The sequence below is a fragment of the Homarus americanus genome, unplaced genomic scaffold (genome assembly GCF_018991925.1).
Source record: "Homarus americanus isolate GMGI-L3 unplaced genomic scaffold, GMGI_Hamer_2.0 scaffold30535, whole genome shotgun sequence".
Classification (NCBI taxonomy): domain Eukaryota; kingdom Metazoa; phylum Arthropoda; class Malacostraca; order Decapoda; family Nephropidae; genus Homarus; species Homarus americanus.
In genome coordinates, this window is record NW_024732440.1 from 8,987,512 (window position 1) to 9,059,600 (window position 72,089).

Here is a 72,089-nt window from a genome sequence, read left to right on the forward strand (position 1 = left end):
GAGACACACACACACAGACACACACACACACACACACACACACACACACACACACAAGAAAGGCATTGAAAGACAGGAAAAAAGAGAGAGAGAGAGAGAGAGAGAGAGAGAGAGAGAGAGAGAGAGAGAGAGAGAGAGAGAGAGAGAGAGAGACATAGATAGATTTCAGGTCTCCCATTGGGATCTCTCTGTCACCCCGCTGACTTAAATATCAACCATCGTATTTGGTTGACAGCGAACTGAATCATTTATTTCTGTGCACTTTTCTCTATCTACCTGTCAATCTATTTCTCAATATCTCTCTAACTCACTTTCTCTCTCTGTTATATTAATACTTCTCTCTCACAGTTAATCATTTTCGTTTTATAAATCCTCTTCCTTCTCCTCCTTCTCTTCCTCCTCCTCACGCTCCTTCTCTTATTCTCCCGTTACTCTACTCCTCTTCCTTCTTCTCCATATCCTCCTCCTCTTCCAGTTCCTTCTCGTCTTCATCTTCCTCCTGCTCTTCTTTCCTCACTCCACCTCCTCCTCCCTCTCCTACTCCTCTTCCTGTATTAATCCTCCTCTTCCTCTCCTCCCCTTATTAATCTTCCTCTTTCTCTGCCTACTCCTCCTCCTTCTATTTCATCCACTGAGGTCCTGCAGGGAGATTTAGGCGTAAGTTGGAGTTTCTGATTAACTCAGACCTTCTTATCCAACTCTATAACCCCCTTTAAGATAATTGTAATCCCCTTTCCCTACCTCAAAACCCCCCCTTAGGGTAAATATGACCCCCCTTATCCAACCCCATAGACCCCTTAATACAAGATTCCCCACCCCTCCCTAACGTTACGTAAAACCCATTGTTTACTTCACAAGCAAAACGGGTGCATTAAAGGGCGTATCTCTTGTGTTCTCAGTACCTGTGTATTTATGTTATCTCTTATTTGATTTAAGTCTAGTATTTACCTGTGGATTTTATTGTTTGCTCTGCTTTTACATAACCAAGTGTCTCTTCAACTTTAAGTGCCTTTCAGAGGGAGCTTTTTAAAACACTTATCGTTAAATTAAAAGTGCTCGGGTTTGTGCAGCTAGTACTTACGCCTATACTGTGTGGCGTATACCGTCTACATTTAAGTACATTCGAGAGTGCCTTTTAAGTACGTTCTGCCAGATCGTATGTAATGAAATATGTGACTTTAGTTCCTACCACTTAGCGCGGTGGCGGTGGTTCGATTCCTAGGCACTCCCAGTTTACCCAGCTGTAAATAGGTAACCAACTTTAAAACGTGGGAAAGTGAAGGCGGTCGAGTGCAGTACCGGCCATGCTGCTTCCTTGTGTACCGAAGGCTTAGTATACAGTGTGCTGTATCCACACTGTCCCTACCGGGCAGTCATGCCTATATGGTACCCACTTAACTTGGTGGAGTTACGTGTAAATTTTTTTATATAATCTGTTTCAGTTCTTTACCTTTTCCTTGGTGAATGATATTTCTGTTGTTTAGCCAATCACCTGTAGTCAAGTATGAACGTCTGTGTTTAAGTAATGACCTCCATGTTATAAGTGTGTGAACGTGACTTTACTATTTAAAAGTGTCGTCAGCATTTACTGCAAAAAGACGAAAGGTTTCTATATGAAATATTCTTGGTTACAACTCACAAATATTAGGAACCAACAACAACACCAATAATAATAATAATAATAATAATAATAATAATAATAATAATAATAATAATAATAATAATAATAATAATAATAATAATACCATATCAGTTCTTACATCAGACAGCAATGGCATCAGTTTCTTCCGATACAATAAGACAAGTAACTAGATTAGTATATAACCAAATAAAATACCTAAAATATAAAATAAATATAAAACAAGTGTTGTAAACTGGAGACGTGACTTGGTGGCATAAGGAAAATAATTTATAAATGATTTAAGTTCCAAATGTCAGGGAAAATATTTTCAGTGTTTGATGATAATAATAGTTTTATAGTTAAAGGAAAGAATGTGGAGAAGTAAAGAAATATTATTTTTGTACGTTACTGAGAGGAAAAACACTTTGGTTCACTTTATAATTTCGCCTAAAAATAATAATAAAGATTTTAGTTTGGAAATTGAGAAGTGTAGTAATGTGTGTGTGCGGAGGGGGGGGGGGTGAAAGTTCCCCAGGTAAAACAAGAAATTGCCTAACTTTGTCATAACAGAAAGATAAAAAGATGTGACATGAGATATATGAATTTTATATTTCTTCTGTTGAAACACAAAAAAATAAAAATCCTTGAAAAGACATACTTCAAAGGGTATATATGTAACTTTTCATTCTACAAGATAAATAAAAAAAAAATATTAAAAATGTTATTATGTACTGAATATCTTTCTCCTACCATCCACAACTTTTTCTGCCGCCCATTATAGCCGGATATCAGATGAAAGAGCGAGGGAGATAAAGTAAATAATAATTATACAGAGACCGGACACATCAACACGATACAGAGACCGGACACAAAAACACGATACAGAGACCGGGCACCTCAACACGATACAGAGACCGGACACATCAACACGATACAGAGACCGGACACATCAACACGATACAGAGACCGGACATCAACACGATACAGAGACCGGGCACATCAACACGATACAGAGACCGGACATCAACACGATACAGAGACCGGACACATCAACACGATACAGAGACACACATCAACACGATACAGAGACCGGACACAAAACGGACGCACCTAACACGATACAGACCGGACACATCAACACGATACAGAGACCGGACACATCAACACGATACAGAGACCGCACATCAACACGATACAGAGACCGGGCACCCCAACACGATACAGAGACCGAACACATCAACACGATACAGAGACTGACACAAAAACACGATACAGAGACCGCACCTCAACACGATACAGAGACCGGACACACAACAACACGATACAGAGACCGACACATCAACACGATACAGACCGGGCACATCAACAGGATACAGAGACCGGACACACCTAACAGGATACAGAGACCGGGCACATCAACACGATACAGAGACTTGACACATCAACAGGATACAGAGACCGACACATCAACACGATACAGAGACCGACACTAACACGATACAGAGACCGAACACATCAACACGATACAGAGACCGGACACATCAACACGATACAGAGACCGGGCACATCAACACGATACAGAGACCGGGCACATCAAAAGGTCTGAGAGAATAAAACTATAGTACTCTGAAGAGACTCACAGGTAGGTGACACAGAGGGACGGTATTAGTACAGTGTGAGACGTGGGCAGCAGAGACTAGTGTTTTGTTATCTAAGAGAGAGAGAGAGAGAGAGAGAGAGAGAGAGAGAGAGAGAGAGAGAGAGAGAGAGAGAGAGAGAGAGAGAGAGAGAGAGAGAGCATAATCCCCATTACACATAAACTAGTCTATTTAGATCGTCAAAAGCGGTGTTATTACAAAGGAAATAGACGCCAGCACAATGGCCGTCTACCATACCAGACATAATCTCTTCATTATTTTCTTGGTGGATGAAAACGCCGCCAGACGCCGTTCTCTGTTCGTCTTACCGTTGCTTTTACGATCCTTTTCTTAATTCCAAGAATCAGGACCCGGGGATCGTCTCCCAGCGGATGGGGGGGGGGAGAGAACTCGAGCGGCTGAGTCGGATAATTGAAGAAAACGGCGTAATCATCATTACTGCCACTTGATATTTATATTTTAGTGCAATTCAGATACTTTGTGATACCTGGCGACTGTAAAACCCAATTTCATTATTTCAAATGGCTTCGGGGATCCTGAGATCTAGCGGGGGAATGGTTATTAAACGGATATACTTTCATCTCCCCTAAAAAAGAAAATAAAGGCCTAGATTTTTGGGACGCTAACATTGTTGTTTAGTTAAGATAGTGAAGAGCTAACCAGGTGTTGTGTCATGTGAAGAGGTAAAGAGAAAGTATAGTATCTTGAAGGGGTAAAAGATGCATGGTGGAGAAGGATAATTAAAAGGAGGAGGGAAGGGAGGATGAAGAGAAGGAGGAGGATGGGAGGTGGGAGGAGGAGGCAAGAAGATGGGAGTAAGGTGAATGGAAAGAGGCAAAAATAAGGCAGCAGTATGAATAAGAGGAGGAAGAAGGAGGACGAGGAGGGAAGAAGGAGAAAGAAGAGGAATAAGAAGAAGAGGAGACAAGCAGGAAGGACAAAGGGAGATGGTTTGCAGTAAGAGAAGGAATGAGAGGGAGGAGACCAGGAGAAAATAAGGAAAGTAGGAGGCAATGAAGGAAAGGATAAAAACAACTTTAATCGCAATGAAGCGATTAGGTTGGAATGATAGCCCGATGACGTGGACACAATGATTTATTGGTCAAAACCTGTTGAACATAACACCACAGTTACACATAGAACACTGATCATATCACCAAGTTACATTGATTATGTGATTACGTTACCAACCCATACTCATAACACAACTACTGGTATATAGGCATATGTTCAGTGGTGATGATAGCACACTGCACAGTACCCACGTGGCCCGGCTCCTCCTAGTCGCCACTCAAGGGGCACCCAAAGAAGGCGACAACACAACAATAAGGGGAAATGATGGGGTGAGAAGGTAGAGAAAGAAGAGAGTCTTGATACCGGTACACGCGTGTGTGGGGAGTGGGTGTTAGGGGTGTGTGAGGTGTGGGGAGCAGTTTAATCAAGACAAGTGCTAGATGGTAAGAAATACCTGTTCTCGAGTACCTATATTAAAACTGCCGGTATATATGTTGATTAAGGATCCGGTGCTGAGCTCTCGAGAATGATTAGTTAATATCGTATATGCTAACTCTTAAGGAAGATAGTAAGTTAATTCCTTATGTTAATCTTTAATGGAGATGCTAAGTAACTATTTAATTTTAACCTCGGTGAGATGTTAGTAAACAGGTGGTGTCAAGGCCCAGGAGAGAGTGGTAGCTTAGACTCCACAGCTCCCCATAACCAAACTATCAAACTCAGGTCATAATCACGTCCTAAAACTGGGTAATGATGCAAGTTAGGAGGGGGAACTGACCCACGCCCCCACCCCCCCATCCCCCCCATCCCCCCTCTACCCCTACTTGACTCTGTATCACGTAGTTAATATTTAGAAAAGAAAATTTTTAATAAATTCTCGATCGTAATATAGGATTTTAAATAACTTTCAGAATAAATTGAAAAAGAAAATTAATTCTCGTGAATTTCATATTCTGCAGAATTTGGAATCATTCAGGTTTATAATTCACTGTGAAAATTGTCTGTAATATGACATCATGTAAAATTTACAACCGAATACGTATTTTTTTTTCATTTTCATGTTGAATATTAAAGGGGAAATATACGATTAACCTCAAGATACTAAGCTTTTCACACAATAACTTATATAACTTAAGAGACTAAAGCTTGAGGGAGCCTCTTTACTGTAACCACCTTATTGCCTCAAAAACTAAATCAAAATATCATACGTTTAATTATAGTGAAACAAATAAACACAGTCGTATGTTAATCATTAAGGGAAAAAATTGATTTATAAGATTTTGACCATTAATCATTCCGTGGGTTATTGTCTGTGTTTACTGAATCATAATACCCGACTCTTCTGTCCTCACTGATGGATGATTATCGCTCATGAGGATGTTATTTTATAAATCACGACTTACACTTTCTTTGAACATTTCTATATACCATTAGTTTATGTTTAATCGTCAGCAACAAACAAATATACATTAACAGGTAGAGAAAAAGGTTCAAGTGTAAACATATATTACTACAATAACAACAAGAAGTAAACAAAAGCATTTCCAAAACATTCTTCTGAGTAACTATTACCACTATCTGGTGTATAATGAATGTAAATTAACTGTCGTACTTTCTAATTCCAAAAACAATATCAATATGCATCATACAATAACAAAAAACAACAGAAATTAAAAACAAGAGCATCAACACAAGCCTCCAGGTAGCACGAATTACACAAACAATAGTTGTTTACTGTGATTATTTACCAGCAGGTGTGTTAACTAGCGGGGAAACACAGAGGGAAAAACACTGAGGTCTGGAAAGTGTTGAATCCAGTCGACTTGAGTCCTGAGGGAAATAGTAGGGACTTTTAGACTCCTTTAACGGATGAACGTGAGGTTTAATGTGGCCGCTTCTTGTTTTTTCCCTCTTTGTCTGTCTGTCTGTCTGTCTGTCTGTCTGGTTTGTCTTTCTTTGCCTGTCTGTCTGTCTGTCTGTCTGTCTGTCTGTCTGTCTGGTTTTTTTTTCACTTTGATTGTCTGTCTCTCTGTTCCTCGTGTTGTCTCCTATCTATCTATTTATCTATCTATCTATCTATCTATCTAATCTATCTATCTATCTACCTATCTACAGAGTCTGTCCTTACAAGTGATATTTAATGCGGAAATAATAGAAGTGAGTGAACAACCATTCTGTCTTGTCTACGTTTAATGAAGGTTGTAAACTCGGCGTCAGCACAGGCGGATTTATTTCCAGTGCTCCCGCTAACAAGTTTATTTCATATGCAAATTTCTTGTTTTCATTTTGTGGTGGCGGAAGTGTTGTTTTTGTTGTGTCTGTGTTGTATGTCTAAGTCTGTATATTCTGTACGGTATGTCTGCTCTGTATGCCTATGCTGTATGTCTGTTGCGTGTCTGGTTCCATAAATATGTCTGGGTCTGTCTATATTGTCAGTCCACCCTTGCTCCTCTTGTATTCCTCGATACGTAGGTTTGTGCTTGTATTCATGTTGTCTCCTTATTGACTGGTGGTGGCTAGTAGATGAGGTGGTGGTGGTGGTGGTGGTGGTGGTGGTGGTTAGTAGATGAGGTGATGATGGTAGGTAGGAGATGTGGTGATGATCATGAGTAGTGGGTGTGGTGGCGATGATGAGTAGCAGGTGTGGTGATGATGATGAGTAGCAGGTGTGGTGGCGATGATGAGTAGCAGGTGTGGTGATGATGATGAGTAGCGGGTGTGGTGATGATGATGAGTAGCGGGTGTGGTGATGATGATGAGTAGCAGGTGTGGTGATGATGATGAGTAGCGGGTGTGGTGATGATGATGAGTATGCAGGTGTGGTGATGATGATGAGTAGCAGGTGTGGTGGTGATGATGAGTAGCAGGTGTGGTGGTGATGATGAGTAGCAGGTGTGGTGATGATGATGAGTAGCAGGTGTGGTGATGATGATGAGTAGCGGGTGTGGTGATGATGATGAGTAGCAGGTGTGGTGGCGATGATGAGCAGCAGGTGTGGTGGTGGTGGTTAACAGGTGTGGTGATGATGATGAGTAGCAGGTGTAGCGGTGGTGGTAAGTCACAGGTGTGGTTATGTACGTATGTGTAGTTTACTCTCACTATGATAACTCCCTCAGCCCCCAGAGATGTCATTACTCAGGTCTCCGGCGGTTGTTAGACGAATAGGTAAGAGGGTATTTGGCCAAAACCTCTCTCATAAAAGTCAAATGATTACTCCAGCAGACATCATCTTCGCTGCCAGGGAAGTACATTAAAGATTCTCTGGGTCATAAATGTCGATTGGTAAAAAAGGAAATAGAACGTTTTGAAGATCACTTGCTGTGTTTATCCTGTTACTGAGTGAGTTGTGAAAGGTTTTGAGAGGCGGTGGATGAGTGGATATAATGCTCGCTTCCCTCCACTTGGTTCAGGCTCGGGGCACCCTTTGTTTGCTCATTTCTGAAAGAAAAATGAAGGTCGTCGAGTGATGTTGCTAACCACACTGAGTCTATATATACTGATGCAGGATTAAACTATAGTGTGTTGTATCTTAACTCTCCATAACAGCTTATGGGAACCATATCTAATAATAATAATAATGGTTGCTCGAGGATGGCCGACCCCAGGGCCACCTAGGCGTGAATTTGTTTAAGGTGTAGAAGCTGTCGCCAACACAACAACCACACCCTGAGTTAACGAGTTGCATGACACCAGTGTCAAGGAATAGTCCGAGAAGACCGGACAATTCGCCAACTGCACTGGCTACAATTACCCCGGAACACGTTCCGCAATTCGATTAACATCCAGGTCCCCAATTACTGTTGGATAGACAGAGGCAAATGGCGTAAAGAAACTTGTCCATAGTTTCACCCTGGTCAGGGATCGAACCCGGGTCCACTCGTTTGCAAGGCGAGCATGCTGACCATTACACCGCAGGTCGCCACCCACATACACACCATCACTAACACCAACTACACCACCACTAACACCACCACCATCTACACCACCACCACCACCACTTGATACATCTCATCAGATGGAGCAAGTAACAAGATCACTAGATTACAAGATATTGTAACCGCTAGATTAAGGTTAGGATATAAGTACCTCTGGCAGTATGTTCCTCAAGCAGATGTAAACAAAACTAAATGTAAAGTGTGTGGCCATACAGATGGCCACACTCTTGAACACTACGTCCTCGACTGTGTGAAGATAGAACCTTTTAGGGACAGGTCCAAGCACACTGTGTGTGAAATGGCACAACACTTCATCTCTAATGGCAAGGTAGCCGACATATTAAGATTGTATCCACTTTTTTGCACTGAGTAACGATATCAGTTCTCATGTACAGAACCAAATACACAATGTGCTTGAATACTTCTCACGTAAATGTGAATAACAAAGTGTGAGGCCAGACATACTGCCTCACACGCCTGTACTCACGCATTTGTGAATAAGTTACCCTTTATGTATAGAACTAAACAAATAATGTAATTGAAATACTGTGTAACATTCAGTGCCATAATATCCTGACAACGGGGGTTAATTAGTATGACCCGTAGTAAACTCTACTCTGTAATCCTTTTGCGCTACCGCTCACAGGATGAGTGTGGGGTGCACAATAAAGTAGCCGCTGTAAGCGGCAAAATCAAAATCAACCACCACCACCACCACCACCACAAGATGGATCACTCTCCCGTCCACGTTCATTCTCAACTTCATTCTGATTAATTTCCCACTATAAACTGTTTTCCTTCCTTCACGTCTTCCTCCCAAGTCTGTTGAGACTCCACACAACAAATGGGATTTTTCTATTATAACTTCTGGGTTCCGGTCCTTCTGTGGTCTTTACCTGAGAGAGAGAGAGAGAGAGAGAGAGAGAGAGAGAGAGAGAGAGAGAGAGAGAGAGAGAGAGAGAGAGAGAGTAGAGTGTTTCTGTAATTGAATGAGTTGTGTGTGTGTGTGTGTGTGTGCATCAGTATTAATAAAAACTCGCATGCGTAGTAACACACACACACACACACACACACAAATAACTAATTCAATTACAGAAACACTTGAATATGATGCTCTCTCTCTCATGAGACAACTGTTCGATCATAATCATCATCATTATCATCACTTAACTTATCCACCATTGCTAAGAGTTGAGATAAAATAGTTGAGACAGATGGAGAAAACCACTGAAGACAGCATCACACCTCCTCTGCCTCAGGTCAAGACTTGTGATGGTCCGAGTAGAGAATTAAGGAGGTCAGCCTGAGGTATGCTGTCGATAATCCTCGCCACCGTATCACCTCGAGGACGACCAGGCCAATAGAGGTCACAGTGATAAGAGTTTGAAGTAGTGTGTGGTTGTTAGGTCAGGTGGAAACAAGTCTTTACCTGTGTGTGTGTGTGTGTGTGTGTGTGTGTGTGTGTGTGTGTGTGTGTGTGTGTGTGTGTGTGTGTGTGTGTGTGTGTGTACATATTTGATAATATATCGTACAAAACCCCCAAAATATATAAACAAACAAATAAAACTCAAGATTGCCCCCCCAACCACCCCACACACACAGAACTTCAAATTATTACATCATAAACAAGAAACTCCTCCTTAAGTATCCAGCGTAAGAAAACTGCAGAAAAGAAATAGACAGATTCTAATAAGATAATAAAGCATAGACCGGGACACTCTGTTTTCTTCGACGTGAAAGAGTAGGTTAAATTAAATGAACTTGAATCTGGATTTTCAAAGGATTGTAAGTTGTTGAAGTTTATCGTAACTTCATAAGACCACATCTAAACCGATAGACTTCAGATGTAGTTTAAGATTTTTTTTCCAATATGGGGTGGGGGTTACACTGAGACTCTACCTTGAGGAGATTTGCGTTTTTAGTACTATTTAGGGGACATAATTCATATCCTAAGACTTAACCATAGCACCACTAGATATCTTAACTTAGCACCACTAGCTAGAAGAGGGAATTGTTATAGTATATTTAGCACCATTTAAGAAGCTCTACTTTAACTGGTTACATTTTGACTCAGTATCGGTTAAGGTAGAAAGTTTGCTTACAGAATCTTTGTATATCCGGACCCAGGGAGTTCACTTCAACCAACTCCTGATACTGACACACACACACAGGTGCTCCTTACGACATCTCTGCCCGGTCTGTGCGGCTCGTGTCGTCTACATAAACATGCCAATATCCCTCAGTTGGGAAATCACATGAAGATTTGGCACCCCCAGCACATTTTGCCTGATTAATAAATACCTTAACGCTAACCTAACCTAAACCTAACCTAAATCTAACCTAACCTAACCTAAACCTAACCTAAACCTAACCTAAATCTAACCTAACCTAACCTAAACCTAACCTAAACCTAACCTAACCTAACCTAACCAAACCTAAACCTAACCTAACCAAACCTAAACCCCGCTCTCCCAGAAGGTAGGAGTGCGTTGTTTACAAATCAAATTAAATAAATTAGGGTTCCTAAACTTCAGGTGATCTAATTTGGGTCGTATTATGTTAGGTTAGGTTAGGTTAGGTCAGAATTCATTAAAGTTTCTAATTATTATACCATCTGCAGAACCTGTTAATATAAGTGAGAATAACATTATTATTTTATACGATTTTCCTTATTTTTCATTCGCCCAAATTTTTAAGTTAGTGTTAAGAGAATTATTTTTTACTTTATTCGTGGTTTAGTGATGAAGAACAACAAGCAAGACTTTGACTGGAAGATATCAGAGGAGGAAGTTAGAGGAAAGTAGAGATGAAAGAGCCAGTGAAGAAGAATACAAAGGAGAGGGAGGAAAATAAAGAGGGAGAGAGAGAACACAGGAAGAAGACATAGAGAGAAAAATAGGAAACACAAAGAGAAACGAAGGAAGTTAGAATACAGATGAATAAAAGAGAAAACATTAAATATTGAAAGAGAGAAGGAATAATACCGTAGAAGAGGAAAGAAAACAAAGCGAATGAGAGGGAGAGAAAAAAATAGCGAAAAAGACAAAGATGAAATATGAAAGGACACGAGGAGAGGAAGACTGTATATAAGCTCAAACTTGTCCTTCGTCTTTCGTCCATAATCTATCATCTATCGTCCATAATCTATCATCTATCGTCCATATCTATCGCGTAAAATCTATCGTCCATAATTGATCGTGTATAATCTATCGGCCATAATCTATCGTCCATAATTTATCGCGTATAATCTATCGTCCATAATTGATCGTGTATAATCTATCGTCCATAATCTATCGTCTCTCGTCCATAGACCGTCACTCAAGCCGCACTAACACCAGCGGCCTGGCGTCATCTTCAACCTTCTTTCAGTCACTATGACAAGGGAACTTCTCTGTACGAGAGGAGTAGATTCCTTTAACGCGATTCACAGATTCCATTAACTCACTTCATGAATTCAATTAACGCGAGCGGAGATTCTATCAGCGCGATTCGTGGATTATGTTAACACGATTTGCTGATTCTACTTTAACAGTTATCATGATTCGCTGATTCCACTTTAGCGGTTTTCATGATTCGCTGATTCTAATAAAGCGATTCGTAGATCCTTGTAAAATAATACGTCAATGTTTACGACAAGTCCTAGTTATTACCTTCCTGATATTGCCTGTTGCTTCCACACGTAAAAATAGTTTTATTTTAGGAGAGAGACGGCAATATTCGGGGTAATTATTAGAGATAAAGTAATATTTTCAGTACAGCCAATTTCAATATCCACATTAGGTATAAGGACATGCGGGGAGCGTGGAGGAGACTCTTTGATGTTATGGTATCACTGACTCTTCTTGTTCCCCCTTCACCCTCCCACTTCCTTATATCCCTCCCTCCCACACCCCCACATAACGCCCCCTCCCCCCCTCCCGGCAAGAGTGGGAAGAGAAGAGTATTGTAATTAATAAAAGATGTTTTGAAGTGTGTGTGTGTGTGTTTAAATAATTGCATAAATGAAAAATAGAAGAAAGAAATATATAATGATTAATAAATAAATGTTTATAACAAATCTAAAAAATAAATAAAATAAGTCAATGAATCAATGAATAACAAAGTAAATAAACAATGAAAAAAAACGCCAAAATAAAACCAAATGAAACGACAATTCCTTCATCTGCCTCACACATGTAACATCTTTCTCACTGTGGTCACGGAACAGTCATATATATATATATATATATATATATATATATATATATATATATATATATATATATATATATATATATATATATATATATATATATATATATATATATATATATATATATATATATATATCTGTAGTTACAAAAATACAAACAAAAAGAAAAGCCTAACTCTAAATCAATGCCGGAATAACTAACAAAAACAAACAAACTCCATTGCAACAAAAAAAAAAATCAAATTAGCTTTACTTGCGTTCAGGCCATTGCTGAAACAATTCGCATGTTAATTGGCTAAAATTAAAGTCATTATCTCTGAAATGATTCCGTACTTAATTACGTCTCTTTCATTACGGTATGTTCTGGGAAATAACGTTTGGTGGCGCGCCGTGTTGTATGTCTGCCAACCCCAAGATAAAGGGAAACACACTTAGGAACTTTAGGTGATTTAACTCGCTCCAAAAACTATCTTTACGATTTTGTGTGAGACAAAAATTATGACATAACGGACGAAGGATTTTGACAACCCTACTGAGACAACAGGAGTAGTGTTGTTTATCTTTTAAATTCATCGGAGTGAGTTACTACATCAATTCAATTTCAATTGTTTATTCCTTGATAGAGGAAGCGGGATCCTAGTGCTGTCACTAGGTACCCCTGTACAATGACACCAGAAGCATCTGGCAAGTGTGACAAGTATATACAGTATAAATATTATAAAGGGGCTTATTAAAGCCTAAGGAAGGAAGGATATTCCTTTAACACATAATCAATGTTATTTACATAATATCTGGCCAGTATGGGGAGGATCATCGTGTCTCCGTCAAGGGGTCGTGGAGTGGTGGTCCAGCAGGCGTCACGGAAGCGTTGTGTGTGGGGACATCTTAGGAGGTAGTGGATAAGGGTGCTGCTGTCGGGTCTTCTGCATAATGCACAAGAGCGTTGCTCAGGGGATACGGGGATACCAATCTCCCGAGCAAAGTCATACCCAATGATGATACGGGCAGCAATCACGTCCCCTTTCCGCGACCCTTTCCCATAGACCAGGGGTCACCAAACTACGGCCCGCGGGCCGGATCCCAAGTCCTTCCCCGGCTCGTGGTAGCTCCGCCTACGCTCTGACGTTACCAGAGCTTTCGTTCTGGCTTGCAAGTATTGAACAGAATGATTATGCGGCCCGCGCTCGTCATTCTTTCAGTTATCCGGCCCACTGTGAAAAAAGTTTGGTGACCCCTGCCATAGACATACGAGAGGTCAGGAAGTTTACGGAGGACATCGTACCAGATGGGCTGGGAGTTCAGGGGGATGGAGTTAATACATCTGTGAACTTATGTATTTAAATATGTGTAGTTGTGCATACATGTATGATATTATTGTTTTAGATACGTATTGTTATAATTAAAACACTCGCCTTTTAATGTTCATGAGTAAAGCTCTTTATACAATGTAACTTATTTTACTAACCTGTTTTGCGTGAGAGAAATAAAATAAGTGCTTCCTTTACTACCATCTAATCTAACCTGTTTTGCTATCCTACCTACATATTGATGACGCCCTGATTGTCTCACCTTTGTTTAAGCCCAGGTAAATACTCGACTTAAGCTAATTAGATGCATTTCCCGGCTGTTGTTTATGTTATGTAAGGAGGTTCATATCACTGTTTACAAAGAGGGTGACGCTCAATGTTGTTTTGGTGCCTCGACTTGAACTTCTGAATAACATATTTCTAGTAAGTTTCTTTTGTGTTGTATTATCCTCACCCACAGGCCATCACGATAACTTAATTATTATCTAACATAATTTATATAATTTAGAAATAAACTTTATTCACAAAATTAAAACACCTTTACCTCCTGAAACACCTTGACATTATTAGTACTATAACACGAATTTGTTTCACAGGTAATGTCTCTCTAATATGCTTCCCTCACATTGTGGTCAATCCCTACGGTGTGGGCAAAACTCCGGTGCAATACCACATTCCATCACATTGAACCCCTGTTGGAGAGAGCACCGCTACTGTCTGTCTCTAGGGTATTGGCAGCAGGAGTGTCGTGGGGGCAGCGTTCTCGTACTATGTGTAGTAGACAAAGGAGCAAATTACGGGAATTATTCATTCTTTCTGTTTATTTGTGCGCTTCAACTACAAAGGTCTTCAAGGATTTACGCTATATAGTTCAATATACCTAACAACTCCTATTAAGAAAATACGAATATATGTTTTTCTTCAATAAAAAAAATAATCGAGGGGGATTAGTTTAGATTCTTCAAGCCTTGAATTTGATACAAATTAAAAAAAAAAACACCACTGAGTTTATATTTATGTAAAATGATAAAGCGAAGAAAATTAATGTAAATATTCCAAACCGAGGAAGTTATTATATCTGTCAAGACTCAGAGGAAGAAAACTCAGATTAGAAAAGAACCATTAACTTTATATACAAACTCTTACCTATAAAAGTGAGGTGATTTACATGTAATATAGCCGTAAGGTGTGCAGCATTAACGTTAAACAGCCCCAGTGTAATCTCCTCGAGGCTGGAGACTCATAGTAAATGTAAATTAGATTATAAATTCTTAATTGTAAATACAGAGTGACTTTAATAAACTACAAAGATCATTAAGAAAATTGTGTATACTGTATGAGGGGAATACTGAGATAGATATTCCATCTCCGGTATGTGTGCTCGACCTGTCTGAGACGATCAGGTGAACCATGTGAATCACTTAACACCGCCTTATGCTAATGTTACAACACCTTGGCGACTCATACAGGTGTGAAGAAGATGTTGGTCATAACAGAGAGGAGCAAGATCAAGGAGAATGAGAATATCTCAAAAGAATATTCATTATATCTTATTCGCGTATAACTTCTTCGTCAGTGAGAGAAATATACCTGGGAATTAATAAAAAATAATACCCAATAAAAAAATTCATAGTCATCTTTTGAAATATCAGAAAACACACGTCTTAAATTAATATGCACATCAAATGGTGAACTGGTGCATAAACAAATGATCCCCGAGGCACAACAAACATGGCATGACTCTCTCTGCCCGTGACTGTTATATCACGTGTATTTTTCTATAAGTTTAATTAATGCAGATAAACCAGGTGGGTCGTTTACTGCGGTATATTAGGTTTATAGTCGTGGTTTAAATATTAAGTTGCTAATTTACTTTGAGTTTTGCGATGGAAGTTCTGGAGAGGGGGGGAGGGAGGAGGGAGAAGAGGGGAGGAGGGGGAGGGAGGTGGGGAGGGGGGGGGAGGAGGAGAGGGGGAGGGAGAGGGGGGAGGGGGGAGGGAGGTGGAGAGGGGGAGGGGAGGGAGGTGGAGAGGGGAGAGGGAGGTGGAGGGGAGGGGGAGGAGGGAGGGAGGAGGTGGAGAGGGGGAGGGAGGTGGAGGGGGGAGGGGGGTGGAGGGGGGGAGGGAGATAGGGGGAGGGAGGGGAGAGAGGGGGAGGGAGGTGGAGGGGGATAATAAGGGCCTGTGAGAGGTGGAGGAGGATGAAGGGTATATGGAGAGGGTAGGGAGGATGGAGGGCAGGGAGAGGCTGGAGGGAGGATGGAGGGTAGGTAAGTGGAGGAAGATGGAGGTAGGTGAGAGGCTGGAGGGAGGATGGAGGGCAGGGGAGAGGGGAGGAGGATGGAGGGTAGGTGAGAAGGAGGCTGGAGAGTGACAGAACATGTGAGGTGCGTGACTCATCCTGCACGGTGCTAGTGGACCTCATCCCACACGGTGCTAGTGACCCCATCCTACAGGTGACCTATGGACTCATCCCCACGGTGCTGTGACCTCATCCTGGTGAGGTCCCATCCACGGTGCTAGTGACCTCATCCTGCATGTGCTAGTGACTCATCCCACACGGCGCTGGTGACCTCATCTTAGGTGGGAATGGTGACCTCATCCCCACATGGGACTGGTGACCTCATCCTACACGGTGCTGTGACATCATCCCACACGGTGCTAGTGACCCCATCCCACACGGTGCTGGTGACCTCATCCTACACGGTGCTAGTGACCTCATCCTACCTACTGGTGACCTCATCCTACACGGTGCTAGTGACCTCATCCTACACGGTGCTAGTGACCCATCTTAGGTGGGACATGGTGACCTCATCCCTACACGGTGCTGGTGACCTCATCCCACACGGTGCTGGTGACCTCTACATGGTGCTGGTGACCTCATCCTACAGTGCTAGTGACCTCATCTTGTGGAATGGTGACCTCATACTGGTGACCTCATCCTACTGCTAGTGACCCCATCTACACGGTGCTAGTGACCTCACACGGTGCTGTGACCCATCCTACACTGGTGACCTCATCCTACACGGTGCTGGTGACCTCATCCTACACGGTGCTGGTGACCTCATCCTACACGGTGCTAGTGACCTCAACCTACACGGTGCTAGTGACCTCATCCTACACGGTTCTGGTGACCTCATCCTACACGGTTCTGGTGACCTCATCCTACACGGTTCTGGTGACCTCATCTTACACGGTGCTAAATACTTTTTCCTACCTGAAACCCACAAAGCCTAATTAATCTCTCAATCCTGTTTTTACCTGATAAGCTTCCATTATAGGATCATTAACGCTCTATCACTTCCCTGAGCATTAATTAATAAACGAAGGTGTTGAAGGTCATTTCTCGAGATACAAGAACTAATCAAACTGGAGTATTATAAAGAAAATAATCCTCTTTTTAATAAAGCTCTTAACTTTAGAATACTTTATAATCCTGGTCAGCTGGAGGATAAACAGAGGCTTGGTTGATGAAGGCGGCTTTCATCCTGGCCTATTCAGAAGCCTACTGTGGTGACGTGATTACTGGCTCATCGTAGGCTCGCTAGTCTCCCAAGTACGCTGTGTCTTTGTTCAGAAGGCCTGCGTAGTTAGGCTCGGGTGCACTATATAAAACAACACACACTTTAAACAGTATGTATTTGTATAAAATGTGAGCGTATATGTATGTATGTATGTGTGTATGCATGTATATATATATATATAACTTCCGTTCCAGAATGCAATTTAATCAGGAAACATTTGATATTGATTGTCCATTCCTGGTCATAAACCTAAGGCCCCCTTCAACACTACAGCTTATACACTCGTAGCCTGTCAGCCTCCACCTGTTGTCTCACTCTCCCTCCCTCTACCACACAGTCATACATCATTCTAGTTGTCTTGTCTCGCGGGTACCTCTCCTCGCTCTCTGTGTACCACCGCCACTTTCACAGGAGAATTTCCCCCACTCAGAAACAACCACCTGTTTTATTTGCATTTCAGGCCAATTTCTAATCTGCCTAACCCCTTTTTCGAAGTGTTTTACTTCTTCTTAATTCCATTCAATCTCCCTACCAACATGCCTGAATCATACACGGACACTAACAGATGTCGGTACTGAATTCTCTCCATCGCTCTTTATTCGTGGTTTTACTAGTCAGGAGACCCGCCCAGCCTCGCTCACCCCACCATCACCGAGGAAACTAAACAGCCAGGGTGACATAACACAAGCCTGTACGACTCCAGTCTGGTCGTCACTCCGTCACTCACTCTTTCACTACTACTGACCCAGACACGAGTCCCTCCATAAAGGCCTTTCATTGCTTACACTACACCTCTTCACAATCTCAAGGTAACACGCAATCTTCCCCATTCACTTGTCACAATCCTTGTTTACAATCTATTGAAAGTTTTTTTTTACTCTTACTCACTTTTCAAGAAGGGGATGACTTTCACTCGGTACATACATTTTAACTATACCTACTTCCCAAATCCTCATCCCCTTAACAACTCCCTAACTCCCTAACTCCCTGTGTCCCTCCCTCATCTGCTACTCCATCATAGACTCTCCTTTACTAGATATCTAACTGTTTCCTATTACTACTATGACCTAAGTATACGTAACATAACTGCAATTAATACAAGACAAATAATTATAATCCATAGTAATAATTATCCTACTGAGTTATATACTACACAATATAATCGGTGAGATATTATTAACACAAGTTTCATGACTGTATATAGACGTAAAGTTAAGTAATGTGTAGTAACTAACGTGACAGAAAAGTTAGTGTGTCATTAATATGATAATTATCAGTGCGGGAAATTATATAATCTTAACCAATCACTGTTTATTACGTGTGTGTGTGTGTGTGTGTGTGTGTGTGTGTGTGTGTGTGTGTGTGTGTGTGAGAGAGCATGACGGAGGGCGGACACACCTCAACCATTGGCCAGGTTAAGTCACCCATGTCTGTTTTAAACAATGAAAAAAATTCTCCAACTAATGAAAAAAGTTTCAATTTTCATTGTCAATAATTAATTTCCTTGTTTTTTGTTTTTGTTTCGACATATTTTCTAACCTTTACTGAAAGTTAGAGAAAAATACCCCCAGCAAGTGAACGTTTTACCCTACAACTGATGTATTTCTCTGTAAAGTTTCACAAAAGACACAACAGGCTCAAAAAAGGTTGAAAAAAATCCATTTACTTAGATGAAAATTATAACTTTTTCATTACTTGGAATTTGTATGTCAAATGGTTTTACTAAATAGGCGGCGCTATTCTGGACCAATAACGTCATTTGGTAAATATAATATATATATATATATATATATATATATATATATATATATATATATATATATATATATATATATATATATATATATATATATATATATATATATATATATATATATATATATATACACGACGGACATCTACAGTATATTACTGGTATATGATAAAGATGAATTAAAATGACAATTTTTAGACAAATATATAAAGAAGAAAAACTATGACGGGAAAAACGCGCTAAAAATAAGATAAATAAATCGGAAAAATAGCGAAGGATAAAGAATATCACCTTCCTTCTCAAATATTGTAGACAGAGCTAATGATGGGTTGGGGGTGACTCGAGCATCATGAGGAAGCCTTTCACAACCTCTCAGGCGAAAACAGAATCCTCCTCTGAGCTTCCCTGGAGACTCTCACCTCTCGCATGACTCAAGGATAAGCGATACATGACCGACACCTTATCAACCATGCTGGGGGGAAAACTTGAGTGAAAAATATGTCAGGGTTTGGTTTTTTTTGCTACAAGTGACATAGTCGAGTGTTACCTGTGGAGAGTGACAAGGAACTACTGTACGTGTTGTGGTTTATCTTTACGACTTGAGGAAATTATACGTGATGATTACCTGTTCAAACTCTCTCTCTCTCTCTCTCTCTCTCTCTCTCTCTCTCTCTCTCTGTCTCTCTCACTCTTCCAACTCACTTTCTTACGCTTTATCTCTCTGATTCCTTCTCTTCCTAAACCTTTCTACATTCTCCCTGCCTCTCACCTTCTCAAAAATACTTCCCCATAAAAAAAACGATCTATTTGTTGCATTACATTAGTCCTCTACAATATTGTCCTCTCCACAGGTAAACCATATATTATCATTATATTCCCGCTAAGTTTATAAAATGCTCACTAATTCACCCCGGATATCACAATTCTCTCCGGGGAAAAGATAAATATAATCTACACCTCAAAACGTCAGGCAAAAGCTTATGAATTAATACCTGGGTTAATTACTGTATTCCTTTTGTACCTGCACACTGTTTTTTGAGCCTCGCCACGTTAATTTTTACTTCATTTTCCAATTTCTTATCGTAAAAATAATTCAGTGTGTTTTAACAGGAATTGATGATGTTACGTTGTATTTGGTGATTAAAATATAAAGTTAATAATTACCATTTTGTTCAAGGTATTATTTACTCTATTCTTGTCTCTTCTTAATGAAAATATAGTTGTTACTTTAGATATTCTAATGAGAGTAATTAGTATTTTGCAAACAATTATATACCCATTTTCAATAATATTTCTATAGAAAAAGATATGTCAATGACTCAGTTTTTCCATAAGAATGATTTAAAGTCTTAAGAATGTATAAGTTATTCATTTGTTATACCCAGTGAAATATTGAGTTATACTAACACTTATTTAAAACTTAGGTAAGTTTATTAAAAATGAAATATAATAATTACTACCAGAGAATTTCTCATATTCATCTACGTTCCAACATTTTATTTCTATGAATAATTGAAATTCTTGAAAAAAAATATCAAACGTATTCAGTTAATTTTCTAATATTATGAATTTATTTCGTAGCTCAGTAAAAAAAATGATATTATTCCAACCAAATGATTCAATTATTTATGAGAACATCATAATGAAAAAAATATATAATAAGGCTATTTACTGTATATAACAACGGATAATTTTTCTCAGTAATTCGAACTCTCTTTTACAGGACATTAAAAAATAATATAATTTCCTCAACAGAGATGACAACTTTGTGAGGGATTTGGAGGCTGGATAGAAAAGCGTATTTGGAGGTTTTGATCACCGGGGTAAAATATGCAACATTTGTGGCTAAGCAGGAGTATAATACCTTTGTGCCTTTGTAACGAACCTGTCAAATCTAATTATTTAACGTCCAAGAATGTCGCTTCGTACTCCGATACAGATTCTTGGGTCACAGAAAGCACTAATAAGGTGTGAATTTGGCCATAACGATCAACCATTCTCCTGTTTGGGTAATGGAAGAGGTAACATTTGTCATCGTCAATATTATTATTATTATTATCATTATTATTATTATTATTATTATTATTATTATTATTATTATTATTATTATTATTATTATTTTAAAGCTAGTGAGAGAAACAAAAAGGCGGGAAGTGGCAGGCAGATGTGCTAAAGAGACGAGAGAGAGAAAGAGAGAGAGAGAGAGTCTACACTGAGCGTGGGAGTGAGATTTAAAAGGTAGAAGGTTAACCTGGCTGTGTTCATATACCTCATCCATCCGTGGCGCTGTGCTCTTTAAACCCCACAGACACACACATTCTTTAAACCATACTCACATACAATTCATATTTCCCCCCCCCCCCATTAAGGTATCATCGGCTCGTCATTAATGGAAATAAAATATGTACGAGTAATTCAAATCCCAGGATGATTGAGGTGAATGACACAGGAATATCCCAGAGTAAGAGTTATGTTTGTCAACTAGGAGGCCACGATACTGTAGTGCAGAAGAATATGATGTTGGAAGCCAAGATGGATTCCCTCAAAGTGTAAATTCAGTGTTTATAAATTTCACTACATCAATGTCCTAATACACAGATACATAACAAGCATACGTACACATACACATAACAAGCATACGTACACATACACATAACGAGCATACGTACACCTACATACACATAAACAATAAAGGACACTTGGACAATAAACGCATTCATACACTTGCACAGATGGGACACGTGCACATAAACAGACCTCTTGCCACTCAATTTGTCACCCACTCAGTTATCCACTCTGCCGCCCACTCTGCCACCCACTCAGTCATCCACTCTGCCGCCCACTCTGCCACCCAATCAGCCACTCACTCTGCTACCCATTCTGCCACTCTACGTCAAAGCTCGCCACCCACTTCCCCATGGGATCTCATAAGACAAAGCCGCCCTCTCTACCACCCACCTTGCCACCCAAAGCAAACAGGCGAATCAGCCACCACCCACTTTGCCGCCTCATTCAGCCTGCCACCCTACACTAAGATAGCGAGGTATAAGACAAAGCCACCCACTCTGCCGCCCACTCTGCCGCCCACTCTGCCACCCAACATCTGCGGGCCCCCTCCAGGAGCGTACCCGAGGCCAATACCTTAATCCAACTTCAGCAGAGTCAAGACCCAACAATTTCTGAACATATTCCCAAGATGAAACTTGCGCGTAGGAGGAGACGACGACCACCAGCACGTGTGGACAGGGTACGACCAGGAGAGGACGACTTGGGATTAGAGTACAAGTGGAATGTACGACCAGGGACTTGATTACGACTGGAAAATATGACTAGAGTACCACTGAAAAATACGGCTAGGGACGTTAATGTGACTGGGATGTACTGCACCACCAGGACCTTGAGTACGACTGGGATTAGAGTACAACCAGTGGAGTACGACTAAGGGCTGTAGGTTTGGACTATTAACGTATACATACAAGGCTGAAGATACTAATAAGTACGACCCAGAGGACAGGTGATACGACTAAGGACAGAAGGACGCTACTGTACAATCGGCAAAGATCAGAGATTGCACCAACTAGTAAGAAAAGAGAGAGAGAGAGAGAGAGAGAGTACTGTATTACTGTATATACGAAAACAAATTTATATCCCACATAGACTAGGATATACTGTACAAGGAATATATTACGACGTGGCAGAACAAAACCTTAACTAAACAACTCCATTAACACAGAGGAACAGCAGTTGAACCCCTCATGTTGACCTCCACGACCAATAATAATAGTTGTGTTGGACACGCATCATATTAATTTACAAAGTCCAATTAATGAGAAATGAGGTCACGACTGTGTTTATGGAGGTGTGTGATGCGGTACACACTGTATCACTTGTACGAGTCTGAATGGAACTGCAGTCATGATGGGTCCCAAACTAACCTTAGCCATTATACTAATAGAAACTAATTCAATCGAACCTAACCAATTGGACAGATGATTTTTAGCTTTGGGTCCCACTAGGATTGGGGCAGGTAAGGAGTGACCCCCTAATTATAATGATTAATGTAGGCTATAGCCTTTAGGATATAGCCTATTCAGTCAGTTGAGACCAGCATGGCTATAAAACAAACTGTGTTTATTAACTGATATAATTTATTTTTGTCTTCCATCTTGTGTGTGTGTGTGTGTGTGTGTTGAGAACTTTCCATACTCCAGAAACAAAGGCTCACTAACCACACAGACTAGCCAAACTTTACACCTCGACACACTTAAAACAGTTCCCCTATACAGAAGTTGTGCCAGGAGCCTCGTATTGGTGTTCTGTCTTTGGTGATCCATTATGGCACTTCTTACTCCGAGTCCTATAAGTGTATTCGGTCCTGCAGGATATATTATAGACACTCTCTCTGTCAAGAAAGGCTAAACAATGTGTACTGTATGACTCATCCGACGGTCCACAAAGATAATTTTTTGGGGTCGTTAGGTTTCTTGACAAGCCAAGGGTGAGATACAGACTATGACCATTATTTTGTGTTTGAGCGTGACACACACACACACACATACACACACACACACACACACACACACACACACACACACACACAAATACACGCCTTTATTCTCCCCCAACTAACGTATGCGTCACCAGCCTGGTCGTCTTCTCTCAACTCCACCCAACAACGTCGGCTAGACTACTCCGGCTACATCAACGCTCTCTCCACCCTGGAAAAGCCATCCCTCAGTGACCTCCACCACCAAGCACGAGCAAGGTTTGGCAGTGGACTTCTGCACCATCCTCGTCATCGCCACCTCCTGCCACCGGCAGCCCCCCACCCACCTCGCGCAGTCCGCCACTACAACAAAATTCAGCCCATAAGAGCCTGCACCGATAGATATAAGAACAGCACCATCCCACCTATTGTTAAAATAATAAACAACTCCTGATTTATGTACTGTACAGCCCTGTAAATGTATTCGACGCATATTATATCATTATGTCTAAATCAAATGTAAGTTTGTATATTTTCAGGCACCGGCTGCAACTCTATTAATATACCGTTTATCATTATTATTATTATTATCATTTTATTATTACACACACACACACACACACACACACACACACACACACACACACACACACACACACACACACACACACACACACACACACTCGCGTCCTCATCATGAAATCCTAAAGCAAGTAACAAGTTTCAGTTTATCTTAAAAGGCGACGCTGTTAGTTTCACTTTATGTGTGAAACAATAGTTTAGTACATCTCTGGACACGTGAATATATGCCCACATTTTCACAGTTTGTTCTTCGTATTTGTACCGATAAACTGACAAACTCGTAAAGAGGAAGCTTTCTTTTTGTTTATTTTGTTCACTAAGATTTATTTAAAATCTAGTCATCAACTCTCTGCCAGATTATCACATCATTCTGTAAACACAAAAGAAAATTATATTTTTTGGTCACTTACATTAAAACTGTAATAAAAGGTTTTATATTTTTTCTACTTTACGTCGAAATGGATTTTGCGATTGTAATGAATTCGTCACTAAAATGAAATTTTCTTAATATTTGTATACATGAAGTTAATTTTCACTTGGGTTGAGGTGGCAGAGAGAATACAACACTGGGGATCTGTCCTAAGAGTTAGACGTTTACTGAGTGAGACACAGACTGTAGAACACGGTAAGAAGGACGTGAATAATAATGACACGATGAAAACAACAATACAAGTATGTTGTAGTGAAGCAGGAGAGTTAAACACACTGTAAAAGTCATTCAACATCCTTATGAGCCCCACACCCAAGGATACCCACACACGCCCACCTCCTCATAAATTTATCAACCAAAACTTAGATTTTCAGAAACGTGTTTAAAACTGCCACACTGTGTCTTGAACTTTAAAGAGAGCTTATGTACGGTACACTAGTGGTTAAGCATTTATTTCAGGGTTTAAAGCGTTGTCTTTTACAGCAGTGTGTCGAGTCCATTAAATATAAGTAACGCTATTGTTTATAATGTATACGTGTGTGTGTGTGTGTGTGTGTGTGTGTGTGTGTGTGTGTGTGTGTGTGTGCGTGTGCACATGTGTGTGTGTGCGTGTGCGATAATGACTGTGTGTGTGTGTGTAATCATGTAATGTCAATAGGATATAAAAGGTATATACTTCACTTTGCCTTTTGCCTCATAATATATTACTTGTTTTGGTGTCGCTCTCTCACTCAACACAAGATAGATATATATATACATCGATTAATCTTCCATAATACAAGAAGGAAAGAATTTAAGGTGTTCTTATGAGGTTAATAACATACAATGCACACCAAAAAAGGCAATTGTGGTGGACTAGACCATTACTACCCTAGGCGCCCATACCACTACCAGCCTTGTTACTTTCTGCTAATGATTAAAGTAACTTGGTTAATAATTCCCGCAGTTTTCTTCTGTAGTTTTTAAGATATTTCACGTCCCCCATACGCTTCGCTTGTTATTCTTAAAGGTCTCTTGTAGCGTTTGAGGGAATCTGTAAACTCGAGAATTTCATTTTGATACTCATTATACGGATATAGTCTGTGAAATATCATACTTAAAAGGTGAACAAACTTACGCGTCATACTGATGAAAGATAAAACAGCACAAAATAAACTTATATTTACAACCCACAACCATAACTCACAGGACAAACACTAATAATATTTGTTACGTAGGAAGAAATAGACTAGATTACCTTCCTACGATTATGAGTAACTGAGTATGTTAAAGTTTACCTTAAACCTCTACATTTAACTTCTACCTTTAACTTTTACCCTTAACCTCTACCTTTAACCTCTACCCTTAACTTCTACCTTTAACTTCTACTCTTAACCTCTACCTTTAACCTCTATCATTCAATATTTCCCTTTAACTTCTACCCTTAACTTCTACCTTTAACCTCTACCCTTAACTTCTACCTTTAACTTCTACCCTTAACTTCTACCTATAACCTCCACCCTTAACTTCTCCCTTTAACCTCTACCCTTAACCTCCTCCTTCAAATCAAAGAATAAAGAATAAACTCAATAAGAGAAACGCTATAAACAGGTTGGTCGACACGTCAAGATTATATTATTATGATGTATCTGACACACACACACACACACACACACACACACACACACACACACACACACACACACACACACACACACACACACACACACACACACACACACACATGGTAGTGTGTGCTGTTTATTACAGCCTTCAGCTACATATTCATCTTGACTATTTTATTAGATTAGATGAAATAGCAGATTTATGTTTACATAGACAGGTCATTAACATAGATAACTTAAACAATTTTATTTTTTGTAAAGATTCCTGATTTATCTCGAATTTAGTCAATGGTTAGCAAGAGCTCGATTAATTAAACCTGCGTCAAATGTTGTGTCACGACTGTGAAGGCCAACAACATAGTGTATCCATTGAATACTAACATAAATTATGTCCAGTTACTTTGGAAAGTTTCATCTTGTTCCCCGTTACTCCGTAGTCTATAGTACTGATTTTAATCTAAAGTAACATTATAATAAAAACAGCAAAAACATCCTTGATAACAATGAAAACAACAAACACTAAATATATCAACAAATTAATTCTTCGGAAATAAGTAGTATTTTTTTTCCAGAAGGAAAAATTATTTACAAACATATGAAGTTGAGTGGATAATGTGACCAGCCAGTTTCACCTTAAAACTCTTAAGTCACTCCAAAGGTGTTTGAAATATACCTGAGGAATAAGTTACCTCATGCCTAGATATATACCGTACCTGTATATATACACCAACATCAAACAGAGACACCTACCCACTCTCCTCCCTCCAGACTCAATCTACATTTCAAATTGAGGTCGAACTGTATTTGCCAAACGTTACAGTAAAATAATTAATACTGCCGTTCGCTACTGATAACGGTAGGTGTGATCCTGCTTCTCATTTATCACCTCCAGCCTCATCACCTCACAATATCCCTCATGATATATGCATCCACTTCCTGTGTATGATTTTCATTATATTCTCTTCCCTCTCTGCTCCGTGATTGATAGCATCACTCTCTTCTTTATGACCTCGGCTCTGCGTTACCCCTAAAGCTCTCTTGGTTCTTCATCAATACGTAGAATTTGCATTAAGTACTCGGTGTGTTAATTAATCCTGATATAGTGTACAATGTAGTAAAAGTCCAGCAAGGAATCTCATCACTCAGCAACGGTGAAATTAATCACTTTAGTGTACAGTATATGATGACACGGAACACCTATAAGTATATTGTTATTTTTGTTTATTATGACCCCGTGTGTCCCCACTACCATCACCATGACCCCGTGTGTCCCCACCACCATCACCATGACCCCGTGTGTCCACACCACCATCACCATGACCCCGTGTGTCCCCACCACCATCACCATGACCCCGTGTGTCCCCACCACCATCACCATGACCCCGTGTGTCCCCACTACACCACTGGCCATGACCTGGTGTGTCCCTACCACTATCACTACATGACCCCTGTGTGTCCCCACCACTCATCACTACGACCCCGTGTGTCCCCACCACCATCACTATGACCCTGTGTGTAACCCACCACCATCATTTCATGACCTGCAAAAGGTCCCTACCCACCATCACCATGACCCCTGTGTCCTAGACTAACATCACCATGACCCCTGTGTGTCCCCACTACCATCAGCCCATGACCCCGTGTGTCCCCACCCACCATCATTTCAAGGACCCCGTGTGTCCCCACTACCACCACTATGACCCTGTGTGTCCCTAATACCATCACTATGACCCCGTGTGTCCCCACTACCATCACTATGACCCCTGTGTCCCCACTACCATCACTTCATGACCCTGTGTGTCCTACTACCATCACCATGACCCCTGTGTGTCCCCACCACTATCACTATGACCCCTGTGTGGCCCTACTACATCAATGACTCCTGTGTGTCCCCACCACCATCACTACGACCCGTGTGTCCCCACTACTCATCACCAGCGACCTCGTGTCCCACCACTATCACCATGGACCCTGTGTGTCTCATTTTACCATCACCACAGACCCCTGTGTGTCCCCACTACCATCACTTTTCATGACCCCAGTCCCACTACCATCACCATGACCCCTGTGTGTCCCACCACCATCACCCCGTGTGTCCCCACCACCATGACCCGGTGTGTCCCCACCACCATGACCCGGTGTGTCCCCACCACCATGACCCCGTGTGTCCCCACCACCATGACCCCGTGTGTCCCCACCACCATGACCCCGTGTGTCCCCACCACCATCCCTATGACCCAGCTGTAATTAGTGAAAAGGAAATAACCCCTTTGAACAATCAAGGGAGTGTCTACACACACACAGAGTCTATACTCCCTCAAACCACATATTTCTTTACCCCATTTCAACGTGTTGTAGTTTTGTATGTTTCCGTGTCAGATTTACTTTACGTGTTTTATTGCGTTATCTTTTATTTGCTTCTCATTCTTTTTGACAATTTTTACTGTATCCCATCACCACCGCCACCACCACCAACCACCACTCGTCCAGTTAACAGTCAGGCGCCCATTCACAACTAGGTCGACTGGGGGCTCCTAATGGCAAATCGCAGACCATTAACTATAACAGAAAACGATGAACGCTTTACCTCTGTACCACAACACCCAAACTTTATATCACCTCATTATTTTATTAACGTAAACAATGGATAGACAAACATAAAGGGAAGAAAGTTCAAGATTAAGATAAGATATAACATTATCTCGCACACACCAGCAGGAACCAGAAAGTTGATGTTTAATTCCCTCAAGTTACCAGTACCAGCCAAGAACACCCCAAACCTAATTACCATCGCTCTCTCTAATAGAAATAATCCAATAATTCGAAACAGCCTCTCAACAACAGCTAAATTATCCGAATAATGTTTCTTTTCTCTACTTTTTTCCCCGGGTAAAATGTGTTGGCTAAAAGCGAAACAAATTTCAGTAATCAGTGTAGCCAGTTCAGTGAGTGTATTTCTGGACCAATTAAGATGGAATTTACTGAACGATGTTATTCCAGTATTTTCATTAATTTGTACAGGATCATTCATCTTGACACATCGGTAGTGTAGCCCAACACAAAGATTGTAAATATAAAAAAAAATAGATTTGTTAAAAGATAAATGAGTATTGGCTGACGAATAACGGTTATGGGTGAGCGAGCGGTAATTCCTATGTAAATTTGATCTAAAAAGGAACATGTAAAAAAAAAAATTATTACCCATGAATAAAACTGAGTCGAAAAGAATTATTTTTTCTTATAGTTTTTAAATCATGATCACACTTGATATCTCAGTTATGTGAATATATTTATATCTATACATATATGTCTATATCTATGTGTCTATATGACGTAATCCCTCGAGTTCGCGGACCACACCTCAGGAGTACAATGACTTGACCCCACGAGTACGATGACTTAACCTCTTGAGTACAATGGACTGACCCCACGAGTACGATGAATTAACCTCTTCAGTACAATGACTTGACCCCACGAGTACGATGGCTTAACCTCTTGAGTAGAATGGATTGACCCCACGAGTACGATGACTTAACCTCTTGAGTACGATGAATTGACCCCTGAGTATGATGTCATCATATTCGAGAGCATGCGTCATCGTACTCAAAGGGTTAACACATCATTATGAAGGGATTAAGATACTGTACTCGAGGGGTTAAAGCAATGTACTCTAAATGTAGATTAAGTCATCGTACTCATAGATCTGACTTGAGAGAGGGAGGAAGAGAAGAAGTAGGATGGGAGAGAAAGGAAGGAAATGGGGGAAGGGAGAAAAGGAAAGAGAGAAAAGGAGGAAGCAGTGAATCGTGAGAGGAAGGAATGGAGAGGGATAGAGGGAGGGAGAGGTGAAGTGTGAGAGGGAGGGAAGGGAAAGGAGAGAGAGATAGAAAAGAAGAAATGTAGATAGAGTGTAGAGCAGTAAGGGTGGGGGGGGTAAAACAAAGAAAGAGGACGGGATGGAAGATTTAATAAAGCAAGAGAGAGAGAGAGAGAAAAAAAAAGATTGGAAGAGATACTACTCAGGGTACAAATCAAATAAGGTCAACCTCCACTCGTTCATATCAAGGCCGATTATCTGTGACTCTGGTCGAGGAAAATATCAAATCTCTTTAATTTCAGCCCCAACTTCAGGGAGTTTTGAGTGACCTGGATAATCCCGCCGCGGTCAGAGTAACAGGAGTAATGTTTGCAGACCAATTAGGACAATGCAAACTAAAAGAAAAAATAATTCTCCTCGATTTCTGAATCATGAGAGAAGGAATCTGTCGGTGTGAAGTTTTAGTTAAGTCTTGATTTTCAGTTTTATTATCGGTTTAAACAGGCGGGGAGATGGGTGGTGGGCGGGAGGAGGCTGGGAGATGGGTGGCGGACGGGAGGAGACGAGGAGATAAGTGGTCAAGGAGGGTGGTGGGCGGGAAGAGGCGAGGAGATGGGTGGGGGACGGGAGGAGGCTGGGAGTTGGGTGGTGGAGGGAGGAGACGAGGAGATGAGTGGTCAAGGAGGGTGGTGGGTGGGAAGAGGCGGGGAGATGGGTGGTGGACGGGAGGATTTTGAGCGATGACAGAAAGGCATCTCTCACCTTCCTCCATACCAGACTCTAGAACCTTTCACTTAATTCTCTATATTAAAAACTTTCTCCTTTACTCTTATTTGCATTTCATCTCTCTCTCTCTCACCTGTCACCAGCCTCACGTATACCTGTCCTGTATTTATGCAGGTAACTAATGAACGTCCAGGTGTGGATTAGACGGGGAAGCCTCACGGACGCAGTTTGGTGAGTTATTGTTACACTGAGTTAGTAAGTGATGGTTGAAGCTTTATACACACTATCGTTATCTATGAGCTTTTATACACATTAACGTTATGTATGAAGCATTATACACACTGACGTTATGTATGAAGATTATACACACTAACATTATGTATGAGCATTATACACACCTAACATTATGTATGACATTATACACACTAACATTATGTATGAGCATTATACACACTAACGTTATGTATGGAAGCATTATACACATTAACGTTATGTATGAGTACTCCACTAACATTATGTATGAAGCATTATACACACTAACGTTATGTATGAAGCATTATACACATTAACGTTATGTATGAAACGTATACACACTAACATTATGTATGAAGCATTATACACACACGTTATGTATGAAGCATTATACACATTAACGTTATGTATGAAGCATTATACGCTACCGTTATGTATGAAGCATTATACACGCTACCGTTATGTGAAGCATTATACACATTAACGTTATGTATGAAGCATTATACACGTGTGCGTTATGTATGAGCATTATACACTAACATTATATATGAAGCATTATACTACCGTTATGTGGCGGCATTATACACTAACATTATGTATGAAGCATTATACACACTGACGTTATGTGAAGCATTATACACACTATCGTTATCTATGAAGCATTATACACATTATGTATGAAGCATTATACACATTAACGTTATGTATGAAGCATTATACACGCTAGGTATGTATGAAGCATTATACACACTAACATTATGTATGAGCATTATACACACTGACGTTATGTATGGGCATTATACACGCTAACATTATGTGAGCATTATACACTGGTATGTATGAAGCATTATACACATTAACGTTATCTATGAGCATTATACATTAACGTTATGTATGAAGCATTATGCACATTAACGTTATGTATAGGCATTATACACATTAACGTTATGTATGAAGCGTATACTACCGTTATGTATGAAGCATTATACACACTATCGTTATCTATGAAGCATTATACACACTGACGTTATGTATGAAGCATTATACACACTGACGTTATGTATGAGCATTATACAGACTATCGTTATCTATGAGCATTATACACACTGACGTTATGTAGGCATTATACACTATCGTTATGTATGGAAGCATTATACACACTACCGTTATGTATGAAGCGTATACACATTAACGTTATGTATGAGCATTATATACACTATCGTTATGTATGAGCATTATACACTACCGTTATGTATGACATTATACACATTAACGTTATGTATGAGCATTATATACACTATCGTTATATGAAGCATTATACACTACCGTTATGTATGGAAGCATTATACACATTAAACGTTATGTATGAGCATTATACACTATCGTTATGTATGAAGCATTATACACATTAGCGTTATGTATGAGCATTACACATTAACGTTATGTATGAGCATTATACACACTAACATTATGTATGAGCATTATACACACTGACGTTATGTATAGGCGTATACACATTAACGTTATCTATGAGCATTATACATTAACGTTATGTATGAGAGCATTATACACATTAACGTTATGTATGAGCATTATATTAACGTTATGTATGGTATTATACACACTAACATTATGTATGATAATTATACACTATCGTTATCTGAGCATTACACTGACGTTATGTATGAAGCATTATACACACACTGACGTTATGTATGAAGCATTATACAGACTATCGTTATCTGCGCAGGCATTATACACACTGACGTTATGTATGAAGCATTATACACACTATCGTTATGTATGAGCATTATACACACTACCGTTATGTATGAAGCATTATACACATTAACACGTTATGTATGAAGCATTATATACACTATCGTTATGTATGAAGCATTATACACACTACCGTTATGTATGAAACATTATACACATTAACGTTATGTATGAAGCATTATACACTATCGTTATGTATGAGCATTATACACACTACCGTTATGTATGAAGCATTATACACATTAACGTTATGTATGAAGCGTATATACACACTATCGTTATGTATGAGCGTATACACATTAACGTTATGTATGAGCGTATATACTATCGTTATGTATGAAGCATTATACACACTGACGTTATGTATGAAGCATTATACATTAACGTTATGTGAGCATTATACACACTACCGTTATGTATGAAGCAGTATACACACTACCGTTATGTGAGCATTATACACATTAACGTTTATGTATGAGCATTATACACACTACCCAGGTATGTATGAGCATTATACACACTACTGCGTTATGTATGAGCATTATACACATTAACGTTATGTGAGCGTATACACACTAACGTTATGTATGAAGCATTATACACTTTGGGTGTATGAAGCATTATACGTGGCGATTTATGTGTAGGCATTATACACACTAACGTTATGTATGAAGCATTATACACACTACCGTTATGTATGAAGCATTATACACTAACGTTATGTATGAAGCATTATACACACTACCGTTATGTATGAAGCATTATACACATTAACGTTATGTATGAAGCATCACACACACTACCGTTATGTATGAAGCATTATACCGCTAGATTATGTATGAGCATTATACACATTAACGTTATGTATGAAGCATTATACACACACTAACGTTATGTATGAAGCATTATACACACTACCGTTATGTATGAAGCATTATATACACTATCGTTATGTATGAGCATTATACACACTACCGTTATGTATGAAGCATTATACACTACCGTTATGGATGAGCATTATACACTACTGTTATGTATGAGCATTATACACTACCACCGTTATGAATGAGCATTATACACACTACCGTTATGAATGAGCATTACACACTACTGTTATGTGAGCATTATACACACTACCGTTATGAATGAAGCGTTATACACACTACTGTTATGTATGAGCATTATACACACTACCGTTATGTATGAAGCATTATACACTACCGTTTGCCAGATGACAATATACACACTACTGTTATGAATGAGCATTATACACTACTGCGTTATGAATGAAGCATTATACACACACTACTGTTATGTATGAGCATTATACACACTACCGTTATGTATGAAGCATTATACACACTACCATTTATGGAATGAAGCGTATACACACTACTGTTATGTATGAAGCATTATACACACTACCGTTATGAATGAGCATTATACACTAGAATTATGTATGAAGCGTATACACACCTCTTATCGTTATACACATCTACAGTAATAATTATCCTCTTGCAACCTCATGAATTATAAATGAATGATAAATAGATTTTAATTAGAATAAATCGATAAGAGAAAGATTTCCTCAGTGAGAATAAACACTCTACTTGTTTGGGTTTAATTTTACGATTAATAAAACCCAACAACAAAGCTAACACAAGCACGACGACATGATAGAGTCTTTTATTTTGTTTATTTGTAAGCAGAAGGTTTTAATTAAATGAATTTTAATGTTTTATTTTCGTTGCGTCATATAATAAAAAATGGCGGGTTATTTTCCCCGTGATAATAACAGAGAGAAATGAGCGAAAATGACCGTGAAATATAAGACACTTTTACGATCAACCAACTTAATATTTTATGGTCATAATTTTCAGGGATTTTTGTTTTATAATACATTGATAACTTTAACCATTATTAGTCAATAATTTATCTATTAACGATAACTCATAATTCACAGCGTTGATAATTCTCTATAATGCTTAACCTTTGTTATAATATAATATTCACTAATATCTGAGGGTCGACAACCACGGCCCTCCATTCCAAACGTTTTCAACCTGTCTTTACCAATCCTTCCACAGTTTCCATCTCTTTAGGAACCACAGCATTTAATATGATTCAGCCATCTCAGTCTGTTTGCCCACCACCTCCCCTTTTTTCCTCCTTCAATTTTAACCCGTTTATTATCTCTATCATTGGACTGACTAAACACATGCAAAAAGTTACATCATCTATGAATATCATCAACTTACACCGTGGAAACGTATACAATTATTTCATCTGTTGTTTCGAGGAAGGCAGAGAACCTAACCTAAACTAACCCGGGGTGATTAATCTTCACGTGATCCGATTCATTTCTTGTCTCTGAAGTGAAAATGATGGAAGATGTCGCTAAAACAAATTGATGAAATATAAAAAAATATAAAAATAAAACGGAAATATGAAACACTTGTAAACACACGGGCTATGAAACAAGATGAAAGAAATTTGTCACACGGCGAAAAAGAGTCAATTTATCGTAGAAGCAATTGAACGCGGAGAAGGTAGTGTGTGAGGAGAGAACGTGACCAATTCCATCCCTGTAGATAATGTGGTTATTATCGTGTTAATAGAGAGAACGCAGCCTTGTGTATACGTAAATATAGAGAGAACGCAGCTAGTCTAATATTTATAGACAAAACAAAATGCATCCACAATCGTATTTCTAAAGAACGTAAAGAAGAGAACTCAAGCGAAATACAACAAAGAGATAAAAACGCAGCCGAGAACACAGAGAACTTCCGGCTGTACTAACCAAACATTCGATACCATTTGTTCAAGTCAGCGTCTCAGATTGTGCTTCATAAAAGGTTCGTCTATATAAGGAAGGTGTTACCCCTCTCCTGGCTACTGTTTCGACTCAGGCTTCAGATACGGTAATAAAAAGTCGGGGAAACGAGCACAAGAGGGATTCAGGTCTGTCATTGTTGTTGTTTTCATGGTGATTAGAGTTAAGATATAAGAATGTTAGCCTCTGTCTGTAGTATTTACCACCAAGGTTTGGTTTTCTATAATAAACGAGAATCTTTAAACCAGACTGTGGAAAAGACGTTGATTCTTAGGAATTTATATCGTAATAACATTCTGGAAGCTTCTACAAAAATGAAAACAATCATTGAAATTGTATAAGAAACTCAATCAATCAGAGTTCCGTCCTCAAATCTAAGGGACGGAGTTTTTAATTTCATTCATCCATCCCAGTCTCTGCCTTCCCCTGGCCCTCCTACCCTCAACTTTGCCCATTAATATTTGTTATTATATCCTTACCCTTAATTATATGATCAAAGTATATATTTGTCTTTTTTTCTGTAAATTTCAAGTATTTATCTTTATTTTTTTGTTAATCGTAGTACTTTTTTCGTTTTCTTGTCAGTGTAATTTATTTTAAACTTACGCCTATATAACACCTCTCTCTGGTGTCTTCTGAAAGTGCCCACGCCTCTGACCCATACAACAGTCCTTGACATATATAGTATTTCAGCCTTTTTCTCAAATTGGAATTAAAGTCCCTTTTCATAAGGTCTTTTACATTATTAAATGCTGTTATTTGCTTGACCTACTCTTATTTTGATCTCTTTCGCACATCTACCATCACAGCTAATGTTACAACCCAATTACACAACATTTTCCACTCGTTTAAGTTTCCTGTTACCAACAATGATTTTATTTTAGGATATATTTCCAATTTAGAAACAATCATTACGGTAATGTTTTATAGAATGCCCAGTAACGCGATATATTACTGATGATATATGTCATTAACTGAGGGAACGGTATATGGTGATATATGAACCCGTGTGTGGTGAGTAATGAACACTTTTTATGGTGGAATAGAGGCGGATGTTATTATGGCGGACGAACTAGTGAATTACAATCCCTCTGACCTGTTTTGTGTGTGTGTGTGTGTGTGTGTGTGTGTGTGTGTGTGTGTGTGTGTGTGTGTGTGTGTGTGTGCGTTCTTATACATTTCCACAGGTAGGAAGGTGCGGGTGACCTAGGGGGATACTCGTGCACTATCTCTTGTCCCTCCACCAGAGTTAAGTCGAATAACTCAAATATATGGCAGTTCATTAATCCATCGATGAACTAAGATTAACAATACCACCCTTGAGGCAGATAATGTTTACACCCAAGAGAAGAACAAAAAAAAATAAGTTATTTACTGATGTAATAAATAAGAATTACATAAAAATCCCTTAAAATCTAAAATAATCCCAGACACAAAATTATAGGTCGAGGCAAAAGACGAAAGAAACACAATCTGTCACCCGGACGCAAAACTGCCTCAATATATCTCGCTGGTTCTGAACACAACCAATAAAACTCCCTTGGCGAGGCACACACGAGCGAACACAGGCCCTCACCACTAACCAAACACTTGCTTTATTTGTCGAAGCTGTCGCCCACCAGGTCTTCAGATTTGGGTTAACACTGGCACTTCTCGCACCCAGTATAACTCCCTGGCACCCAGTATCACCCCCCGGCACCCAGTATCACCCCGGCACCCAGTATCACCTCGGCACCCAGTATCACCCGTGCACCAGTATCACCCTCGGCACCCAGTATACCCCCCGGCACCCAGTATCACTCCCAGGCACCAGTATCACCCCGGCACCCAGCACTCCTCGCACCCAGTATCACTCCCCGGCATCCAGTATCACCCCGGCACCCAGTATCACCCCGACACCCAGTATCACCTTCCAGCATCACTCCCCGGCACCCATCACTTCGGCACCCAGTATCACCCTCGGCACAATATCACCCTCACACACAGTATCACCCCGGCACACAGTATCACCCCGACACCCAGTATCACTCCGGCACCCATCACCTCCGGCACCCAGTATCACTCCCGGCACCAGTATCACCCACGGCACCCAGTATCACCCCCGGCACCCAGCACTCCCCGGCACACAGCACTCCCGACACCCAGTATCACTCCACGGCACCCAGTATCACTCCACGGCACCCAGTATCACCGGCACACAGTATCACTCCCGGCACACAGTATCACTCCGACACCCAGTATCACCCACGGCACCCAGTATCACCCTCGGCACCCAGTATCACCCCGGCACCCAGTATCACCCCAGGCACCCAGTATCACTCCCCGGCACCCAGCATCACCCCGCACCCAGCATCACCCCGGCATCCAGTATCACCCCCGCACCCAGTATCACCCCCCAGCACCCAGTATCACTCCACGGCACCCAGTATCACTCCTCGGCACCCAGTATCACTCCCCGGCACCCAGCATCACTCACCCAGCACTGCACACATATCACCTCGGCACACAGCACCTGCACACAGTATCACTCCCCGACACCCAGTATCACCCACACCCAGCACTCCTCGGCACCCAGTATCACCCACGGCACCCAGCATCACCTTCGGCACCCAGTATCACTCCCCCGACACCCAGTATCACCCACGGCACCCAGTATCACCCCCGGCACCCAGCATCACCCCGACACCCAGTATCACCTCAGCACCCAGACACCCCCGGCACCCAGCATCACCCACGGCACCCAGCATCACCTCGGCACCCAGCATCACCCCGGCACTCAGTATCACCCCGACACCCAGCATCACCTCAGTACCCAGTATCACCCCGGCACCCAGTATCACTCCCGGCACCCAGCATCACCCCCGGCACCAGCATCACCCCGGCACCAGTATCACCTCCCCAACCAGTATCACCCTCAGTACCCAGTATCACTCCCCCGGCACCCAGTATCACCTTGGCACCCAGTATCACCCTCGGCACCCGATATCACCCCGGCACCCAGTAATACCCTGGCACCCAGTATCAATCGTCAGCATCCAGTATCACTCCCCGCACCCAGTATCACCCCTGGCACCCAGTATCACTCGTCGGCACCCAGTATCACTCCCCGCACGCAGATCACTCCGTCGGCACCCAGTATCACCTCGGCACCCAGTATCACCCCCGGCACCAGTATCACTCGTCGGCACCCAGTATCACTCGTCAGCATCCAGTATCACCCCCGACACCCAGTATCACCTCGCACCAGTATCAATCCGTCGGCACCCAGTATCACCTCGGCACCAGTATCACCCCCCTGCACCCACATCACCCCTGGCACCCAACATCAACGCCAGCATCCAGCACTCCCGGCACCCAGTATCACCGTCGGCACCCAGTATCACCCCCGGCACCCAGTATCACTCGTCGGCACCCAGTATCACCCCCGGCACCCAGTATCACCCGTCGGCACCCAGTATCACCCGTCGGCACCCAGTATCCTGCCGGCACCCAGTATCACCGGCACCCAGTATCACCCCCCGGCACGCAGTATCACTGCCGGCACCCAGTATCACCGCACACAGCACTCCCCGCACCCAGTATCACCGTCGGCACCCAGTATCACCCCCGGCACCCCATCACCTGTCGGCACCAGATCACCTCAAACCAGTATCACTCGTCGGCACCAGTATCACCTCGGCACCCAGTATCACCCCAGCACCCAGTATCACCTCGCACCCATTACCCCGGCACCAGCATCACTCGTCGGCACCCAGTATCACCGGCACCCAGTATCACTCGGCACCAGTATCACCTCCTGGCACCCAGTATCACTCCCCAGCACCCAGTATCACTGCACCCAGCATCATTCCCCGCACCCAGTATCACTGCCCGGCACCCAGTATCACTCGGCACCCAGTATCACCCTGCACCCAGTATCACTCCCCAGCACCCAGTATCACCCCCCGGCACCCAGCATCACCTCGGCACCCAGCATCACCTCGTCGCACCCAGTATCACTCGTCGGCACCCAGCATCACCCCGGCACCCAGCATCACCCCAGCACCCAGCATCACCCTGCACCCAGTATCACCCCGACACCCAGTATCACCCTTCGGCACCCAGTATCACCCCCGGCACCCAGTATCACTTCGGCACCCAGCATCACCGGCACACACATATCACTCCCCGGTACCCAGTATCACTCCCCACCCAGTATCACTCCCCACCCAGTATCACCTTGGCACACATTATCACTCCTCGGCACACAGTACACTCCCCAGCACCCAGTATCACCTCGCACCCAGTATCACTCCCCGACACCCAGTATCACTCGGCACCCAGCATCACCCCGGCACCCAGTATCACTCGGCACCCAGCACCTCGGCACCCAGCACCCCCAGCACCCAGTATCACCCCGGCACCCAGCATCACCCCCGCACCTAGCATCACCCCTCGGCACACATTATCACCCTCGGCACAAGCATCACCCCTGGCACCCAGCATCACCCCCGACACCCAGCATCACCGGCACCCAGTATCACCCCGCACCCAGCATCACTTCCGGTACCCAGTATCACCCTCGGCACACACATCACCTCGCACCCAGTATCACTCGCACCCAGTATCACTCCCCCAGCACCCAACATCACCTCGGCACCCAGCATCACCCTCGCACACATTATCACCTGGCACCCAGTCACTCCCCGCACCCAGTATCACTCCCACACCAATATCACCTCGGCACCTGCACTCCCCGGCACCCAGCATCAATCGTCGCATCCAGTATCACCCCGGCATCCAGTATCACCCCGGCACCCAGTATCACCGTCGGCACCCAGTATCACTCGTCGCACCCAGTATCACCCCCGCACGCAGTATCACTCGTCGGCACCCAGTATCACCGGCACCCAGTATCACCCCGCACCCAGTATCACCTGTCGGCACCCAGTATCACCCCGGCACCCAGTATCACTCGTCGGCACCCAGTATCACTCGCACCCAGTATCACCTCAGCACCCAGTATCACCCCCCGCACCCAGCATCTCGCACCCAGTATCACTCGGCACATGTATCACCCCCGGCACCCAGTATCACCTCGGCACCCAGTATCACCCCGGCACCCAGTATCACTCCTCGGCACCCAGTATCACCCCGGCACAGTATCACTCCCTAGCACCCAGTATCACTCCCCGGCACCTAGTATCACTCGTCGGCACCCAGTATCACCTCGGCACCCAGTATCACTCCCCTAGCACCCAGTATCACCCCACACCCAGACTACCCTCGGCACACAGTATCACCCCCGGCACCCAGTATCACCCCCGGCACCCAGTATCACTCGACACCCAGTATCACTCTTCGGCACCCAGTATCACTTCGGCACCCAGTATCCTCGGCACACATTATCACCCGCACCCAGTATCACTTCACACCCAGCACCCCCGGCACCCAGCATCACCCCCAGCACCCAATATCACCCCGGCACCCAGCATCACCCTCAGCAACCAGTATCACCCCGGCACCCAGTACTCCCCCGGCACCCAGCACACCTCAGTACCCAGCATCACCCCGGCACACAATATCACCCCGGCACACAGCATCACCCCTGACACCCATCACTCCCCGGCACCCAGTATCACCCCCGGCACACAGTATCACTCCCCGGCACCCAGTATCACTCCCCGGCACACAGCATCACCGCACACAGTGCATCACTCCCTGACACCCAGTATCACCCCCGGCACCCAGTATCACCCCGGCACCCAGTATCACTCCCCCGGCACACAGTATCACTCCCCGCACCCAGCATCACTCCCCGCACCCAGCATCACCGCACCCAGCATCACCCCCTGCACCAGTATCACTCCCCGGCACCCAGCATCACCCTGGCACCCAGTATCACCCCGGCACACAGTATCACTCCCCGGCACCCAATATCACTCCCGGCACCCAGTATCACTCAACAGAACTTATAATCACACACACACACACACACAGAAAGAGAGACAGGGAGGTAGTAAACATAATATATTTATGTCCAATATTATCCAACATTATGATATATAACGACTACATCCACAAGATTCACTACAGTCTTACAGTAGATACCTTACCCATCGGCCTGACGGTCCATAAAGGTGTAGTGTTGATACAGTACATGGATACATAGATACAGTTCATCGATACATAGATACAGCACATAGATACATAGATACAGCACATAGATACATAAATACAGCACATAGACACAGTACATAGACTATTAAGCCTTTGGTCGGCACTGCACTCGCTCACATTCACTTCCCCAACTGTATAAGTCCTGTTCACAGCTGGATGGATCGGGTCCCCGGGCGCCAACCAGGGACTCTGAGGACAAGAGTCGAGCGTTGTATCCACACTCAGCCACCGCACCGTGCGCCTAGTTAAAATAATGAGCTGTATTATACTGTATACGCTCAGTGTGTGAAGAACTAACAGGGGAATAATGAAGTAGGGAGAGGAGGAGTGATGGAAAGAGCGTGTGAAAGGGAGGGAGAGAAAGGGGGACGAGAGTAAGACAGTGAAGGAGGGAGTGAGAGAGTAAGGGAGAGAGAGAGAATGAAAGATTGAGTGAAGGAGGAAAGAAGAAAGCGAAGGAGTAAAAGGAGGAAGGTTAGTTGATAAAGGGAGGAACGAGGAGGAGGTGGAATTGTGATGGGATGGCGGAGAGAGAGAGAGAGAGAGAGAGAGAGAGAGAGAGAGAGAGAGAGAGAGAGAGAGAGAGAGAGAGAGAGAGAGAGAGAGAGAGATGAGATAGATGAGGTCGGTGTCCATGACTGGCAGGTCATGTAGCCACAGGCACCACTACCAACACTGCCACCACCATCCCAATAACCACTGTCACTGCTACCACCACCACCACCACCATCACCAACCCCACCACTGCCACCACCACCAACCAATCACCATCAACCACCACCAATCCACCACCATGCCACCACCACCCCACACCACCACCACCACCACCACCACCACCACTGCCACCACTATCACTGCCACCACCACCACCCACCACCCACCCCACCACCGTCACCACCACCACCGTCACCACCACCACCACCGTCACCACCATCACCACCACCACCACCACCACCATTGCCACCCACTTATCACTGCTACCACTACCACCACCGTCACTACCACCACCGTCACCACCACCACCACCGTCACCCACCACCACCACCGTCACCACCATCATCACCACCACCACCACCACCACCACCATTGCCTATCACTGCTACCACTACCACCACCGTCACTACCACCACCGTCACCACCCACCACCGTCCTCATCACCACCACCGTCACCACCACCACCCATCACCATTGCCACCACTATCACTGCTACCATCACCCACCACCACTAACGGCATCACCACCTCAACAAATGAACCTACAGTCCGTTTAACCTTAATAAATATGCCGTATGTTCCTGGTACATCAAATGAGGAACTTTTCAACCACCTTCATCATCATCTTCTTCTTTTGCTTGTTTTCCTACTCATTCCTCCTGTTTCTCTTCGTCTTCTTGTTTCCCTCTCTTTCCATTAGTACTCCATCGTCTTCCCTTTGTATTCCTTTCATTGTGGGGTCAACCTTACACACACACACACACACACACACACACACACACACACACACACACAAATAAACTGCTCTCTACCTTCTTTACCCTCACCACAATCCTTCTCCTCCTCCTTCACCACTGTCATTCATCCTTCTCTATCTTCCTTCCCTCCCCTCTTTTCTCCACGTCTGTCTTTCACTTAATCTCTTCTCTCTCCCTCCTTCCTGTCCTTCATCTACCAATCAAAATAGTTAGTGAGTCTTATTCCTTTAAGTCTAAACCTGAACCACTCGTGTTGAGATCTAAAAGGTAAAACAAAAACAAAAAAGTACTCTAATCTAATTCCCTTTGTCCAATTTCTTAGTCTTTTCCTCTTTTTTGTTTTAAATTTACGGAAGAGATCAAAGGTTAAATGCAACAAAGAACATATTTTGGTCTGAAGTTCTCTTGGACAACAATGGCTCTCATAATGCAAGATGTTGGAAGAGAAATGACAATATTATGATACTTAAGTTCATAACCCTTGTCTTGGATGGTTTAACGTCTCCTTGTAATATAAACGTAATTATTATTATGCACAAATATACACTAAATCTGTCTTGTGGTTAAATAAGTTAATCTAGAGGTTAAATTTCAGGAATTATTATTAGATAAATGATTATCTCTCGTCTAATCATTAATGGGATAAACTTGACCTAATCATCATATTTGATCTCAACCTGTACATGGCTGTACGTTACTCTTAAGATGTATAAACTTAAGAGTAAAAGTGTGTGTGTGTGTGTAATAATAATAATGATTAACGGTTTATTGAAAGAGCTTGGCAGCCAGAAGGCTGAAAATATACAGTTACATATTTGGGGAATGGGTTACGAATTACAAATAATATACAAGTAACATAAGTGACACAAATAAGACATATAATAACTAGATGGGGAAAAGCTCAAACTACAGTTCATTTCAACATAGTGACAGTGTAAGGAGCAGTGTTTACTGGGAGTGAATACACTGATTTATTACAAGTTATTGATAATCTTTACAATGGTTGGGACTGGGCTGTTCTTATAGCGATCAGTTCGTGCACGTATGGGCTGGATGCGGTTGTGGTGTCGAACAGCAATTCTCGGACAAGGATCTCAGGTGGTAGTTGGAGCCGGTGTCGGGATGGTGTAGCTTCTTACCAAATTTGCAGATGAGGTCGTGGTGATGGTCGAGTCGAGGGTCAGTGTGTTGAGCGCTTCTTGATATGTGGAGTAGGAAGGGGAGAGAATAATCTTGCATGCCCTCTTTTGCACTTTTCTGGGCGTTTACGTTGTGTGGCATTTAGGGAAGGCCAGGTGGGGAGGCATAGGTGAGCTGGGAAGTATGAATGTTGTGTAAACACTGAGGAGCTCGTTGCAGGAACTCCGGGGACTTGAGTCGGCGGAGGAGGTGGGGACAAACTGGAGGGTTGACAACTTCACTGACGTGTGGTTTCCAATTTAGTTTGTTGTCTATGGTGACGCCGAGGAGCTTCGTGGAATCTACAACCTGGAGTGTGTTCGGACCTAGAGTAATGGAAGGTGGGACAATGTCGGAGGAGAGGTTGATGTGCATAACCATGGTCTTGGTATGGTTGATGGTGACATGGTTGTTGGTGGCCCAGTTTTGGAGACTGTTCAATAAATCCTGAAGGGCGGTATAGTTGGGAGCAGAATTGTTGACGCTGATCCCAATGGTGGAGTCGTCGACATATTTCCAGCGAGCGGGGTTTCTCTTAGGGCATCATTGATGAGCATAAAGGAAGCAGAGTGGTCCCATCTTGGTGTTGTGGGGACGCCACAGGTGAGTGACTGAAAGGTGGAGACAGCCCCTCGGAAGCGTACAGCTTGGCGTCGGTCACTGAGGAAGTCTGTAAGCCATGGTATAAGACTTCTCCCGAAGCCCGGGGTCAATAGCTTTGTTGATGATTATATTGTGGTCGACTAGGTCGAACGCTTTAGTGAAATCAATGAAGGCGACAGCTACAGACGTTTTTCGTTCTCGAGATGGCGGTGTGTGTGTGTGTGTGTGTGTGTGTGTGTGTGTGTGTGTGTGTGAGAGTCTTTCTTCCATCAACCACTCGCTTCACTAATAAAAACCAAGACCAACAAAAGATGAAATAACCCCCCGTCCCTCACAGACTCACACAATCAATAAACACCGACCGTGGCCTCCTGACGTCACCGTGACAAACACTACCACGAGACACTTCAATTATGGCGACAAAACCATTCCAATATATACAAATTATCAGAAATATTTGTAATATGTTCTTGTAAACTTATTTCTAAAGGTGACATTATTACGAGTGAGAATGTCTTCGTGGTGGTGTGGGAAGTGTGGATGAATCTTGAATGACGAAATTATTTTATTCTCATTTATTTTGGGTCTTTTGTTATTGGAAGAAATATTTTGCCTGTCACGTTTGGCTGTCTGTCTGTCTGTCTGTTTTGTTTTATTATTCTTTTTGTATTTTTCTCGTTCGCTTTCTTACATTCCTTCCCATTCTCTTGTCCCAATCAAAATCTCTCTCTCTCTCTCTCTCTCTCACACACACACACACACACACACACACACACAAACATACTCTCAGACGGAATAAAAACACATTATTCTCAAACAGCACGACAAAAACATACAGGAACACATAAACAATCCTCTGCAAAAACACAGAATAAAACTTCCTCTACCCTTCCTCCTTCTACACACACACACACACACACACACACACACACACACACAGTAAATTTAAATGAACTCCCAAGCAACAAACATTGACTAAAATAATATAAACTCATTACATAGTGGTTTAAGGAGACTACACAATAAGCTGATAAGGTTAACTATCATACTGACAAAAACACAGATAAACAGATAGCACAAAATAATCATTCACATAACTAAGACAAATTATTGTAACATTTATTTCACCTGAAGTCACCTATCTTAACCTTACCTAACCTAACTAAGCTAATCTAACCTTCTAACCTATTTTCGCTCTCCAGACCAAACCAATTTAACTTAACGTGACGTAAGCAAAACCTACAGACAACTTAACCTAACCTAACCTAACCTAACTAACCTAACCTAACCTATTACCCTTCATTACAGTTAAATAAGCCAGGAAGGTTTAATTATAGTGATCCTAAATTAATTCATTTCATAAGGAAACAAATGCAACAACATAGCAACAAATAAATATAACAAAGCAAAAAGATAAAAGATTAATAAGAGAAATAAGAATAACTTTCATGAAAATAAACAAAATGATAATAACACGAGAACACGAATAAACAGGTTTAAAATGAACAAAGAGAAGTAATAATAATAACACATACCAAAAAACAGTATTTCATTACGTAGACAAAACAAGAAGTAGAATACAAACATAAAATAACAGAAACAAAACAGAAACGAGGAAATATTAAAACAAAACAAAAACACAAAGATAAAAAAATATACAAGTACAACCAATGCCCAAACAAGAAAAACAAATATAGGAAAAACAAAATAAAAAAACGCAAAAAATATAAAGGGAAAATAGCGAAAAGATACGAAAAAAAAAACCCGTAGGAACAGAAGAATGAACATGTAATAATACTCGCAAAAAAATAAAGAAAATGATGAAGTTAAAAATAAAAGAAAACACGTGAGAAAAGAAAATCCCCCGAAAAACGCACCAACAAGAGGCAGTCAGGAGACAAAGGCAGACAAACAGAAGAATAACGACGTGAAAATAAGAACATAAGAGGTGAAAAAAATGAGACTAGGAGCGTTCACCAACCACACCATCTGACGTGTTTTTTTGTAAAGAGAATGAAAGTAAACCAACAACAAAAATAAAACTGAAAAAAATTTAATTAAAAAATATAAAATATAAAAAATATAATGAAAAAAAAGTAAAAAAAAAAAAAAGTAAAAAAAGTAAAAAAAAAAAAGTAAAAAAAATTAAACAAAAATAAAAAAATAAAAAATATACAAAAAATAATACTACAAAAATAATAATAAAAAACAAAATTAAGACAACAAAAATATAAATCTTCACCCTCATCTACCTCCCTCTCTCCCTCGTGTCTTCCTCCTCCCTATTTTCATCCTTTCTTACCTACCCTTTCTTTTATTTTTCCTCCCTTCATTCACTATTTCTTTCCTTCATTGAGGTTTTGTGCTTCATTCCTCGACCCCTTTTTTCATTCACTTTTCACTTTGTTTTAATATTATTCATATTTTCTTACTCAAATTTCTTCCCACACCTACCCTTGCTCCTTCCCTTAACCACCTAGCCTTGCTACTTCCCTAACCACCTACCCTTGCTCCTTCCCTTAACCCCCTACCCTTGCTTCCTTTATCACCTACCCTTGCTACTTCCCTTATCACTACCACTTCTACTTCCTTTATTACCTACCCTTGCTACTTCCCTTAACCACCTACCCTCTACTTCCCTTAACCACCTACCCTTGCTCCTTCTTAACCCCCTACCCTTGCTGCTTAACCAACCTCTTTCTACTCTTCATAACACCTACCCTTGCTACTTCCCTTTATCACTACCTTGCTACTTCCTTATTACCTACCCTTGCTTCTTCCCTTAACCACCTACTTGCTACTTCCCTAACCACCTACCTTGCTGCTTCAACCACCTACTCACTTAACCACCTACCCTTGCTCCTTCCCGCCAACCACCTACCCTTGCTGCTTCCCCAACCACCTACCCTTGCTACTTCCCCGCCAACCACCTCCCTTGCCTACTTCCCTTAACCCACCTACCCTTGTCCTTCCTTAACCGCCTACCCTTGCTACTTCCCTTAACCCCTACCCCTTGCTCTTCCCTCAACCACCTACCCTTGCCTGCTTCCCTTATCACCTACCCTTGCTTCCACTTAACCTGCCCTTTCACTTCCTTAACCGCCCATACACTCCTTCATACCATCACCTACCTTGCTGCTTCCCTTAACCACCTACCCTTGCTACATTCCTTTATCCACCTACCCTTGCTGCCCCTTAACTCCACCTACCCTTGCTGCTTCCCTTAACCACCTACCCTTGCTCTTCCCACTCCAACCCCCTGACCTTGCTACATTCCTTTATCCACCTACTGCTGTACATCAACCACCTACCCATGCTACATTTCCTTTATCACCTGCCAGCATACCGCCAACCCACCTACCCTTGCGACTTTACATACCTGCCTTCTCAACCTCCAACCCCTACCCTTCTTCGCCAACCCCCTACCTTGCTGCTTCCCGCCAACCACCTACCCATACTGCCTGTAACCACACCTTGCTTCTTCAGCAACCACCTACCCTTGCTCACTCCTTTAACCACCTACCCTTGCTACTTCGTAACCACCTACCCTTGCTACATTCCTTTATCCACCTACCCTTGCTACTTCACCTTAACCACCTACGCCTGCTTCCCTTAACCACCCTAACGGCACTGCTTCCGCCAACCACCTACCCTTGCTCTTCCTCAACCCTCCTTCTCTTCCCTTAACCCCCCTACCCTTGCTCTTCCTTACCACCTACCCCCTTTCAGCTTCCCGTAACCACCTACTTGCTATTTCGCCAACCACCTACCCTTGCTACTTCACTTGCATCCACCTACCCTTACATTCCTTTATCCACCTACCCTTACACTTCCCTTAACCACCTACCCTTTACATTTCCCTTAACCACCTAACCTTGCTACTTCCCTTAACCACCTACCCCTTGCTACTTCCCTTAACCACCTAACCTTGCTACTTCCTTAACCACCTAACCTTGCTACTTCCCTTAACCACCTACCCTTGCTACTTCCTCTAACCCCCTACTCCTTTATACTTCCCTTAACCCCCTACCCTTGTTACTTCCCTTATCCACCTACCCTTGCTGCTTCCCCTTAACCACCTACCCTTACCACTTAACCAACCTACCCTTGCTACATTCCTTTATCCACCTACCTTGCTACTTCCCTTTAACCACCTACCCTTGCTAACATTCCCTTTATCCACCTACCCTTGGCATTCCTTAACCACCTACCCTTACATTTCCTTAACCACCTAACCTTTACATTCTTTAACCACCTAACTTGTTACTTCCCCTTAACCACCTACCCTTACATTTCTAACCCCTACCCTTGCTATTTCCAACCCCTACCCTTACTCTCTTATCCACCTACCCTTGCTACTTCCTTAACCACCTACCTTGCTACTTACTTAACCACCTACCCTTGCTACATTCCTTTATCCACCTACCCTTGCATTTCCCTTAACCACCTACCCTTGCTACATTCCTTTATCCACTTCCACCTCATACTTCCCTTAACCACCTACCCTTGCTACATTCCTACATCCACCTACCCTCTACTTCCTTAACCACCTACCCTTGCTACTCCCTTAACCACCTAACCTTACATTTCCTTAACCACCCACCCTTGCTACTACACTTAACCCCCTACCCTTACTTCCCTTAACCCCCTACCCTTGCTACTTCCCTTATCCACCTACCCTTACTTCCCTTAACCACCTACTCCTTGCTACTTCACTTAACCCCTACCCTTGCTACATTCCTTTATCCACCTACCTCCTTACATTCCTTAACCACCTACCCTTGCTGCTTCAACCACCTACCTTGCCTTCTTCCTTAACCACCTACCCTTATGCTTCCACAACCACCTACCCTTGCTACATCTTCATCCACCTACCCTTGCTACTTCCCTTAACCACTCCACCTCATACTTCCCTTAATCCACCTAACTCATACTTCCCTTAACCACCTACCTGCTACTTCTTAACCACCTAACCTTCTACTTCCTTAACCACCTAACCTTACATTCTCTTAACCACCTACCTTACATTTCCTTAACCCCCACCCCTTGCATTTCTTAACCCCTACCCTTGCTACTTCCTTATCCACCTACCCTTTAGCTTCCCTTAACCACTACCCTTGCTACTTCACTTAACCACCTACCCTGCTACATTCCTTTATCCACCTACCTCTATTTCCTCATCCACTCACTCCTTGCTACATTCCTTTAACCACCTACCCCTTGCTACTTCCCTTAACCACCACTCCCTTTACTTCCTTAACCACCACCCTTGCTACTTCCCCTAATCCACCTACCCTTGCACTTCCCTTAACCACCCACCCTTTTCCTTTAACCACCTACCCTTGCTTCATACCACCTACTTCTTCCCCCTTGCACTTCCTTAACCACCTACCCTTACATTCTAACCACCTACCCCTTATGCTTCCATTAACCACCACTCCTTACATTAACCACCTAACCTGCTCCTCAACCACCTACCTTGCTACTTCCCTTAACCACTCCACTCCTATTCCCTTAACCACCTACCCTTGCTACTTCCCTAACCAACTCACCCTACTTCCTTAACCACCTAACCTTGCTACTTCCTTAACCACCTACCCTTGCTACTTCCCCAACCACCTACCCTTGCTACTTCCATTAACCACCTATTGCTACTTCATTAACCACCTACTTGCTAGCTTCCCTTAACCACCTACCCTTTCTTCCCTTAACCACCTAACCTTGCTACTTCCCTTATCCACCTACCCTTGCTGCTTCCCTTAACCCCTACCCTTGCTGCATAACCACCTAACCTTGCTGCTTCCCTTAACCACCTACCCTTGCTACTTCCCTTAACCACCTAACGCTACTTCCGCCAACCACCTACCCTTGCTACTTCCCGTAACCACCTACCCTTACTACATTCCTTCCATCCACCTACCCCTTGCTACCCGCCAACCACCTACCCTTGCTACTTCCCAACCACCTGCCCTTCCCCAACCACCTAACCTTGCTACTTCCCATAACCACCTACCCTTCCCCTAACCACCTACCCTTGCTACTTCCTTTATCCACCTACCTTGCTTCCCTTAACCACCTAACCTTGCTGCTTCCGTAACCACCTACCTTGCTACTTCGCCAACCACCTAACCTTTCTTCCCTCAACCACCTACCCTACCTGCTTCCCCCAACCACCTAACCTTTCTTCCTTATCCACCTACCCTTGCTACTTCCGCCAACCTACCCTTGCTACTTCCTTATCCATCTACTCGCTACTAAGGTTTGCTACTTCACTTTGCTATTCTCGCTACTGGTTAGGTAATATAACCATTGGAGCCCATTACGACTCAGGGTCCATTAGCCTGGGGCCTAATAGAGCCTCTGTATTTTTCACAAAAGACATTTCTGTATAAAATTGGTGTTCTTGTTTTTACTGTGTTTTTGTTCCTAAGTTTTGTGTAGTGTAGTTTTAAAAGTGTCTTTATGTTTATTTAAAACTGACGTTAAAAAATGACGTGCTATTTTTCTGATTTTTTTTTTACTGTTTTGTTATTAAAGTTTATAATGTTTAAATTATTTCTTCTATTCGCTGTGAGTTATAAATGAGTGAGTTATCTTTTCCCTTGTCTTCATGATTAAAACTGGTTTGTTGTCTCTTTTTATTGTCAATTACGTGTTTATAACTGTTACATACGTGTTTGTCCTATCATCTACGTGTTTATAATTGTCACATTCGTGTTTGTCCTGTCATCTACGTGTTTATAATTGTCACATACGTGCTTGTCCGTCAACTACGTGTTTGTCCTGTCACCTACGTGTTTATGACTGCCACATACGTGTTTGTCCTGTCAACTACGTGTTTATAACTGTAACATACGTGTTTAATACTGGTTTAGTTCTCTCTCAGTCCTGTCACGCTCGTACTCCAAAAACATGATCTAGTTTATGAGTGTTGGAGTCGCCTGTAGTACACCTGACGTCATTCGTGTGTCTCCACATTTACATGAGTTCAACATCTTCAGCAGGTGTGTCAGGACCCTTGTGTTTTTATGTCTTCGAAAACTCCCAAAGTTTCTCCGTCTCCTCCATTTCTTTAAACTTCTGCCTCTTAAGTGTTCGTCAACTTGTTGCAATGGTCACTAAACCCACCGTAATTTGCCTATAAAACCGGGCGAGAATGGTCGGCAAAAACTAGTTAAGATGTTCTTCGTCTTAAAAGTCAACCTGGTTTTTCGTATCTTGGTATCTGTGTGGTCATTACCCGCTGAGTTAGGCTGCGTTTGAAGTGCTCTGTTTCTGTAGGATATTTGAATGGAATATTTAAAGTACTAAGCTAGCCTAGGTTAACCCAATCTAACCTTACCTTACCTAACCTAATCTAACCTAACCCATCTCACATACCTGAACCACACCTAAACTAACTTAACCTAATTGTTCTATAGTATCTTAATACAACCTTATCTAACCTGTAGTATAATTAAAGTAAATGTTAATAAGTTGGGTTTGGTTAGGTTAGGTTAGGTTAGTTAGTTACAGAATAACACATATGTAAATTTATATTAACATTTTAGATAAAAAACATAGGGAACATGTCTTGTTGTATCCACGTCATCAAAGGAACACTCATCACTCCCGTTCCTCGTGTAATTCCCTAATAGCATGGTTTGTTCTTGTAAACTACTGTTTGACCGCAGTGGGACGCGCAAAACGGAGGTGGAGGAGGTACGTCAATGTGTGTGTGTGTGTGTGACTGACGACATGTGAGTGGGTAAGTGTGTACATGAACATGACAAGAGATAATGAGGGAGAAGACTAGGGTTTTGGTCCACTCCACCACCAAGTGTCGGCGTCTCCATATCCAACTGTGGGTCACATTACCTCACACACCCGCAACACTTATACTTCTTCTGTATGAGTTACTGAAGAGAGTTCCGTCTAGAGGAACGTGGTGGCGTGTCAGTGTTCTGGAACCTTGTTAGACTCACACACTGGCACTGTGACTTTATGTTTGGGTATATTTAAGTCATTGTGTCTGTCTGTCTGTCTGCTTATAATGCCGACCAAGTTACTTGAGTACAGTACAATATTATACAAAAATTAAGGTAATAAGTTGTAGAAAAATATATACAGATGATATTATTAAATCATATATGTTTACGATAAATGACACAGTTTTAATGATTACGTTTATCTTCTCTCTCTCTCTCTCTCTCTCTCTCTCTCACATCTTCCCTCAGCCTAACTCTCCCTTCCTTCCAGTGTTGTTCAATTTCCTCATCTCCCTCTCCTTCTCCCAGTACTCCTCCCTCTGTCCTCTGTCTAAGCTCCTCCTCCTTCTCCTTCTCACCTCTCACTTCCTGCGTCTTGATCTTTGTCCTCTCCCTCCTCTGTTCCTCGTTCTCCCCCATCTCTATCAATAACCCATTACTTCCCTCGCTATCTCCCGGCGTCCTCTCAAAAGGCACTGTCTCACTCTCCTCTAACCATGGCACTGTCCTTCCTCTTCACATCATAGCACTGTCACCCTCCTCACACCATGGCACTCTCCTTCACACCATGGCACTCTCCTCCCTCTTCCCACCATGGCACTCTCCTCCCTCTTCCCACCATGTCACTCTCCCTCCCTCTTCCCACCATGGCACTCCCTCTCTTCCCACCATGGCACTCCCCCTCCTCTCCACCATGGCACTCCCTCCCTCTCTTCCTCCACCATGGCACTCTCCTCCTCCCTCTTCCCACCATGGCACTCTCCTCCCCTCTTCCCACCATGGCACCTCCATCTTCACCATAGCCTTTCCGTCAAAGAAGAGGAAGGAAACTTGAATCAGAGAAGAAGGAAGATACAGGTTAAGAAGGAAAGAAGAGGAAACAAAGGCCAGTAAGGAGGAATACGAGAGAGAGAGAGAGAGAGAGAGAGAGAGAGGAAGATGACGAAGTAAAACAAGCACAGAGTGAAGATGGATGAGGTAAAGAAATATGGAATGAAGATAGATGGGATGAAGCAAGGAGGCGTGGAGACTGATGGGGTGAAGCAAGGAGGCGTGGAGACAGATGGGGTGAAGCAAGGAGGCATGGAGACAGATGGGGTGAAGCAAGGAGGCATGGAGACAGATGGGGTGAAGCAAGAAGACATAGAGATTGACATGATGAAGCAAGGAGGCGGGAGACAGATTGGTAGAAGAAAGAGGCGTTGAGACAGATGGTGTGAAGCAAGTGGGCGTGTAAAGTGTAAACAGATGGTGTGAAGCAAGGCGACGTGGAGAAAGATACGGTAAAGTAAGGAAACGTGGAGACTGGTGGTGTGAAGCAGGGAGGCGTGGAGACAGGATGTTGGAGTACCTGGAAATATATTAAAGACACAACACACGGTGACAAGTAAGTAAAAACAAGAAATGAAATGTTAAAAGATGGACGAAAATGTGCGTGTGCGTGTGTGTGTGTGTGTGTGTGTGTGTGTGTGTGTGTGTGTGTGTGTGTGTGTGTGTGTGTGTGTGTGTGTGTGTGTGCATGTGTGTGTGTGTGTGTGTGTGTGTGTGTGTGTGTATGTATGTGTGTGTGTGTGTGTGTGTGTGTGTGTGTGTGTGTCACGGTTTCCAAGGTATTATGAGAGGGAGTAAAGTGTTGGTAGAGTGTGTATGATTTGTGTGACACTGAAAGGGCGACCCACATGTTAGAGGTGTTCACGATATCTCTCTCTCTCACTCTCTCTCTCTCTCTCTCTCTCTCTCTCTCTCTCTCTCTCTCTCTCTCTCTCTCTCTCTCTCTTATACAGCATATACCGAAAATTATTCTTTAACAGTTAGAGTTGATCCAGGAGGTGGGCGACACCGCCCATCAGTCTTACTCCATCAAATATTAATCCCACACACTGCCCATCTCCACCGCCCTCCCTGATTCATTCCTTACTTCTTCCTCTCTACTCCATCATATTTGTCAGTTGCGTGTGTTTATATATATATATATATATATATATATATATATATATATATATATATATATATATATATATATATATATATATATATATATATATATATATATATATATATATATATATATATATATATATATATATATATATATATATATATATATATATATATATATATATACACACACACACACACTGTATGTATGTGTGTGTGTGTGTGTGTGTGTGTGTGTATGGGTTTTCCCCTTTTTTTTTTGTTTTAGTAATTACGAGGATACTATAGCGGTCTATTTTCTTGTTGACTGCTACAGTATCATGCACGCTTTAAAACAGAAAACAAACTAGCCAAAATCAACCTAACCTAACCCAACCTAACCTTACAAGTATTACTTGAATATAACATCTAAGACCGTCACGTTAATATTACCTTAAAATATGGTTTTTTCGATTTTCGTTAATAATAAATATAATATAAGTTTAATATATTTGTTTGAACATAGCAACACATCTTCTGTAACATACATAAAAGGTCGACGCTTCTGTGTTATAAATAAAAAAATCGTCTCTCTAATTCTATGTCAATTCACTCGTTTCCTGACAGGTTTCTCCCTTGATCCAGATACACACACTCGCTCTTTTGTTTTGTTTTTATTTAGGCCGTCGTTTTAAGGACAGTATTGAGTCAAAGGTCTACCAATGTAAAGTGAATATTTAGAGCTGCTGTGTGTAAATGAGGAGACTAATTGCAAACGTTGAACCCTTTAAATATAATTCACATACATTTGATGCTAATTCTCTAATGACTTTATTCACTCTGACTAATACAACAAAGTTTCTTATCGTTGTGTAGTATTTTGAGAAGTTCATTTTCTCTCCTCTGCGGTTTGTCTGTTTTAATACACAATTTAATTCACTATTTGGGAGCCATAACGCGAGGCAAGAATCTGAATATTCCCGGAAATGTTGCAAATCCTTCCTATCACAGTTGACGCTCGTGTTGACCAAGTTACAGGCAAGCTCGTCCACTGCATTAAGCTGAAGTTTGTTCAGTGTTACCTTTTCTGCGTGCTTTGTATTTTGCCTGAGAGCCTAGTTGAATCAATCCGCAATTATCTACTTTTACCTCTTATAGAGAGATTATGTGGGATACAGACGCGGTGGTGTCAGAGGGACCTATCCACCTCACAGGGACGAGATGACTAGTGCAGGATTCTTACGACCTGAACAGCTAGCTAGCAATTCTGGTGATGATGATGATGATGATGATGATGATGATGATGATGATGATGATGATGATGTCATTGAAGGCTGTTCATGATCTTATTACAGCTATTGAAGTTACTACAGTACCACTATTACAACTACTACTACCGAAGTACTTATTTTTAGGCCTCCATCTGCTCCACACTTTTTATTACCTATGCTGTTACTACTACTACTGCTATTACTAAATAATAACAAAAATAATGACAAACACATACCCGAAACATAAACCAAACACCAAAATATCATTAAAGAATACACACACACACACACACACACACACACACACACACACACACACACACACACACACACACACACACACACACAAACTTACCAAATAAGGAAGAAAAAACAAATAATGAGACTAAAAGAACTATAAAAATAACACAATACTAAATACATCAAAGAAGAATAAAATACTAAAGAACAAGAGAAGCTGAACAAACACCAAGATCCCCCAAAAGTTAGAACGAGGAGAGGCAATGGAAGATAGAGGTCAATATTGTGCCAGTCGTCAGCGGGAGATCGAGTCTGTCACGCCTAATTTGAGACACCGTACGGGCGGAATAAGAGAGAGAGAGAGAGACTTTATCTAGCACAAAGACCCGATTGTCTCCGTCCTGCAGTCTATCGCTAGTCTGGAAGGCAGGAAAGATTTCACCATGGAGCTCAAATGTGTGGGGATTTTTTATATACACGAGTGAATATCCACATTTTCCTTAGAATTTACTTTATGTATGTCACTGTATTGTACTACCTGTAACTAGATATATAAAGTTATTATACAAATCGATATTTATATAAACTTTTAACATAAATGGCCGGCCAGGGAGAATTATATCATATAAGGTGAGTCAAGGGTACAAATCATCATATGTTTGACAGGTATCATTAGTTAGGGGAGAATGACAACCAAAAACACGTCAAAATACTGGAATGTTTTAACCATTTTTTATTTTATAATATAAGGTAATCCAATATAACCTTTTAGCATAATTCGAGGATGTCAATTCCCTTTGAAAGAGTGTTTGACATGTGACAAATATCATTGTTCTATGTAACAATGGCTTTCATAAAGTGTGTATGTGCATCTTGAGAGAGCAGGTTAAATCTCAAAATAGAACATCCTGATGTTGTTCTTTTTTTAATTACAGTATAATGTGTTTGTGTTTTGATTCTGCCTCTTACCAATTCACCAAGTCCATTCTGTGCACTAATTGCTACCTGTTTGAGAAGGTGAGTATGGTCTCTCCCTGTCACCTGTTATGGGCTATTTTTGGGGTGCTTAAAAATCCCCCGTTTTTCCTCATTAAAGGATGATGTCCATTCTCTAGTCACCTTCTTTCACGTTACATTGAGAGGCTGACTGACGTCTCTCTCTCTCTCTCTTTCTCTCTCTCTCCTCCTGATTTCCTTACTTCCCTTTTCGGCATTTCCCTCCTGTTTTCACCTGTCTCCCTGCCTCTACCTCCCTCATTTCTTGTTTCTCCTCTTCCTTGCCACCCTTCTTGGTCCTCTCCACCCTGTCTCTCCATCTCCCTGCCCATCTCGTCTCTGTCATCCTTCTTGGCCCCTGTGTGCCTCCCTGCCTATTACTTCCACGCTGCCTCTCGTATGGTTTGCCTCACTCTCCTCGTCCCTCGCCCCTCCCCTTCACAACACACTCACGGCTTCATTATCAGTGTCCCTCTCTGCCTCTCTCTCTGCCTCTCTCTCTCTCTCTCTCTCTCTCTCTCTCTCTCTCTCTACATAGTCATCACCCAATCATCCCTTTGCATAATGGATATATCAAAACAGAATATTAGAATTCACGCTGTTGTAATATTCAGCATTATATCTACATTATCCCCTCCCCTTCCCCACTGTCATATTAATCACGGCACGAGCGTTGGCTAAACTGCCCAGGGTAAAGTACGACCTGCCACGACCTGTGCACTGTGGTCGGCTAACATGGCCAGAAAACACGTGTCTGACCCTGACCTGCAGCACTCATAAACATGCAAGAGGCCAACTTTGTAATGTCGGGAGAGAAGTCAAGGAAGTGTGGCGTCAATAGGCGAGTTGCTATACTAACTATTGGAGATATGTTTTGGGCGGTTGATGCGTGTGGCTCAGGTGTTGTTATTTTATTTGTATTTTTTAATTTAGTCTTTTGGAAATTAAGTGTGAGATAATTCAGTTACGTAGTGAAAAGTGTTAGTGATTGTGGAGAACTGAAAGAGAGAGAAAGAGATACTGGCAGATATACGGAGACAGACATACAGAGAGAGAAAGAGATATACTGGCAGATATACGGAGACAGACATACAGAGAGAGAGAAAGAGATATACTGGCAGATATACGGAGCCAGACATACAGAGAGATAGAGAAAGAGATATACTGGCAGATATACGGAGACAGACATACAGAGAGAGAGATATACTGGTAGATATACGGAGACAGACATACAGAGAGAGAAAGAGAGAGAGAGAGGAGAGAGAGAGAGAGACAGAGAGAGATAAATGGTAAAGTAGATAAACATACAGACATATAACAAGCGAGGGAGAAGATAAAAGTAGAAAACTCATACTTTTACACTATAACGAACACTATATTTTATCACATTATTACACCATGAAAGATCCCATAACACACCTGTACCTGTTGCAAGACCAAATTCACCCCAGGGTAGACCAGAGCTCAGAGATCAACCTGGTGGCCCTTAGGAAAGCTGTCGACCCAGATACGACCTCTGGAGGTGTTTTTTTTTTTTTTAACATACTCGGCCGTCGAGAGCGAAAAATTGCCTGATGAAAAGATGGAGGGGGAGGGGGAGGGGGTCAAAATTGGATGCAGGTGGACGGGGGGAAATGTCGAGTAATTGGCAATTTTGCTGCCTTGTTCAGGGACCTTATGAGCCAAAGAGTCCACCGCCCACATCCATCTCCCGTGAGTATGTCCTCATTACCCATGTCCTAGGCCCTCTTTTTTTTTCGCTCTGTCCTGCTGTGCCCCAGATCCCTGTTGCTCTGTCCTGCTGTGCCCCAGATCCCCGTTGCTCTGTCCTGCTGTGCCCCAGATCCCCCGTCGCTCTGTCCTGCTGTGCTTTAGATCCCCATTGCTCTGTACTGCTGTGCTTTGAATCCCCGTTGCTCTGTCTCATTGCCCCAGATCCCCGTGCTCTGTCTGCTGTGCCCCAGATCCCTGTTGCTCTGTCCTGCTGTGCCCCCCAAGTCCCCCGTTGCTCTGTCCTGCTGTGCCCCAGATCCCTGTTGCTCTGTCCTGCTGTGCCCCAGATCCCCGTTGCTCTGTCCTGCTGTGCCCCAGATCCCATTTCTGTCTCTTTCTTTATATCAATACACATAACAAAGAAAAAGAACGGACTCTTTCTCCCTGTAATCAGCTCACGTGTTCACATCTTTCCTTTCTCCTGACAGACAAACGAAGTAAATATATTTTCTCTCTAGTTCTTATATTCTTCACACACACACACACACGCTTTACACACACACACACACACACACACACACACACACACACACACACACACACACACACACACACACACACACACACACAGCCTCCACAATAACTATTCTCGTCTCCTTCCCTTCATTCCCTCTTGCCCAACCTTGTCTGTCATCATTCTCTCCCCTCTTCTACCCTCTCTCTCTCTTTCGCCATCATTTCCATCACTCGTGTCCTACTTTCATTTCTCGCCTCTTGGTTTCTTTGTCTACTCTCCAGGATAGGATTTTAGTCAACCAATTTCTTACATTCTCCATTCTGTTGTTATTGGTTCGCTATATGACATCCATAGCCTGAGGTATAGGTTTTAATATAGGTGATAGGTATGATACTCAGGCACAATAAGACAAGTTTTGGGGGAGTTTTCTAGCCCAGTGTACAACTTTACTGACCTAACTGATTTTTGTATCGTGTGTGAGGGATGTTAACGTAGCCAGTGACTAGTTGTGAGTCATCTGTGTCGGCCAAACCAAGGCCACCTTGATAGAGAAGGCCTGGGTCTCCCTTGCAAATCTGATGACGTCACAACTGAAGGCCGACGCCCCCAGTCGCCTAAACACGTTGGGAGAGAGTGGAGGAAATTATCGGTCTGCTTTAATTCTCGTCATTTCTCACTTTCTGGACTGGATTTCATCAAAGGTAAGACTAGGACATGTTAATCGTCTTGTGTAATAAGGGTAGAGATGATCATAGATCTGAATTCATTAATTTAAAGTAGTTAAATGATAAACATAATTCAGTGTATGCTGTTCGTTGTTCTGCTCACAAACAGTGATGTATTGGATAGATTTATATGTAATATATCAATTCCAAACGTATATAAATGGTTTCAAAGACATTACACGGGTTTAATTAAGTACTAGGATTTGTTTTCATTGAGTATGGACACGTGCTGTTATACCATTTATGCACCAGACACGGGGTTGATTATGATTATTAATCAAATGAAAATAATCCATGGCAATGATTATGTAATCATAATCAAACATTTAAAGAGTAATAATCAATTATTAAAATAAGATTATTGTATCATAATTGCAACTTATATACTACATTCACAGATGAAGATCATTATGTTATGTTGTGTTCAGAGCTGGAGTAGTAGCATTTTAATTTAGTACCCTGTAGTAGTCTATGTCAATTTTAATGATTCCCCGTTGGAACAATTCTACTTAATATAAGTTGCTGCAGTATATGTACTATAATCACCCTTAAAAAGGCTTCCATTAAATCTGTAATTGATTTAACAATCTTAAATAAAATGTTAGTACGGATGTTATTAATAGTATATCACTTTTTCTGTCTAATGAGCATGTTGTCACTGCATCCATCATTTTCCCCAAAGCTCATGTAGGTAGGTATGTACAGGCAGGGAAGATGTTGCCCTTACATGCAGTCTATTTGATTATGTAAATGAGACCAGAGGTTGATTGTGTTTTTCATTTGCATTACCTCAATTGCAAAATCAAATAATGAAAATAATGTTATAAACAATACTAAATAAATTTGTACATAATGAAAATGATTCAATGTAGGAGAAATAACTTGACTGACTGTACTAAGCATTCACAGTTTTGGTAATTATAATGGTGATTAGAATGTGAATATGAATAATTTATAGAAGACACTGATGTTTTCATTATAGCTAATTCAGTGTTGATGGCAAGTATAATCATGAATCAGAAAGTAGACTACTGTGCTATATTTAGTCAATATAATAAAGTTATTATGAAGTAGAAGTAGAAGGTTAGTAAAAGAAACGTCATCAAACTGACACCCAGGCCTATTCTATCTAGGGGGCCTTGGCCATACACTTCACGAAACTATCTTACTTTATTCTGCAGGTAATTCATTTTAATTAGTCTTATTAGGAGAGACAGAGAGAAAGAGACACAAAAGAGAGCTTCGATCGTCACCAAGTAGAGCAAGATGTTTAAGCCAGCCAATAATAAACGAGGTTGACTTATAATTAATTAGTCATTGGTTACTTTAAGCTGTACTTGAGAAATCATACACAACTCTCATGCGGGGAAAGACATCCATTAGTCAGGTCAGGAAAAGCAGGTCTCAAGACTCACGAGATGTTTGTTATATTCACTCACTTCATTTTAATCACAGTCACCAAGGTTTTTACATCACCTCCAAATACTGTTATACTTGGACTAGAACATTATTGCAACTTCTAATTGTTTATCGTTCTATCTTGAAATACTGTATACACTACCACTACCTCTACACCTCACTACGACTACCTCTACACCTCACTACCACTACCACTACACCTCACTACCACTACCTCTACACCTCACTACTATTACCTCTACACCTCACTACCACTACCTCTACACCTCACTACTACTACCTCTACACCTCACTACCACTACCTCTACACCTCACTACTATTACCTCTACACCTCACTACCACTACCTCTACACCTCACTACCACTACCTCTACACCTCACTACCACTACCTCTACACCTCACTACCAATAACCCCTGCTGGTCATATACCTGTAATCTCCACTGAAGCAACCAGCCATGTTGTCCAATACCCCACCTGGTTCAGCCATCAGACCCACAGCACTCACATACGTCACTCTTGGCAGGTTCAATTCTCTAGCGTTGTGATTTATCCACACCCCACCATCCCGCAGCACCCACCACTCATCCACACCCAACCACTCCGCAGCACTATTCATCCACACCCCACCACCACCACCACTCAGTACCACTCATCCATACCCCACTACCACCACCACCCAGTACCACTCATCCACACCCCACTACTACCACCCAGTACCACTCACCTACACCCCACCACTCCGCAGCACCACTCATCCACACCCCACCACCACCCAGCACCACTCAGTTCCACTCTTCTACACGCCACCAGTACACTCATCCACACACCACCACCACCACCACCACCCAGCACCACTCAGTACCACTCATCCACGCCCCACCACCATTACCACTACCCAGTACCACTCATCCATACACCACCCCCACCACCACTCAGTACCACTCATCCACACCCAACCACCATTACCACTACCCAGTACCACTCACCACACACCACCCCACCACACCACCAGTACCACTCATCCACGCCCCACCACCATTACCACTCACCCAGTACCACTCATCCACACACCACCCCCACCACCACCAGTACCACTCATCCACGCCCCACCACCATTACCACTACCCAGTACCACTCATCCACACACCACCCCCACCCACCACTAGTACCACTCATCCACACCCAACCACCACCCAGTTCAATCTCTCAAACTGACCTACCATAATACAGGTACAATACTAACCAAATTAATGAGCCAATGTACCGTCCGTCTCTATTTTTAAAACAAAGTAAAATAAATTAAATAAATGGGAAGGAAATATCTGTTCTTCAACAAGACGTACAACCTTATCTCCTATACAGTAATCCTATGTATGAAACTCACCTCTACTAAACAAACAACGAAATGCATAAATAAAGAAACGAAATTTATTATCTACTGAATTAATCTTCATTTCAAACTCGTCCTTACCCTTTATAGTAAGGTGAAAAAGAAAGATATATAGAAAAATAAATAAAGGTTGTGAGAGTATTTCTGTGTTTCCTGGTGCAAAATTTGTGTGGGTACGGACACTGTTTCCAAATTCACGAGTTGTATGTATTCATGTCTTTAACTGTGGTTTGTGAGACTTTTCCACTGTTCTTTTTATAGTACCCGAGTGTTACTTCGTGAACACCTGTTATTATACTCGGAATGTTACCTCGTGAACACCTGTTAAAATATCTCGGGAATGTTACCTCGTGAACACCTGTTATTAATACTCGAATGTTACCTCGTGAACACCGTTATTACACTGGAATGTTACTCGTGAACACCTGTTAAAATACTCGAATGTTACCTCGTGAACACCTGTTATTATATACTCGGAATGTTACCTCGTGAACACCTGATTATACACGGAATGCTACCTCGTGAACGCCTGTTATTATTCTCGGGAATGTTACCCGTGAACACCTGTTAAAGTACTCGGAAATGTTACCTCGTGAACACCTGTTTAAGTACTCGGAATGTTACCTCGTGAACATCTGTTAAAGTATTCGAAATGTTACCTCGTAAACACCTGATAAAGTACTCCGGAATGTTACCTCGTGAACACTTGTTAAAGTACACGGAAATGTTACCCGTGAACACCTGTTATTATATTCAATGTTACCTCGTGAACACCTGTTATTATAATTTCGGGAATGTTACCTCGTGAACACCTGTTATTATACTCTGGAATGTTACCTCGTGAACACCTGTTATTATACTCGGGAATGTTACCTCGCGAACACCTGCTATTATACTCGGAATTTACCTCGTGAACACCTGTTAAAGTACTCGGAAATGTTACCTCGTGAACACCTTTTAAAGTACTCAGGAATGTTTCCTCGTAAACACCTGTTATTATACTCAGAATGTTACCTCGTGAACACCTGTTAAAATACTCGGAAATGTTACCTCGTGAACACCTGTTAAAGTACTCGAAATGTTACCTCGTGAACACCTGTCAAAGTACTCGGAAATGTTACCTCGTGAACACCTGTTAAAGTACTCAAATGTTACCTCGTGAACACCTGTTATTATATATCGGGAATGTTACCTCGTGACCACCTGTTAAAGTTCTCGAAATGTTACCTCGTGAACACCTGTTAAAGTACTCGGAATGTTACCTCGTGAACACCTGTTAAGTACTCGGAAATGTTACCTCGTAGACACCTGTTAAAGTACTCAGGAATGTTACCTCGTGAACACCTGTTAAAATACTGAAATGTTACCTCGTGAACACCTGTTAAAGTACTCAAAATGTTACCTCGTGAACACCTGTTAAAGTACACGAAATTTTACCTCGTGAACACCTGTTATTATACTCGGAATGTTACCTCGTTATTTATTATACTCGGAATGTTACCTCGTGAACACCTGCTATTATACTCGGAATGTTACCTCGTGAACACCTGTTAAAGTACTCAAATGTTACCTCGTGAACACCTGTTATTATACTCAGGAATGTTACCTCGTGAACACCAGTTATTATACTCGGAATGTTACCTCGTGAACACCTGTTATTACTCGGGAATGTTACCTCGTGAACACCTGTTATTATACTTGGGAATGTTACCTCGTGAACACCTGTTAAAGTACTCGGAAATGTTACCTCGTGAACTGTTATTATACTCGGAATGTTACCTCGTGAACACCAGTTATTATACTCGGGAATGTTACCTCGTGAACACCTGTTTTATACTCGGGAATGTTACCTCGTGAACACCTGTTATTATTCTCAAATATTACCTCGTGAACGCCTGTTATAGTATTCGGGAACGGACGGACAGGCAGACAGACAAGACCAAAATGCAAATATATTACCAACACCAACTTAAACCAAGACTGTAAAATATTGTAGAAATAAGTAATCTCGTTCGGGGTGTTAGTCATAGTAAGCCTTTTAGTCTCTGCACCATAATTAAGACATAAAGCTTAATGAAAAATGGCGAGGATATGTGTTTACGTCTTCTAAAAGGAGATTTCTTGTCTGACGCGGCGATAAAGTACAGAGAGTGGTGGGGAAGGCGGAGGCGGTATACACTTATAAAGCGTATCGCCAGAATGGTCAGGTGGTGGTATACACTTATAAAATATTGCAACAAATTTATAGCACTCGTTACTTATAATCGCTTAAATAAAATAATCGAACTAAATTCCTATAACCCGAGGAAAATAATTCAAGTACTTATAATTTTCACAAATCAACAAATAAATTGAAAAAACAAACCAAAAACATGTACATAATGTATTTAATATTAATTAATGAAACAGAGAAGAAACAAATAACACACAGGCAGTTTGAGAGTTTTGTTTGGTTATTTCACACTCGTCAGACTGTTAGGTAAGGTGGGTGATAAATTACACTCTGCAGGTGCCAATTAATGGATGAAACTACAGCTGTTATTAATCTATGACGGAAGGCACCTCATAAAATTAATTAGGAAAGAGTCAACAAAGGAGAGCAGCCTGTAATTGGCAGTTTCACAGCTTCGACCAGCGGCTGTGAGCAGTTAAGTTGGCATTTTATCACAGCATGAAGTAAAATGATGATAATAAGACTGACTTTCTTGATAATACTAATGATAACAATGATCATCAAATGCAATGCTACTATTACTATCAATAATAATAATAATAATAATAATAATAATAATAATAATAACAAATTATCTTCCATTCAAATACCTCACAACACATTCTGAAGAACAACAACTGACTTCAACCATCGCCAGACAGCATGTAAACAAACCTTGTGTTGACGAAGACCGATGTTATCTCTCTATCTCCCCATTATCTGTTTCTCCCCATCTCCCTGTTTCTTGTTCTCTCCCTTTCTTTCCCTTTTATCTCTGGTTATACTGTTTCTTTGGGCTTCTTACTAGCAATTACACACACACACACACACACACATATATACATATATATATATATATATATATATAATAATATATATATATATATATATATATATCAAAACACTGATTATTTTTCTTAACTTTCAAGGTCAAAAATATAATTAGCAAGTCATATACCGGGTGAAATAATAACTAAATTTATTATCATTGCCATCTGGGACAGCAAACCTAATTTAATAAAAATAAAATGCCAGCGATATGAAAATGTAATTTGAAGTATGTGTAAATTATACATAACTGTTAATTTAATTTCAAATACTATTTCTTCTCTCTCGTCTTCGCAGTTTAATTATTCCGTAACAAGAGGTTAATATGTTTTATTGTGCAGTAAATAGATAAATAAAGAGATCTCGGGTTCTCGGTGTTCAGCCTAGTACAAAACAATATTTGTGACACAATTACGCTTGGTTGAGAAAAGTTCGTGACGCTGGAAACATGTAAACAAAAGGGAAAAATCTAATTTACTCGATCTGGGACACTGCTGATGTTTGTGACGGAAGAAAAAACATTTTGCTTTTCATTTTAGTCGTATAAATTTGTGTCTTTGTTATACAGTGATTAGAAATTTATTCGATTTTTATTCTTGGTGAATGAAAATATTGACATGACTAAATCGTTTCAATAGAGTTAGACTTCAGAAAAAATATAAAATATGTTTTCTGATAATATATTTTTCTTCCGAACTGCAATATTTCCAATTCATTCGCTAAATAATGTAAATATCCAGCCAGAAATATTACCAAGTAGGAGGATTTTAATATCAGAGTAAATTAGAAAATGTTATTTATTCCTCCTTCAAAATTATTAAACAGTTTCTCGTTAATATCACTCGCTGAAGGTGAAATACTAAACCAGAAGTAAGTCGCCACGATGGACTTTAATTTCAGGTAATAATAGAAGGAAAGTTTAATTATTCCTCAGTGTCAGTCGTCATCTATACCGAGCCTCGCGGAATAAAGGTTTACTTTTTATGTGTTATTGTCACCTTTTAATCTTGAAGCTGACTGGCCTGGTATGTTTTATTATATAGTTTTGTTTATACTTTCAGGGTTACACCAAACACCCACCCGTGTGTGGCAGGAGAGGACATCACTACACTGGAGGTGAGAGCAGTGAGTGTTAACACCTTGTTGTCACTATCGTCAGCCATCATATATCAAGCATAATGTTCAACATATAATTTCATTGTTAGCTGCGATTCTGCTGCTGTGGGTAACTTTATATATATATATATATATATATATATATATATATATATATATATATATATATATATATATATTATATAATATACTAACACTGAAATTATATGTTGAACATTATGCTTCATAACTAATGCTGTACGTATTGTTTTTAAGTATGTCGTGAAATATCCCAGTATTCCCTTTTAACATGTAGTACAGTACATTAAAATATATACCCTCTTCACACAGATTATAGTTTAATATTTGTTAAATATGTTTTACTGACATTAATGACAAAAAAATACATCCTCTTAAACTAACACTGGTTTGCAGGACCGAATATGTATTTCAACTTTAATTTCAATGTAACTGAGTGTATGAGATATTCCACTGTTATTACTGGACCATCAACAGTTGTCTTGACATAATATTGGTGTTTTCTCAGTTTTAGAAATAAATTATATATTAACCATCAAAATATTTAAGAGATTCGTGTTTCTGCTGTATACAGTACAAGAAACTTACCAGGTAACACTCGCAGTATGCAGGCGTTCAGGTCAATCACGGGCCATGACCTCCAGCTTACTGCAAAAACCAAATCCCGGAGTAAGGCGAGGATTATCAAGATCATCCGTGATTACTTTCCGTAGTAAGTAGTGCGACTAACTCAACTGTTGGGGTAAGTCTCCACACACACACACAACAAATAATGATAATTATGAATAAACACCATAATATATCTCGTAATATAAAACACATTTGCCTCAATAATTCAAATACATTAATGACAATAATCCAACTCTTTGAGTGTATACCAGGCATTACAATCAGCTGGGTGCCATTACATCAACATATACAATGAAATACAATAACTTTGTAATAAAACAAAAATCTGCACATTAGAGGCGTTAATGAGATGGCGAACTCTTTTTCCACCATGGGCTGTGTTCGCTGCCATCATGTGTCCGTGTGTGTGTTTGTATTATTTTGTTTTAATATCCTACGCTTTTTTTTTGGAACATTTCAGGTGCGTGTTTGGAGTGTGTAATATATAATAATAATAATAATAATAATAATAATAATAATAATAATAATAATAATAATAATAATAATAATAATAATAATAATAATAATAATAATAATAATAATAATAATATAATATGTAATAATAATAATAATAATAATAATATAATAATAATAATAATAATAATAATAATATAATAATAATAATAATAATAATAATAATAATAATAATAATAATAATAATAATAATAATAATAATAATAATAATAATTAACGGTTTATTGAAAAGTCAGCCCAGAGGCTGAAAATATACATTAGACAAAAATGATATTACATACAAAGACATGGGGTGGGTGGGTCGTTTAACAAAAGCTTTCATTACTGAAAGGAGAAAGACAATGATTGAACATACAAATTATTATAGTCTACAGTTGATGGCGGGCGGGGCTGGTCATGGAGACACCAGGAGGTGCTCACGTGGTGTAGTAACTCGTCCTCGGGTGTTGATATAGAGGAACCTCACGTGGTCATGGAGACATCGGGTTGTGTGGTGTTCACGTGGTGTAGTAACTCATTCTCGGGTGTTGATGAAGGACCTCACGTGGTCATAGAGACACCGGGTGGTGTGGTGTTCACGTGGTATAGTGACTCGTCCTCGGGTGTTGATATGAAGGACCTCACGGAGTCATGGGGACACCGTATGGTGTGGGGTGGTGCCACTGTACGCCCACTGCGCGGTGATGTTGTGTTATCCAGTCGTCAGGTGCATAGCCAGCCGGCCTCCTGTTGTTCCCAGGGTGGACTGATTAGCACCTCCTTGTTAGAAGATGGTAGTCAGTTCCCAGGGGTGCTTATCTCACTGGTGGGTCGCGGCTTTCTCTGGTACTGTCTAGTGCTGAATTCACTATGGCTTAAACACTGTTCAACACTGTTCAACACTGATCCCACTTCTTTCCAAAACAATTGTCACTTTTGATTATGTAGATATCCGGTGGTGAGGATGGGTCGGGAGAGGGACTTGGGGAATGGGCCAACATTGGTCAAGAGGCACTGCATGTAGCAGCACTGAATAGGTCCTGACCCTACGGCGGTCCAGAATGTAGTGTTGTGTGTGTGTGTGTATATATATTAATATATAATATATAATAATAATAATAATAATAATAAACGGTTTATTGAAAAGTTTGCAGCCCAAAGGCTGAAAATATACATTGGACATAAATGACTTATTTCACACATTGGTGGTTTAACAAAAGCCTTCAATAGTGAAAGATGAAGTAACATACAGTGAACATACAGATTAATGTTTACCGTAGATGATGTGTGCTGAGGTGTTGAACAGCAGACACGTAGTGTAGTAACTCCCTCACAGATGACGTTATGAGGGGCATCACGTGGAGTACTAGTTCCCTCACAGGTGGTGTTATGGGGCTTGACGTAGTGTGTAATTCCCTCACAGATGGTGTTACGAGGGGCCTGATGATGTAATTCCCTCACAGATGGTGTTATGAGGGGCCTGATGTGGTGTAGTAATTCCCTCACAGATGGTGTTATGAGGGGCATCACATGGCGTAGTAATTCCCTCACAGATGGTGTTATGGGGGCATCACGTGGTGTAGTAATTCCCTCACAGATGGTGTTATGAGGAACTTCACATGATGCTGTAGCAACTCATTCACTACGTGGTGTCGTAGCATCATGGGGACACCACAAGGTCTGTTGTCACAGGACTTCACTCACTCAAGTGGGTGAGGTGTGGAGTCTCAGGGAGTACCTGGGACCTCACTTTGTGAAGGTTAGCTTGGGGAAGACTCAACTGTAACTGCCGAGTTGTTTTTCACTGACTTAAGCACTGTTCACCACTATTCAACACTGGTTCCATTCCTTTCCCAAATGGAAATAATCTGGCGAGAACTTGTTAATATTCCTGTGGGAGGAGGGTTCAGGGAGGAGTTGGTATGGGCCAACATAATAGTTGACGTGGCTGCTGCTGAGCAGCGCCAGGTGCGATCTGACCCGTCTTGACCCGTCGGTGGTCAAGGATGGAGTGTGTATATGTGCATGTATGTATGTTGTGTGTGTGTGTGTGTGTGTGTGTGTGTGTGTGTGTGTGTGTGTGTGTGTGTGTGTGTGTGTGTGTGTGTGTGTGTGTGTGTATTTTATGCATTGATTTATATAGTTCTTCATAACACATACCATCTCTTCTCTACAAATGCAGAACTTTCCTTCACACACACACACACACACACACACACACACACACACACACACACACACACACACACACACACACACACACACACAACAACCACCCAAACCCCCTTTATATTATACACACACACACACACACACACACACACACACACACACACACACACACACACACACACACACACACACACACACTACATTCTTGACCACCGTAGGAGTCAAGACCTGTTCAGACGCTGCTCCGCTACGCAGCTGGCCCCTTGGCCAATGTATATTTTCAGCCACCGGCACCGCTCATTAATAAACCGTTTATTATTATTATATTATTACACACCTCCCGCTAACACAAGTCTACCCGATGACATCTTTTCCCTCTATACTGGAGCGTTTGTCGACCCAACAATTCAGTGAAATTTGCCAGCCAAAGTCCCTTCATTTTGCCAAAACAGGTCAATTGGTGGATCGTGCGCTGCCTAAACAACCAGATAATCTCAATTTTACTTCCTCCTTCAACTCGCCTCCGAAACCACAACAATACAAACACGTGAAAGATGTTCTGTTCTCGTCATCTAAACCTACTGTAGTCTTTACCTACCGTTGGTCGGGTTGGTTTATGATATATACGATCATTAGTACCTGGTAAATATTTTTGGGGTTTTAACTATGTAATAAGGAAAGGTTTAAAAAATCTTAGAGGTGTTAGTGTCATATTTTTGCGTTGGGCGAGTGGATATAACGTTCGTCAACTGTACTGAGGGTCACTGGTTCGATCTCACTTTTACTTTTTCAAATTTGATTGATGACAAATTGAACACTGGTATTGCTGAAGTTTCTATCTCATTCGTAGATTTGATAGATGAAATAAACTGGGGTTTCTAATCTTCAGGCAAAATAAACTGTGTTGTCTAATCATCAGGTAATCAAAAAACTAAGATAAAGTACAGTCACCAAAAAGAATCCGTCGCCTCATCCTGAACCATGAATCAGAGATTCAGACTCTTGAATCAGAAGCATTTATGGGCAGAATAATGAAACAGTGTCTACTGATTCGGGTTCACGAGTCTGAATCTCGGGGTTCGTGGTTCAGGATGAGGCGACAAGACTTTTGGTGACTGTACATCCACGTTGAAACACACTCTGAATGAGCCAGACAGACAGAACAGACAGAAACAGACTTTAAACATAACCATTAAAAGCGCTTCACTTTAGTAGGAATGGTGTCGAATGCAAGTGATAACGCTACACGAGTTGAATGATTTCGTTCGTTTGATAAAAGTCAAGAGCATATTGACGCAGCAGGTGCAAGCCACAGTTGAGGGGTGGTGAAGTAGAGGGTGAGGGCTGGGATCGGGGACAAAGGCATGAGGACAGTGACCATAATATAGAAGAGATAATGGAAGCCTGATTGCATAATGGCGCGGTAACTTTGCTCGTCAGTCGGCACCATTGTGTGTGCGTTGTGAAGAGCGAGGAAGAGGGAAAGCACATCGAGCAGCCGCTGATGAGGAAAGGGAAGAATGCATACCATCATCTTCAC

The 72,089-nt window shown here is 41.6% G+C and overlaps 1 protein-coding gene across 1 annotated transcript; it reads left to right on the top strand.

Annotated features, from left to right (window-relative positions):
- Positions 1-21,430: 21,430 nt before the first annotated feature.
- LOC121868667 (mucin-2-like) lies at positions 21,431-41,916 on the top strand. The gene is made up of 4 exons (XM_042369504.1): positions 21,431-21,552; positions 37,176-40,057; positions 40,131-41,389; positions 41,824-41,916. Exons 1-4 carry the CDS (start codon positions 21,431-21,433, stop codon positions 41,914-41,916), a joined length of 4,356 nt encoding a protein of 1,451 aa, XP_042225438.1.
- Positions 41,917-72,089: the final 30,173 nt, after the last annotated feature.

Bases quoted from the DNA above. Each gene is read 5' to 3' on its own strand.
- LOC121868667 (XM_042369504.1), top strand. From the start codon at position 21,431: ATGATTGAGGTGAATGACACAGGAATATCCCAGAGTAAGAGTTATGTT. The intron at 21,553-37,175 runs GTAAATTCAGTG...TCTCGCACCCAG, and splicing joins AAGATGGATTCCCTCAAAGT to TATAACTCCCTGGCACCCAG. The intron at 40,058-40,130 runs GTACCCAGTATC...TCACTCCCCCAG, and splicing joins CGCACCCAGCATCACTTCCG to CACCCAACATCACCTCGGCA.